Genomic DNA, 71,611 nt, shown 5'->3' on the forward strand with positions numbered 1-71,611 from the left:
TCCTCTTCTGCTACCCGAAGCTCTGTACTCTCTTGGCGGATACCTGGAATAGTCCTCATTATTAATATTCAGGTTGGTTCCCGAACTCTCGCTGTCGTCCCAACTACGACGAGTAGTGGAAAATGGCGATCGGCTCCTCTTGGTGGTTTGACTGGGGGCTGATCTGTGCATTGGGACTTTGGAGTTCGTCTTTCTCTGGCTGGCAATCCTTTCCCGCTGGCTCGTGGGTGGCCTGAAACTGACATAAGCATGCCTTCTTCCATACCTCCTACCTGTATTGGACTGACACCCTCCTGTTGGATTGGGCCATACCGGCTTGCTAGATTCCTGACCCATCACTCTGACTTAGGAGGGCTTCCAATACAGCTGGGGCTTGGGTAGGAGGGCTCCTGCTCCCTGCACACGTTTTTGAGATGGGAAAGTAAAATCAGTTTAGAATAAAGGAGCAGGGAGATTTATTTTCACTTCAGCAGGCAGGTAACAGAAAAAATAAGGGGGCTTTAAAATTAGTTTCACTTTCTTCTAAGGCCTGGAGTAGCATTCCAGTGACTGTCAGGTGTAGACCTGGAACACATTTTTAATGTTGGCAAAATGATTACAAGACTGGGTTTGCAGGAAAGCCAGACTTAGAGGAGAATCTGACGGAAGGTTGGGGGGTGACTGGACGCTTGGAAGGTGGTGAAGTACTGTGGAATTGTGCCAACGTGGGGAAAGGAAAGACTGCTGTAGTTTTTTTATGGGATGTCTGCGTTTTTCTGAGTGCTGCAGACATACAGGAGAAATGCAAATTGGAATAGAGTGGAAAATACAGATCGCTGTGTGTGCACGAGTGCCTATGTGTCTGTCTATCAAGAGGAGAGGGACAGGTGGAAGGAGACCAGCAATCCTGCAACAGAGGGATGTTTATGTTTGTAGGGGTAAAGGGTATGAGTGTTAGAATGAGACCCATTCTGGATGTGGGTATGAAAATGACAGGCATGGGTGGGGTGGCTTTAGAGGAGAGGGGTGCGTGTATGTATGAGGAAAGGGAAGGTGTTTGTGTGTATAGCTGTATGTGAGGCAGCTGAAACTACAGAAGGATGCCCATGTTTATGTGTATGTCACAGGCAGGAGAGTGTATGGTTGGCAATGGAGAGGAGTGTCTGAGAGTTTGTGTGTGTATGTTAGTCAAAATGGGAGGCAACAATGGAGAAATGTCAGTGTGAGCAAATGCAGCAGGCACAAATGGAAGCGGGGGGTGGGGGGGCGCAGCACTGGAGAGGGATGTGCTTGAGGTGGATGGAACAGAGGCCGGCAATCAAAGAATGATGCCTGCCTGTGTGGATATGGCAAGCAGGGAGGCAGGTGGTGTCCCCATAGAAGGATTTATGTGAGTGTGAGTGTGTGCACCTCGGGGACCAGCAAAAGAGAGCTGTGTCTGACACACGTGGCAGAGAGAGCAATAGAGGAGAGCATTTGAGAAGGGGGTATGAATGAGCACGTGTGGCTACATATGTATGTCACTGGCCAGCGATAGAAGGATGTCCTTATGTGTGTATATGACAGGAAGGAAGAAGGAGGGCAGCCGGAGGGGGTGTGTGAATAGGCATGTGTTCGCGAGAGCACGCAGAGGCCGAGCAGGGAGGGGGCCCGTGCTAAGGTGTGTATGTGGCAGGTGGATAGAAGAGGGGGAAGGCATGGGAGGGTGTGGGGGTGTGAGGGTGTGTGAGAGGGTGTGTGCTGCGTGTGCCTGCGCATGCGCGGGGGAGGGGACGCACTGGAACCTTGAGGATGGAGGGGCAAGGAGGGGGCTGCAATGGAAGGCTTCTGTGCGGGGGCGCGTGCTCGCGAGACACGGGGGGGTGGGGGGTAGGGGGGACGCAATGTCATCATAAGAGGTGGGAAAAGGCCATCAGCTCAAACGGGAGACCCAAACCGATGTGGCAGGGGAGAGGGAAAATGAAAGAAAAGGGCGTGCGTGGGTCTAGTTTTCCCTGAGAATAATTATTTTTTCCTTACAATTTTTTCCCTGGGAAAAGTATTTTTACCTAAAAATCTTAACCATTTACCATTTGGCAAAACAACAGCAAAATATGGGAAGAAAGGCCACGGAGTGCTCCGCAAAGGGACTGAGGAGGGAATTAGGAAGGAGAGGGGAGGAGAGGCAGGGAGAAGTGGGAGAGGGCTGCGACCACCACTGCCCTCCCAATAGCGATGAAAGCCACTCGAGTGGGGACCGCGCCACACCAAAGGGGTTCCGGCAGCAGAGGATGTGGCCCCAGAACAGGCCGATGGAGGACATGGGCCTCACTCTGCAGCCAGGTCCCGCGTCCGCCCCACCCCTTCCCGAGGGGCGAACCTGAAAAGCAGTTCCCAGGAACCCCCCAAAATCCTCGCCCCCGTGCCCGGCCACTCGCCCCGCGCCCGGCCACTCGCGCCACCGCCAGCGCCCGGATGAATCGAGGAAACAATCAGCCTTTCACTCACCAAGTCCAGAAAGCCACACGCTTTTCAGAGAAGCAGAGCTCTCCGATCTCCGACCGCCACGACCGCCAGAGCCACTGCTCCCGGTCTCGAGCTCCTCCCCCGCCAGACAGCAGCGGGGCAGGCGGCGACTGCGGCGGCGGAAGTGATTGTGAAGTCAGCTGGAGCCCGCCTCCTTGATGTGGCGGGGGCGGCAGCTGCTCTCCACAAATCAGGGTGGGCCCGAAAGCATTATTTCATCTTAAATGGTGAAATCGTCAAGGATACAGAAAAGGGCAGCGAAGAATGCCACACACACCCAGCTTTAACTAATGTTAAACATTTAGCTATATTCCCTTCTGGTTTTTTTTATAAATAAAATAAAATCTGCAAATTCTTTCTGATTAAGTCCAATATGAGAGTAATTACGTTACTACATCACATCCTATGTTACGTGTTATGGTTGTACCGAAAGTATTAAAACTGTGAAACTATATTTAGGGTTGCAGTAAGCTTAAATTTTTTTTTAACCTGATGGTTAAAGCAAATTGAAGCTGTTTATGTTGAATTTGTTGCTGCTAATCACAAAACCAAGCTTCTCTATCCAAGAGATCATAAGACACAACACAGGTTCATATTCTGGTATTGCACTGCAGTTAAAAAATACTGTAGTTATGCCCTTTGGATTTATACCATTTTACTGAATTCTGCAGTCTTTAAATTGCGCTTTATAATGGAACTCTAATATTTACAGCCAATGTAAACATTTCCCATGTTCACAACAGCAGCAAAGTTTTGTTCTTACTGGAAACAAAATGCATAATAGAACAAAAATCTTAGGGGTAAAAACATAATAGAAATAAAATGTATAACTTTCAAACCATTAAAGTAATAATGTGTGGAACAAAGAGAAAAACTCATTCTTAACAAAGTTCAAGAAATATTGCTCGGGGGGTGCAAAAAAAAAGGATGCAAAAAGAAAACAAAAATGCAGGAATCCAAATGGATCAGCATGCATTGTGGGTTAACATCTCCTAATAAAAACCAAACTCTTATTTTGAGCATTTTGTTTTTAAAAGCCAAGTTATATTCTATTTATATGAGTTTCACCTAAAGCACAAATAGGAATAAAAAATATATGAGAGTAAAATACTAGCAGAAAAAAAGGAGAGAGGGAATGAGGGAAGGAAAGAAGCAAAAAAAAAAAAAAGGAAGGAAAGGAAGGAGGAAAGAAACTCATAACAATATCAATATCCTAAACATCGAGAACTCAAAGTAAAAAGTACTAAAGACAACAAAACAGGTTGTTTTATTCACTGAGAAAGATATGACAAGCTGGTGGTGTGTGCCTGTAGTCCCAACTACTTAGGAGGCTGAGGCAGGAGGATTGTGTGAGCCCAGGAGGTTGAGGCTGAAGTGAGTGAAGATCATGCCACTGCACTCCAGCCTGGACAACCAAGCAAGATGCTGTCTCAAAATGATGATGATAATAATAATAATAGAACTTCATTGGTGAGAAATCTGAAACTATCAAATTTTTTTAATGGAGATACATTTTCATCTAGCAGTTCTACTTCTAGTCAATTGCTCTATTGTGTGTTCTATTGAGACACACAAGTGGGGAAAGATATGCGAATAGGAGTGTAGCAAGATAATGCAAACAACTTTAATTCTCCTCAACAAATAAATTGTTTAAATTTATTTAAACATGTTGCATGGTGGCTCATGTACAGACATGGTGGTTGACACCTGTAATCGCAGCACTTTGGGACACCAAGGCAGGAGGATTGCTTGAGCCCAGGAGTTCGAGACCAGCCTGGACAATATGGTGAAACGCCATCTGTACAAAAGAATGTAAAAATTTCCCTGGCGTAATGGTACGTGCCTGTAGTCCCAGCTACTTGGGAGGCTGAGGTGGGAGACTCACTTGAGCCCAGGAGGTTGAGGCTGCAGTGAGCCAAGATTGCGCCACTGCAATCCAGCCTGGGCAATAGAGTCAGACCCTGTCTCAAAAAAAAAAAGAAGAAGAAAGAAATAAGGCAAGTATATATGTACTGGTCTAATATAAATATATTAAGTGAAAAAAGCATGTTGCAGAACAGTGCATTTAAAAAAAAAAGATATGATAGTCACAGAAATTTATGTGCCAAACAATGTAGTTTCAAAATATATAAAGCATATACTGTTAGAAATATAAAGAGAGATCAGGAAGTCTGCAATTATAATGGGAAACTTCACCTCATTTCTTATGGTATAGGTAAATCAAATAGACTGCAAAATAAATAACGATATGAGGAAATGGGACAATACAATACACCAAATGTAAATGTATTTTTGTTTTTTCGAGACAGAGTCTTGCTCTGTCACCCAGGCTGGAGTACAGTGGTAAAATCTTGGCTCACTGCAGCCTCCACCTCCCGAGTTCAAGCAATTCTCCTGCCTCAGCCTCCTGAGTTGCTGGGACTACAGGTGCCCACCACCACACCCAGCTAGTTTTTGTACTTTTTAGTAGAGATGGGGTTTCACCATGTTGACCAGGCTAGTCTCGAACTCCTGATCTCAAGCAATCCACCTGCATCAGTCTCCCAAAGTGCTGGAGTTACAAACGTGAGCCACTGTGCCCAGCTTGTATAGGTATTTTTGGACTCAAGAGAGGATACATTTTCTTTATAAAAATATTTTTAAATATGTCAATTATACAGAAAAGTAGAGTATAAAATACACATTTGAATGCACCTGTCACATGGATTGAGCAAATTTTATTTTCTCCAGATCCTCAGATCCTTCTGTTTTGGAAACAAAATAGTACAGATGAAGCCCTCACTTCATCCTATTCACTTGACCTCTGTCTTGAAAATAAGCCTTATTTGGAAGTTGATGTGCTCTCGTCTTGTTCATGTTTGTGTGTGTGTGTGTGTGTGTATATATATATGTGTGTGTGTATGTATGTGTGTATATATGTGCATGTGTATATATACATATATACAGATATATAATATATATTTACATATATATATCTGTGACCAATATACAATTTTGTTTCATGTATTTAAATTATGCAGATGGTATCATTATAAATATATACTTTTGCAACTTAGATTTTCACTCTATTGTTTTTTGAAACTCAGCAATTTTGATACCTGTAGATCTAAGTCATGCATTTTAACTGCTGCATATTACTGTATATCCAGGAATTGAACTCAGCTCTGCACCAAGTGGACCTAATAGACATCTATGGAACTCTCCACCCCGAATCAACAGAATATACATATTTTTCAGCACCACACCACACCTATTCCAAAATTGACCACATAGTTGGAAGTAAAGCTCTCCTCAGCAAATTGTAAAAGAACAGAAATTATAACAAGCTGTCTCTCAGACCACAGTGCAATCAAACTAGAACTCAGGATTAAGAAACTCACTCAAAACCGTTCAACTACATGGAAACTGAACAACCTGCTCCTGAATAACTACTGGGTACATAATGAAATGAAGGCAGAAATAAAGATGTTCTTTGAAACCAACGAGAACAAAGACACAACATACCAGAATCTCTGGGACACATTCAAAGCAGTGTGTAGAGGGAAATTTATAGCACTAAATGCCCACAAGAGAAAGCAGGAAAGATCCAAAATTGACACCCTAACATCACAATTAAAAGAACTAGAAAAGCAAGAGCAAACACATTCAAAAGCTAGCAGAAGGCTAGAAATAACTAAAATCAGAGCAGAACTGAAGGAATTAGAGACACAAAAAACTCTTCAAAAAATTAATGAATCCAGGAGCTGGTTTTTTGAAAAGATCAACAAAATTGATAGAATGCTAGCAAGCCTAATAAAGAAGAAAAGACAGAAGAATCAAATAGATGCAATAAAAAATGAAAAAGGGGATATCACCACCGATCCCACAGAAATACAATCTACCATCAGAGAATACTACAAACACCTCTACGCAAATAAACTAGAAAATCTAGAAGAAATGGATAAATTCCTCGACAAATACACCCTCCCAAGACTAAACCAGGAAGAAGTTGAATCTCTGAATAGACCAATAACAGGCTCTGAAATTGTGGCAATAATCAATAGCTTACCAACCAAAAAGAGTCCAGGACCTGATGGATTCACAGCCGAATTCTACCAGAGGTACAAGGAGGAACTGGTACCATTCCTTCGGAAGCTATTCCAATCGATGGAAAAAGAGGGAATCCTCCCTAACACATTTTATGAGGCCAGCATTATCCTGATACCAAAGCCTGGCAGAGACATAACCAAAAAAGAGAATTTTAAACCAATATCCTTGATGAACATTGATGCAAAAATCCTCAATAAAATACTGGCAAACTGAATCCAGCAGCACATCCAAAAGCTTATACACCATGATCAAGTGGGCTTCATCCCTGGGATGCAAGGCTGGTTCAACATACGCAAATCAATAAATGTAATCCAGCATATAAACAGAACCAAAGACAAAAACCACATGATTATCTCAATAGATGCAGAAAAGGCCTTTGACAAAATTCAACAACTCTTCATGCTAAAAACTCTCAATAAATTAGGTATTGATGGGATGTATCTCAAAATAATAAGAGCTATCTATGACAAACCCACAGCCACTATCATACTGAACGGGCAAAAACTGGAAGCATTCCCTTTGAAATCTGGCACAAGACAGGGATGCCCTCTCTCACCACTCCTATTCAACACAGTGCTGGAAGTTCTGGCCAGGGCCATCAGGCAGGAGAAGGAAATAAAGGGTATTCAATTAAGAAAAGAGGAAGTCAAATTGTCCCTGTTTGCAGATGACATGATTGTATATCTAGAAAACCCCATTGTCTCAGCCCCAAATCTCCTTAAGCTGATTAGCAACTTCAGCAAAGTCTCAGGGTACAAAATCAATGTACAAAAATCACAAGCATTCTTGTACACCAATCACAGACAAACAGAGAGCCAAATCATGAGTGAACTCCCATTCACAATTGCTTCAAAGAGAATAAAATACCTCGGAGTCCAACTTACAAGGGATGTGAAGGACCTCTTCAATGAGAACTACAAACCACTGCTCAATGAAATAAAAGAGGATACAAACAAATGGAAGAACATTCCATGGTCATGGGTTGGAAGAATCAATATCATGAAAATGGCGATACTGCCCAAGGTAATTTATAGATTCAATGCCATCCCCATCAAGCTACCAATGACTTTCTTCACAGAATTGGAAAAAACTACTTTAAAGTTCATATGGAACCAAAAAAGAGCCCGCATCACCAAGTCAATCCTAAGCCAAAAGAACAAAGCTGGAGGCATCACACTACCTGACTTCAAACTACACCACAAGGCTACAGTAACCAAAACAGCATGGTACTGGTACCACAACAGAGACACAGATCAATGGAACAGAACAGAGCCCTCAGAAATAATGCCGCATATCTACAACTATCTGATCTTTGACAAACCTGACAAAAACAAGAAATGGGGAAAGGATTCCCTGTTTAATAAATGGTGCTGGGAAAACTGGCTAGCCATATGTAGAAAGCTGAAACTGGATCCCTTCCTTACACCTTATACAAAAATTAATTCAACATGGATTAAAGACTTACATGTTAGACCTAAAACCATAAAAACCCTAGAAGAAATCCTAGGCAATACCATTCAGGACATAGGCATGGGCAAGGACTTCATGTCTAAAACACAAAAAGCAATGGCAACAAAAGCCAAAATTGACAAATGGGATCTAATTAAACTAAAGAGCTTCTGCACAGCAAAAGAAACTACCATCAGAGTGAATAGGCAGCCTACAGAATGGGAGAAGATTTTTGCAACCTACTCACCTGACAAAGGGCTAATATCCAGAATCTACAATGAACTCAAACAAATTTAGAAGAAAAAAACAAACAACCCCATCAAAAAGTGGGCAAAGGACATGAACAGACACTTCTCAAAAGAAGACATTTATGCAGCCAAAAAACACATGCAAAAATGCTCATCATCACTGGCCATCAGAGAAATGCAAATCAAAACCACAATGAGATACCACCTCACACCAGTTAGAATGGCCATCATTAAAAAGTCAGGAAACAACAGGTGCTGGGGAGGATGTGGAGAAATAGGAACACTTTTACAGTGTTGGTGGGACTGTAAACTAGTTCAACCATTGTGGAAGTCAGTGTGGCGATTCCTCAGGGATCTAGAACTAGAAATACCATTTGACCCAGCCATCCCATTACTGGGTATATACCCAAAGGACTATAAATCATGCTGCTATAAAGACACATGCACATGTATGTTTATTGCGGCACTATTCACAATAGCAAAGAGTTGAAACCAACCCAAATGTCCAACAACGATAGACTGGATTAAGAAAATGTGGCACATATACACCATGGAATACGATGCAGCCATGAAAAATGATGAGTTCATGTCCTTTGTAGGGACATGGATGAAACTGGAAACCATCATTCTCAGTAAACTATCACAAGGACAAAAAACCAAACACCTCATGTTCTCACTCATAGGTGGGAATTGAACAAAGAGAACTCCTGGACACAGGAAGGGGACCATCACACTCTGAGGACTGTTGTGGGGTGGGGGGAGGGGGGAGGGACAGCATTAGGAGATATACCTAATGCTAAATGACGAGTTAATGGGTGCAGCACACCAACATGGCACATGGATACATATGTAACAAACCTGCACATTGTGCACATGTACCCTAAAACCTAAAGTATAATAATAAAAAACATTATCCAATATATTACTATAACATATCATTGTATGGATTTCTTTTGCATAAGTTATCCAATTTATCTCTTTTCCTACTGTTTCTGTTTTGTGCAATTATAAGTGAGGATTCAATGAACATCCTAGTGCATGGCTTCTTGTGCCTACATAGAAGAGTTTCTTCAGGGCAGAGCTTCCCAACTGAGTTATAAGTGTTCTGATGTATTGATCCCCTTAGCTCTAAGGAAGGTAGCTTTGGCTTCAGCGGCTGCCCCTAGGGAATGTTGCCTCTGGCCAAGACCACACTGTCTGTTAATTCCAGTGAGCTGATAGCATTTTAAATATATGTTCTGATGTGAAAAGGATTGAAATAAATTGCTCTACTATGGAAACACTGAAGTAGAATTTCTTGGTCAAAGAGTATGTAGTAGTTACCTATTGCTGTGTAACAAATTTCCCTAAAACATAGCAGCTAAAAACAACAAACATTTGTCATATCAGTTTCTGTGGGTCTGGAATCCAGGCATGGCTTAGTTAGGTGCCTCTGGCTCAAAGTTTCTTATGAGGTTGCACCCAAGCTCTCATCTAGGGTTGCCTTCTCATTTGAAGGCTCAAGTAGGGTAAGAGGTCCACTTCCAAGCTCTTTTACATGGTTGTTGACAGGCCAAAGAAGACCCATTTCTAAGCTAACTCATGTGGCTGTTGTCAGGCTTTGATTCCTTGTCATGTGGACCTATCCGTAGGCTTCCTAAGTCTCCTTACAGGATGGTAGCTGGAGAGAGAGAGAGAGAGAGAGAGAGAGATCCCAAGAGGAAAGATGCAGTCTTTTTATAACTTAATCTCAGAAGTGAGATCCCATCACTTTTGCCATATCCTATTCATTAAAAACAAGCCATGGAATTTGTTCATTTTATCTAGGTTATCAAATTTGTGGCCATAGAGTTGTTCATAATACTTTTTATTATCCTTTTAATGTCGATGAGGTCAGTAGCAATGGCTCCTCTCTAATTTCTGATATGAGTAATTTTGTTTACTCTCTTGTTTTCTTGGTCAGTCTGGCTACAAGCTTCTCAATCTTGTTGACCTTTTCAAAGAACCAGCTTTTGATTGTATTGCTTTTTCTCTACTATTGTTCTGTTTTCAATTTCATTGATTCCTGTTTTAATTTTTATTGCATTTTTTTTCTGCTTACTTTGGACTGAATTTGCTGTTTTATTTTCTAGTTTCCTAAGATGGAAGCTTAGATGATTTATTTAAGGTATTTCTTATTTTCTAATGTATGCATTCAATGCTACAAATTTCCCTCTAAGCACCACTTTTGCTGCATCCCACAAATTTTGGTAATTTATCTCAAAATATTTTAAAATTTCTCTTGACACTTCTTCTCTAACCCATGTTTTATTTAGAAGTATATTGTTTAATCTCCAAATATTATGTTATTTTCCAGCTACCATTCTTCTATTGATTCCTAATTCAATTTCATTGTGGTCTGAAAGCATACTTTGTATAATGTCTATTCTTTTAAATTTGTTGAGGCAGGTTTCATGGCCCAGGATGTAGTCAATCTTGGTGAATGTTCAATGTGAGCTTGAAAAGAACGTGTATTCTGCTTTTGTTGGATGAAGTTGTCTATAAATGTCAATTAGATCCAGTTGATTGATGGTGCTATTCAGTTCAACTATATCTTTACTGATTTTCTGCCAGCTGGATCTGTCAATTACTGATAGAGTGGTGTTGAAGTCTCCAACTATACTTGTGGATTCATCTATTTTTTCTTGAAGTCCTATCAGTTTTTGACTCATGTATTTTGATGTTCTGTTGTTAGGCACACACACATTAAAGATTGTTGTGTCTTCTTGGAGAACTGACTTTTTTTTTAATTACATAACACCCCTATTTATCCCTAATAATTTTCTTTGTTCTGAAATCTGCTGTGTCTGAAATTAACATAGCTACTCTGGCTTTCTTTTGATTACTGTTAGTATGGTATATATTTCTGAATCCCTTTACTTTTAGTTTATCTCTGTCTTTAGAAAGTTGGTTTCATGTAGATAACATATAGTTAAATATTGTTTTTAAAATCCACTCTGATAGTCTCTTTTAATTGGTGCATTTAGATCATTCACATTTAAAGTGATTATTGATATATTTGGATTAATATCTACCATACTTGTAACTATTCCCTATTTGATGCCCTTGTTGTTTTTTTTTTTTTTTTTTTTTTTTTGAGATGGAATCTTGCTCTGTCACCCAGGCTGGAGTGCAGTGGCGCGATCTGAGCTCACTTCAAACACCACCTCCCACGTTCAAGTGGTTCTCCTGCCTTAGCCTCCTGAGTAGCTGGGATTATAGGCACCCACCACACCTGGGTAATTTTTGTATTTTTTTTAGTAGAGACAGGGTTTCACCATGTTGCCCAGGCTGGTGTTGAACTCCTGACCTCAGTTGATCCACCCACCTTGGCCTCCCAAAGTGCTGGGATTACAGGGGTGAGCCACGATGTTGAGCCTTTTTTTTTTTTTTTTTTTTTTTTTTTTTTTTTTTTTTTTTGAGATAGGGTCTCACTCTGTCACTCAGACTGGGATGCAGTGATGCGATGTCAGCTCACTGCAGCCTTGTCTCCCAGGCTCAAGTAATCCTCCAACCTCAGCCTCCTGAGTAGCTGAGACTACAGGCACACACCACCATGCTCAGCTAACTTTTTAACTTTTTTGTAGAGACGAGGCCTCCCTATATTGCCCAGGCTGGTCTGGAACTCCTGGGCTCAAGCGATCCTCCCACCTCACCTCCCAAAGTGCTGGGATTACAGGCATGAACCACTGCGCCCAGTTTCTCTGATTTTAATTAAGCATTTCATATGTTAAATTTTCTCTCCTCTCTTAGCATATTAATTTTACTTTTTATTTTTACTTTTTTAGTGATTAAAGCTTGCAATATACGTTTACAACTAGTCCAAGTTCACTTTTAAATAACACTATAACTTCTCATGAATAGGGCAGGCACCTTATAACATAATATTTCCAATTCCTTCCTTCAGTCTCTTATGACAGAAATGTAATAAGCATTTCTGCCATTCATTTCATTAGTATATATACTATAATCATCCAACATATTGCTACTATTATTTTTGAACAAGCTGTTATTAGATCAGTTAGTAACAAGAAAAACAAAATATTTTATTTTATTTATACCTTCATTTATTTCTGTTTTAATGTTCTTCCTTTCTTTACATAGATTCATATTTCTAACCGATGTTAATTTTCTTCTCTCTGAAGAACCTCTTTTAACATTTCTTGCAAGGCAGTTCCTAGAAGTGACATCATAACATGTTTGCCACATTCTATTTATTAAAGGTGAGTTACTAGCCCTAACCCACACTCAATGGGAGGAGATGACCCAAGAGCATGCATGGGGGCAGGAGGAGGACATCATGAGTCATTATGGGGGCAGGAGGAGGTTGGAGCATTTGAACTTGAATAAATATTCCCAATCTGTTTTCCAAAATGGTTGTAACAATTCACATTTTCACCTGAAGTTTATTCACATATCTGCTTTTGGTGAGTATTTCGCCAGATCCTCAGCACTCTTGATATAGGCTTTAAAATTGTTGCCAATCTGATGAGTATGGAACACTGGCTTTGCTTTTCCCTGAATTACTAGAGAAGTTAAGCATCCTTTTACAGTTTTTGACCATTTAGATCTCTTCTCTGAATTGCTTGTTCATATCTTTTGTCCATGTTTCTACTGGGATTGTTTTTATGGTTATTGATTTCTAGGAGTTCTTTATATATTCTGAATACCAGATGTCAGCTGTATTTGTACCATTGCAAATATCTTCTCATAGTCGGAGTTTTCTTTAAATGTAAATATGAAATTTTAAAAGCACTTAAAATAAACCATGGAAGAATGATTTTTCATAATCCTGGAATGGAGAAGACCTTTGTAAGTTCGATGAACTATACAAGAGAAAAAAAAAAGAGAAAAAGTTTCAACTGCATCAAAAAAAATCTTCTGGCCAGCAAAAAATTAACAATTCTAAGTAAAGTAAAGACAAATGAAGAGCCAGGCACGGTGGCTCGCCGTGACAACTTGAAGCCAGGAGTTCAAGACCAGCTTAGGTAGCATAGCAAGACCCCATTTCAATTAAATATTTGCTGCTAATTGCATAAAGGACTAATTTCCCAAATACATGAAGAGCTCCTATAAATCAATAAAAGGCCAACAAACCAATTTTAACATGAGCAAAGGATACCAATACACATTTTATTAGAAAGGAAATACAAATGGCATTTCAACATTTGAGAAGACGTTCAAGCTCAATGACAAAAATAAAATGGGATGTGATTTCACCCATCAGACTGAGCAATGAGAGACAGTTTGATAAACATCGTTGTTGAAGGTGTGGAGCCACAGGCAGGCACCCCTCAACATTGCTGGTGGTAGGGTGAGGGTACTTGGTAGTTAGAGCCTCTGTAGTCAGCAAGTTGGCAATAGCTATCAAATTACTAATGCACATACTTTTTGGCCCAGAAATTCTACTTCTAGGAATATGCTTACAGATATACTTGCACATGATTGAAATGAAATATGTGCTATTATATTCCTTACATCACAGTATTGTTTTTAATAGCAAAAAACTAGAATGAACCTAAACGTTTATCAAGAGGGAAATGAATAGTTGTGATGGTGGAAGACCTACTGTAACACAGCTAAGATGCAGAATCTAATGCTAGTTGTATCAGAAGGGATAAATCTAGAAATCAATATTGAATGCAAAAAGTGAGTTGTAAGAGGGTATGTATATTACAATAGTATTTATATATGTTTTAAAAGCACATAGAGGGCATTGTAGGTTCAAGATTGTTCTATCTTCTCAGAGAATTATTTGATCACTAATAAATGACATAACGACGTATCTCTAATAAGACTTTTGGCATAAAGGTCAATCTTGTCAGCAATTCTACTTTCCAGTTTGTTTGTTTGTTTGTTTGTTTGTTTTGAGATGGAGTCTCACTCTGTCGCCCAGGCAGGAGTGCAGCAGCATGATCTCGACTCACTGCAACCTCTGCCTCCTGGGTTCAGGTGATTCTCCTGCCTCAGCCTCCTGAGTAGCTGGGAATACAGGCTCATGCCACCATGCCAGGCTAATTTTTGTATTTTTAGTAGAGACGGTTTTGCCATGTTGGCCAGGCTGGTCTTGAACTCCTGACCTCAAGTGATCTGCCTGCCTGGGCCTCCCAAAGTGCTGGGATTACAGGAGTGAGCCACCACGCCCGGCCTCCAGTTTTCTTTTGATAAGATTTTTTTCTGGCATATTTTTACTCATCTTTAAAAAATATTTTTAAGGTAATATCTTTATAATTGCACACAAATATTTATGTAATTTTAGACACAGTCATAAAATAAATCCTATGTGCATGCTTTATTAAAACTATAGTCTTTTCTGAGCTTGGGTGGCCGGAGGAGTGGTAGCAGCCAGCCAGCTCAGCTTCGCGAAGGCTTTCCGCGCGCCGCGGCCCACAGGCACTCGGCACGCGCCCTCCCCGTCGCCAGGATTCCCAAGAGGAAGGTCTGCTCCGCTGAAGGGGCCGCCAAGGAAGAGCCCAAGAGGAGATCAGCACGGTTGTCAGCTAAACCTCCTGCAAAAGTGGAAGCAAAGCCGAAAAAGGCAGCAGCAAAGGACAAATCTTCAGACAAAAAAGTGCAAACAAAAGGGAAAAGGGGCGCAAAGGGAAAACAGGCCAAAGTGGCTAACCAACAAACTAAAGAAGATTTACCTGCAGAAAACAGGGGAAGGAAAACTGAGGAGAGTCCAGCCTCTGATGAAGCAGGAGCCAAGTCTGATTAGCACCATATACAATGTCTTATCAGTGGTCCCTGTCTCCCTTCTTGTACAATCCAGAGGAATATTTTTATCAACTATTTTGTAAATGCAAGTTTTTTAGTAGCTCTAGAAACATTTTTAAGAAGGAGGGAATCACACCTCATCCCATTTTTTAAGTGTAAATGCTTTTTTTTTTTTAAGAGGTGAAACCGTTTGCTGGTTGTTTATTTTTTGGTACAACCAGAAAATAGTGTGGGATATTGAATTATGGGAGGCTTTGACCGTCTCGGGTGCCAGCTTAACATTCCATAGATGGGGGGTTAGTTTTTATATCCTATAATACAAAGCATATTAAATGGCAATATGGAGTCAGTCCTGCATTTAATGTCTTGAATATTTTAAATTACTTCTAGTCCCATGTTTCTATTTTTGTTTTTGTTTTTGTTTTAGTAGAATTGTTTCCTAAAGAAAACCACTCCTTGATCATGGCTCTCCCTGTCAGAACTGTGTGCACTCTATAACATCTTTGGTTGTGGTAGTCCTGTTTTCCTGATAACTTTGTTACTGTGCTGTGAAAGATTTAAAATTTGAATATGTAGTGTACATGCTATTCAGTTGTGAATTGGTGGGACGTATATAACAGCTTATCAACATGTGAAGGTACTGGTACTTGATAGCCTCTTAAGGAAAATTTGCTTCCAAATTTTAAGTAGGAAAGTCACTGGAATAACTTTAAAAAAGAATTACAATACATGGCTTTTTAGATTTTTGTTACATATGTTAAGAATTGTGTACAAATCAAAATGTCTGTATTGATCCTCAACCAATAAACTCTCAATTATGAAAGAAAAAATTTATAGTCCTTTCTATTTTTACTTGCCTCCCACCTCAGCCTATATCAGTACCCCCTCCACAACCTATGTCAATAAACTAGTATTCATTATTCCATATTTTTCTTCATACTTGTGTAATCACATACAGACATATGTGTACACATATATGTATACTTTTGTGTGTATATACATACACACATATGCAATACATGCACAAGTTTTTATTTGTCCTTTTTTATTAAATTGAGATTATATACATACTTTTCCAGTTCATGTTCTTCTCACTCAATAACACTCCCTGGAAATCAGTCAGTATGGCTCTAATTACTAATCTTTAATGGTCGCCTAGTATTTCAGAGTGTGGATGTGTCACAATCTACTCAGCTATTACAATGATTTTTAGGGTTTAAAAAAGCTGTAAGTAATTATGCAATACACATCTGTTATGGTTTGAATGTCTCCTCCAAAACTCATGTTGAACTTTAATTGCCAGTGTAATGGAATTGGGAGATGGGGCCTTTAAGAGGTGATTAGGTCATGAGGGCTCCACCCTCTTGAATAAATTAATGTCATTATTGTGGCAGTGAGTTAGTTACAGAGGGAATGGGTTCCTGATAAAGTGATGTTTGGCCTCTTCTTACTCTGTATTCTGCATGCTCACTTCCACCTTTTGCCTTCCACCATGGGATTACCCTCACCAGATGCCAGTGCCATGCTCTTGGACTTCCCAACCTCCAGAACCATGAGCCAAATAAACTTCTGTTCTTTACAAATTACCCAGTCTGTGGTATTCTGATACAGCAGCAGAAAATGAACTAAGACATCTTTGTCCATATAGGTCCTTAAGTACTGGGGCTTCCATTCTTATGGGATGATGTCTCAGAAGTAGGATTGCTAGGTCAAATGATGTGCATCTTTTTTATTTTAATAAATGGTGCCAGACTGCTTTCCCCAAAGGCTGGAGCCTTCTCACTTCCTCGACAATGTGTGGCCCAGCAGCCTGGCTAACTTGACTTATTCTTGGCAGAGATTCCTCTCCAAGGAATCTGAAATTCAAAAGGAGACACACAGAGATTGAGAAGATTGGAGCTGAGTCATATTCATACCAATCAATTCTGAAAACAAGCCCAATATCTTGAAAATACAGTCTTAGTTTTTGCCCCAGTTAGCCAGAGTTGAATTCTGTTGCTTGCAACCAAAAGACACTAATAAGCCGTAGTCATGGACTGAGACCTCAACCTGGTCACAAATCCAGCCCTGATCCCAACTACGAATTCAACTCTAATCCACGCCATAGACTTAATCCTCACCCAGGTTGGAAACTGAGGGCCATTCCTGGCCCCAGACTTCACTGAACTCCTGCCAAGAACCCCTCTTCAAGGGGTGTTCCTGGCTGTCAGTGGACACATTTCAGTGGAAACATTTCAGCCAAACGTATCCATAACCTGGGACCCAAAGTTAAGGCTTCTTTGTGGCAACCAATGCCCATGACTTCTGGAGACAGGGGGGATTTTCTTGTGAAGAAAAATTTGTAAAATCTAAGAGATGTTTTGGGGACATCTGGGTTGCAGGAAATGAAAGACCAAAAGAGAACATGGTTCTGGGGTGAGGGTTTAGTTTGTGGAGGCAGATAACAGGGATATGAGGGAGCTAAGTGTCTGGAGCTGAATGGGCCTGGGATGAATCGCCTGCTGGAGACTACATGGGTCTCTATGAGAGAGAGATCCCATGCTCCCAAGGCAAGCTCAGAGGAGTTGTCATCAAGAGGTCCAGGCAGCCTGTGGCCCAGAGTCCTCCTTCTTTGTCTCTCTCAACATTCTGGCACTGCCTCAACTGGCTCAATGGGCCCCCATGAGGCTCAGGCCCCTTTCCCCACTGTCCTGACTTCCCACAGGCCCCAAAGCCACCTGCCACCTCCTCCTTCCCTCCAATTTCCTTCCCATCATCTTTTCCCCTGGTGTGTCTTCTCACTGCATGCCTCCTGCTGAATTTCAGGGATTAGGACTGTCTACCATGGGACACAGCTCCCTTCTCTTCTCCCCAGAGCCAGGAGGCTCTTGCCAAATCTGGTCCCAGCCTCGCTTCAAGGATCTCTGAAATGAATTAGGCAGAACTTGCTGGGTGTGTGGTTGGAGAGACAAGTCAAGAGTGTGGGGAGGCGACTACCATTTGTCAAACACCTATTATTATATACCAGGTAGGGAGTTAGCACTTAGCTCCCCTATTTAATCTCTGCAGCAAGCCAATGAGATAGCAATTTTTATTGTCAGATCGGGAAGCTGAGGCCCAGGGATGTTCAAAGATTTGTCCAAGGCTACTCAGCCAGAGGTAGCAGAGCTGGGATTTGGACTCAGGACTGTTGATTCCAAAGCCAGCTCCTTCTAGGACTAAAGCAAGAGGAATGTAGTGGCCTCAGATCCTCCCTGAAAGGGAGGCCCTACCAGGTAGAGTTCCCCGGTGGAGGCCTAGAGCACCTTCCTGGACCCTAGGCCCACTCTGTAGGGAGGGCTAGCTGGGTAAGAGCTGTTCTAGAGGGGCAGAGAAGCAGGTTCCTCTCACTCCAACCCCTGCAGGTTCCGCTCAGGCAGTGCTGGCCTCCCTCCTCCCATAGAGTCTCCCTGCTTCCTTTATTCCTCAACAGGGAGAGAAGGGAGCCAGCAGACAGTGCTGAGAGTAGAGTAGGCAGTCAGAAGACCAGATACAGATCATTTACAGGCAAGAACTCTGGGCTGCCCCTGCTTCACTGTTTCCATCAGGGTAATGGGGCGTGGGCGGGTGTATAAGACGATGGCTGAGACCGTGTCAACTCCACCAGTGTGTGTGTGTGGTGAGGCCTGCCTGAGCAGGCAAGTGCTGTGACCATGTCAGTGGAGATGGCTTTGCCCACAGAACATGATTCAGGGGATAGCAAGGGCAGGAGCTAGGGTAAGCCAAGAAGACACATCGATAGCTGGTACGAGAGTTCTGTTAGGCCCTGCCTGGGGTCCAAGCCCTGCCTCTGGCTGCCCCATCATGACAGAAAGGCAGAGGATAAGCAAATGAGAATCTGTGGTTAATAGAAATGGGGCCTTTTTGAAAAGAGGAACACTAGAGGAAATGCAAGAAGGTAAGAAAGGGCTGGAAACACTCTCCTGGTTGTCCTGAGAGGGAGAGGAAATTGCACCTGTAAGAAAAAGCTTGCCTTTAGATCTCCACAGAGGCAAGGGGCACTGTGTGGCTGATTAAGCAGAGCTCTAGTTAGAGGCCTGATACCCCTGTTTGCTGTGCAACCCTGAGCAGGTCTTTTTTTCCTCTCTGGGTCTCAGTGTTTCCATGTGCACAGTGAGAATTTGGACCTAAATGTTCTCCAAGAGCTCGGTCAGCTCTCAAGTTCCAAAATCTTCTCCAAACCTTCTCTGAGTCAAGCCCCTTGAGCATGGCTGTGCCTCAGGCACTGACAGTTGTTTTAATGTGCTGATCAGTAGTGGAAGTCACAGTAACATTGTGAGGTGGGGGTGGTGTGCATTGGGGTCATCCTAGGATCCAACGTGAACTCCTCACCACGTCCTAGAGGCTTGAGTGGATTAATGCCCTGCCCATCTTTCCAGCCTCCCCTCTCCCTCTCCAGTTTCCCCTGGCCTCCTTTCCTTGTCTGGGACATATCAGACTCCCTCTTGCTTTGGCACCTTCGCATACACTGTTCACTATACTTGGAATGCAGGATCCCCACCTCTTTGGTAATTCTCTTCCTTTTGATCTCAGCTGAAATGACTTTCTTCCAGGAAGTCTTCCTGGGCCCCTAGCCTAGGCCAGTTCCCACTCTGAAACATACTCATAGCATCATGATAATGATCATAGTAGTAATTGCTTGTACCATATAAGTATGTTTGTATCTGTCTCTCCTCCTCAATTTCTATCAGCTCCCTGATAGGAGGACCCTTGTTTATCTCATTCACAGCTCTACCCCTGGTGTCCAATAACCCAGGAAACTTTTAACCAACAAATATTTCTTGAAAACAAAACCCCTAGAAGCTGCCATGTGCTGTAGACCTACTGGGGGCCAGGCACAGACATACAGCATCTCATTGGGTCCTTGAATCATGCTCTCCCTACTTATTTCTTAGGTGCAGAGATGGTGTGGCAGACAGCTGATGGGTTTTGTCCTTCCAGAAGATCTTTGTCCTGGATCAGTTGGCTGGGGTGCACAGAGCTGGGCCTGGCAAGCAGGTCTGCCTGTTTTGTGCCTCCTTTTTTGCTTGCCACCACTCTTCAGAGAGGAGCAGCAGCTGTGGCCGCTCCTCGTGTTCCCATAGCAACCAATGCTTACCTCCCGCTCACACTGGTTCCTAATTGCCTGATTACGCATCTTCTCCCCCGCCAGCTCGCCAGCTCGGGAGCTTCTTGAGAGCAGGGTCCATGGCAGGCTTTGCTCACCATTGCGTGGCTCCAGGCTCAGTGAGTATTAGTTAAATGAACAAAAATGAATGCATGACCATCCATGCACCTGGGTTTTTAAAAGCTTTCATCAAAAACAAGGCACCTGGCAGCCTGTAGTGGCTGGGGGGAGGGCGAATTTGAGGACTCGGTGCTCCTGGCTCACCTCTGCTGAGTGGAGTGGGTGGCCAGCCCCCCTTCTCCTCTCTCCCCTGCTGCCTGGGGAAGCTCTTTAGAAAACAGGCAAGACAGCCTGCACGGTCATGGCTGCTGGCAGGAGAGGGATGCTGGAGATGGTGTGACACCCTCCCCTACCAATCCCCCCACCCCTGCTCCACCATGCACAGGCACACTCAAACTCCCTCACCACCTCCTTCTGATGGAAGCCGTCTCAAATGGCCAGTTTTTGCTTTAAGAATTACCAGAAACAATTGAGCAGCCTATTCAATTCTAATGCTCTGTTCACAATCTCACCAGTCAGCCCCTTTACTCTGTTCCCATTGCCACCATGTTAATCCCACTCACCACCATCTTCCACCTGAGCTGCTCCAACAGCTTCCTCCCTGCCCCCCTTCTGTCCTTTTCTCTTTCCCCTCCTGCCCTCCCTCACACCATCTTCCATGACACAGACAGAAGGAGTGTCCCAAACAGAAATCATCCCACGTTATTCCTAGCCAGACTCACGAGGGAGGCAGGTGCATTTTTTACTATTTTTGCGGCATGACAGAGTCTGTGTAAGTCACTGAAGCACCTAGAGGGGAAGCAGGCAAAGCTACTAGTCCATTAATTTAGTCTTTAAATGTTTGTTCCCTTAAATGTTTGGCTTTGGACCACACATGAGCTAGTGAGCCCAGAGCTCACAAGGATGGGACCAATATGAGTTTTTACCCTAATGGAAGGAACAGAAAAAAAAAAAAAAAAAAAAAAAAACAAGATGTGATCTGCACTTTGTAGAGGGTGCTATGGGAATGTACAGGGAAGTATGTTTGTGCAGAACCAGAGGAAGGAACATTTGAGCTGGGCTTCCTATCAGAAATTGTTGGTTGCAAGCAACAGAAAGCATCTCTGATTAACTTAGGAGAGAAGGGAATTTATGGGGTTGGAGGGGTAAGCTATAGGGAGCTTACAGAATCAAGGGAAAAGCTAGAGAACCAGGTATGGAAATCGACATAAGCAAAGGCATTTCTTGGGGAGGGGTTGGGAAGGAATAGGAAGCAGGAATGGTTTGATCAGGATGTTGCCAATAACATGAATGAAGTCTGTTTCCTCTATTCTTTTTTTTTTTTTGAGACGGAGTCTCGCTCCGTCGCCCAGGCTGGAGTGCAGTGGCGCAATCTCGGCTCACTGCAAGCTCCGCCTCCCGGGTTCACGCCATTCTTCTGCCTCAGCCTCTCCAAGTAGCTGGGACTACAGGCGCCCGCCACCACGCCCGGCTAATTTTTTTGTATTTTTTAGTAGAGACAGGGTTTCACCGTGGTCTCGATCTCCTGACCTCGTGATCTGCCCGCCTCGGCCTCCCAAAGTGCTGGGATTACAAGCGTGAGCCACCGCGCCTGGCCTGTTTCCTCTATTCTTATATTGCTTGTTCCAGATTCAAAGTCCAACGAGAGTGTCCAGTCACCAAGCTTAGTCCCATGCTCACCTCCTGGCTATACTGGGCTGGGGAGGGGAAGGCAACTTCCCTTTGGCTTCTATGGAGGGAGGCATGCATGGATTTATTGTTTCACCAACATTACCCCAATCAGGCAGAGACAATTCACTAAACCGAGCCTAAGGAAAGGGGAGGAATGAAGGCTGGGAAGCCACAAACCAACAAATGTCCACTCTCTGCTTGACGGCAGCAAAAAAAAGAGGAAGAGGGCATTCTAGCCAGAGAGAACCAAATGGACAAAGAAAGAGCTGAAGCCTGCTGTGCTCATGGCAGGCAGGCAGCAATGTGTGACTGGGGTGTAAGAGGAGGCAGGCAAAGAGCCACAGATGAGATGGGAACAGGGAGAAGACAGATCACAGTGTGCCCTGTGGAGTGGGCCCCCAGTCTCTGGGGGTGGGGGGTGACCACATTGGCATTTTAGAACCTTCACTCTGGGAGTGTCAAGAATGGATCAGAGATGGCAAAGTTAGAGATGGGGAGACCAGCAAGGAACTCTTGTAGGCAAGAGATGATGAGGCCTGAATTCCAACATTGGTGATGAAACGGAAAGAAGACAATGGATTCAAGAGCAATTCAGGACCTAGAATCCTGAAGTTTGAGGGGGTGGAGGATGGAGAGGAGTAAGAGATGACTGTGTGTCAAGAGGGAAGAGCGAGTTTGGGAGAGTTTGTGCTTTCTTCATGGGCTTCAAGAAGCCCACAAAGAATGGGTGTTCTCTCAGCACTCATTCAATCGGTAGTTAATGTCAGCCTGGCCCCGCTAGCATATACTGTATTGAAAAAGGTGGGGAGAGAGAGTGAGAACTTTGTTTTTTTGAGATAGAGTCTCATTCTGTCACCCAGGCTAGAGTGCAGTGGTGCAATCTTGACTCACTGCAACCTCCACCTCTCGGGTTCAAGTGACTCTTGTGCCTCAGCCTTCTGAGTAGCTAGGATTATGGGCGGGTGCTGCCACGCCCAGCTAATTTTTTTTTTTTTTTTTTTAGTAGAGATGGGGTTTACTCCATGTTGGCCAAGCTGGCCAACTTGTGACCTCAAATTACCCACCCACCTTAGCCTCCCAAAGTGCTGGGATTACAGGCATGAGCCACCCACACCCAGCCAAGAGTGAGAACTCTTAATGGGCCCTCTCATACTCTGCTGGTGGGAACATACACTGATGCAGTTACTCTGGAGAACAATCTGGAAGTATGTTTTACTGTTTTAAGTATGCATACCTCAGCACATTGATTTCTAGAAATTTGTCCAAAAGAAATAACAAGTATGTGCAGATAAACATAGGTACAAGGATGGCTCAACATTGTTTATAAAAGTAAAAAACTGGAAACTACCTCAATATGCATCAACAGGGAAACTGGCTAAATAATAAGCCAGTAGGGACACAAAAGAGAGAAGACACTGACCACACCCCTGGCCTCTGCAGCCTGACAGGCCTCAGTGGAGGAGAGGGGTAAAGCTTTCATTTTTAGTGAAGTTTGGGTTTTGTCTGTTCCACTAGGCTGGACATGTTAATTCCTGGAGGTAATCGGAGGATTTTTTTTAATTATCTGAAAGCATCTCAAAAAGTTCCAGCTCTTCAGGAGATTTCATCCAAGAAGTAGGGGAGAAACAGGTCACAGAGAGTGTTTAGGAAGAAATAGGAGGGAGAAAATAAGTTTTCTGCTTATGGATTTCAACCCGTTCACTAAAGTTACAATAACAACCATTACCTCTGGGGAATTCTGATTGAGGGAGGCAAGACTTTTACTTAATACTTTAAAAACTTTTGCATTGTTTGAATGTTTCCCAATGTGCCCAAATCACAGAAATAAAAAGATAGTAAAAACAACAAAGATACTCGCATTTGTGGAGAGGGTGGAGATGCTGACAAGCTCCCTGAACCCCTGGAGCTTCCAGAGCAGGGTTTCTCAACCTGGGCACTATTGACTTGTTGCAAGGGCTGTCCTGTGCATTGCTGGGGTTGGGGGGCGGTGAGGCAGACTGTTAGCAGTATCCCTGGCCTCTGCCCACCAAGTGCCAATAGCACACCCCCACCTTGAGTTCTGACAACCAAACTGTCTCCAGACATTGTCAAATGTCTCCTGGGGGGCAAAATCACCCCCAGTTGAGACAACTGCTCTAGAGAGATTATTCAGAATACGTGGGTGTCTTCTGAGCCTCTAGACCTGGTGACCTCATTAATCCTGTCTCCTAATGGCTCCCTGCCAGCACCTTTCCATGGCCCCATTGGTCTGGGAGTCAGAAGATGTAGCTTCCAGTTTCGGTTCTGCCACTTACTAGTGATGTGATCTTGGGCCTTCCAGAGCCTCATTTCCTCATCCCTAAAATGGGATAATTAACAATGACATGGCTCAAGGACAACCAGGTTCTCCCTTTCAACTGGATCTTTCCCTACTGCTTTTCAGGTGCCCAGGTGTCTCCCATTGAAACCAAGAACTCAACCCACCTTCCTGGACCTTACTTCCTTCTGCAGCTACTGCCCTGCCTCTCTCTTCTTCTTCACAGCCAAACTTCTTCAAAGAGTCATCTCACTCTTTTGAAGGCATTTCACACTCAATGTATCCTAAACTGATCTCGTGATCTTCCTCCCCAAACCTACTGTCTTCTCGTGTCCCTTATCATAGCAAAGGGACCCCCTTACATCTAGTTACACAAGCCACAAGCCTAGGAGTCATTTTCAACATCTCCCACATTATCAACCTCATAGCCAATCCTGCTCGTTTTACTTCCTAAGTTGCTTTGGCTTTCAAGATTATTTATTTCTAAACAGGAAATACATTGAAAAATCGAAATAAATACAAAAAGAGATTTAGTAAGGAGTCTCACCCAACTCCATCAACTTCAGCTCTCCCCCTAAAACACACACAGATAAACCACCTTTATTTGGGGGGTGGGTTTCCTTCCAGTGCATCTTTATGGAAAGACAAACAATAGATATTGCTTCCTTTCTTCCACAAAATACAATACTATACATGCTGTTCTGTACCTTGCATTTTTCACCTAAAAATATATTTTGTCAATCTTTCTGTTAAGTATAAGAAATCTTTTGCTCTGTTTTTACAAATAGTATTCTACTGGGTGGACCTAACAACATTTATTTTACCATTCCCTTATTTACAAGTGCCAGTTATAGGTAATCTGCTATTCTAAGCAATCTCTAAGCATCTTTTCAACCCATCCACTTGTTTCAGTCTCCTTTGTCTCCACTCTAGCGCAAGCTACCACCATCCTTTCCTGGACTCAGCAGAATAGCTTCCTAAATACTCTGCCCAAATCATCTCTTGCTCTATCTTCACGTAGTGGCTGGACTGGTATTTTCAAAACATGACTTTGATCATATCCTTCCCTTGCTTAATGACCTGCTGCAGCTTTCTTGTGGTTTCAGGGTAAAGAAAAAACTCCTCCTTATGGCCTGTGAAACCTCATTGAGTCTGGCCCTGCCTCACCCACGTCTCCCTGCTCCCCTGACCCCCTCTGCCCCCTCCTTCTCCACTCCACTCCCAGTGGCCACCTTTTAGTTCTTTGCATATGTTGTTCCTTCTTTGTTTTTTAGATGGAGTCTCGCTCTGTTGCCCAGGCTGGAGTGCGGTGGCGTGATCTCAGCTCACTGCAAGCTCCGCCTCCTGGGTTCATGCCATTATCCTGCCTCAGCCTCCCGAGTAGCTGAGACTACAGGTGCCCGCCACCACGCCTGGCTAATTTTTTGTATTTTTAGTAGAGACGGGGTTTCACCACGTTAGCCAGGATGGTCTCGATCCCCTGACCTCGTGATCCACCCGCCTCAGCCTCCCAAAGTGCTGGGATTACAGGCGTGAGCCACCGAGCCCGGCCCATATGTTGTTCCTTCTGCATAAAACACTCCACTCTGCTCCACTCACTAAGTTCCTTTCTATGTGTCCTTCAGATCTCAGCTTCTTTGTCCACTCCTCAGGAAACCTTCCCTGAGCTCCCTGCTAGGTCAAAGCCCCAAATTAAAGGATCTCATTAGCACCACATGCTTCTCCTGCATAATCCTAGTCCCAGTTGTAAGTTCACACTCATTTGGGGGACACTTTGATAAATGTCTGGCTCCTGTTCCCATGTGGACTATGAGGTCCATGAGGGCAAAGGCCTTACCTATCTTTGCTTTCCATAAAGGCCCTGCATCTAGAAAATTGTTGACCAAATGAATGAAAGGATGAGGCATATAAGGGCCCCAGCAGAGAACCTGACACGTAGTAGGTGCTCAAGAAATGTTGCTTTCCTCTTTCTTGCATTCACTGTCTTTGCTCTGGAGCCTGTAATGGGTTGCCTTCCATGTGCGCTACTCAACAACGCTGCTCTCTAAACACTCAGCCTGTGGCCCTTGCTTGGGCTTCTCCTTTCTTGATATGACTCATTTAATGGCTGATCATTTCTTCCTCCTGAAAATCCTCTCTTGTCTTGGCTTGATGCCCTGGGATCCCTTTACCCATGGTGGCTTCCTCTTTACTTTCTCTTCCTCTGCCTACCCCGAGATGTTGGGATTCCTCAGGTTTTATCCCAAACCCCTTCCCCTCTCATTCTATACACTCTCTTTTGAGCCATCTCATCTATGCTCATAGCTTCCATCACCATATATGTCAAACTTTGAGTCTCCTGCTCAGGTTTTTGTAATATGCCTCAGGCCCCCGTATTAAATGCCAGCCTCTGCCTCTAGAATGTAAGTGGAGCGAGACAGCAGAGATTGTGTCTATGTTTGCTTATTACAGTGTCCCCAGCCTCTGAAGCAGTGCTTGGCACATAGTAGTCACCCAATAAATACATATTGTCAAATACATAAATGGCAGGGCCCATGTTAGGATGGAGACAGCTGCCTTCTCCAGAGGCAGCCTTTTTCTTGGCAAGGCAGTGGGGCAGAGAAAGAGGCTAGGTGCTAAATGTCATGTCCTGGCTTTTCTCATGCTGGGCCTTAGCAGATATCTCACACCTACAATCAGGATGAAAGATGAAATTCCAAGCAGGATTTGCACCCAGGAGCCAGCAGTCTGTGAATCAGCAAACTGTCCTATGGGGTTGTTTCACCCCATTTGCAAACCATAAGGCAGCCTTTGAGAGAGAAGGCAGCTCAACAGAACATGTGCTATCATCATGTCCAGCCGAGTAGCCTTTAAGGGGAGCAAATAGCTGGCCACATAGTGTGGCAATGTTGTCAGAGGGGAGGAGGGCACTAGGCTGAGGCTGCACCTGCCAGGATATGTAGATGACATTGAATCCACCTGCGCCACTGAAGAGGGGAGCCAGACCACCCTGCTCCCAAACCCAGGGCCTTTCCAACAAAGGTCAATGGTGGAGGAAAGCCAGGTTGAGTGGGCAGAGGAATTCTGCTTATAGCCCTGACACACTGCCTGTGGCACAGCCTCCTACAACAGACCGGCCTGTAAGGCCAGGTCCTGCCTGGTCTGCCATGAGAACTGACACAAAAGTATAGACCATTCTAAGTCAGAGCTGAGGAGGCCCTTTGAACCCTAGTTCCACCCACCTCATGATTCCGATGGAAAAGCTGAGGTTTAGGTTCAGGCAGAGACTGTCCTGTATTTGGTAACTAGCAAGCCAGGGCGTCTGGCTTCTCTCTTAGCCTTTAGCCTGCTTGGCCCTACAGACTTGATAGTTTCTTCCTGCTTACGTTTTAGAGGGAAGAGACAGACCACAATTTTAAAAAGAATATGCAAGTAAAATATATAGCATGAAAGATGGTGGCAAGGGTTATGGAAAAGAAGAAAGTAGTAGAGGGGGAATGAGGGTGCTAGGGTTTGTGATTTTAGATGGCGTCAAGGGAGCACTGGAGCGAAGCCTGGGGGAGGTGAGTGAGTGCACTTGCTCTCTCTACAGTGTACTGTGAGGACACCCGAGACAGAGCCTGAACCTCCAGACTGCCCCCAACAGGGCCATGGTCAGAGGGCCTCCTGGGAGGTTTGCCTATGGATTTTGGCCTGGCCACAGGGACGGGAATAAGCATATCTTCTGAAACTGAGGCTGTACGCAGAACCAAAGGCCTATGACACCCTAGGTCAGGTAATATTAATAATAACAGTAGTAGTAATAATAATAATAGCACCATTTTATCTGCATTGAGCACATACCATATGCCAGGCACTGTTTCCAGCACGTTACATGTGTTATCTATCTTATTCCATTCACACAATGACCCTATGAAAACAGCGCTGTTCTAATGCCCATTTCATAGATGAGAAAACAAAGTCTCAGAGTGGTTACAGAACTTGCCCAAGGTCACAAAGCTAATGAGCAGCAGAGTTGTGCTTTGATCCTAGGTCTTTGGACTCCAGAGCCCATGTTTTATAGACAGAAGCAGGTTTTAGCCATCTGGGCTGGAACGTGTGTCAAGAAACAGAGGGTAGATGAGATGATCTCTTGGGTCCTCTGCTGTGGTCCTAAGGGCCAGGCAGCTCAGAGGCAGTTGAAAGTGATGTCTAACATGGAAGCCAACCTGGGGTAGGATTGTGTCTGAGGCCTGTACAGAAGAGGTAGGCTTCATCTTCTCTGGAATGTGAGCTCCGTTAACACAAAGCCTTGTCTGTCTGGTCTGCTGCTCTATCTCCAGTGCCTGACACTTAGTCAGTGATCAATAAATATTGGAGTAAATGAGTGAATATAAGAATGAACCAATAATTCACTCTCACTTATCGAAGGTGGGCCCAACCATAGACATTGCCATCTTTCCAAACAACCAGGGCATCTGGACTTGTGTCTCCCTGAGAATGTGAGGCAAAGAAAGAAGGCATGGCAGAACTAGGAGCAAGGGAGATGCTGCTGGGGTCAGGAGCCAGGACAGAGCCCAGAGCTGAGGACTGGGACAGTGATGGGTGCAGAGAGGCCACCCTTTGTGAACACAGTTCTGAGTGCTTTACATATGCCTCCTCATATCATCCTTCCCACAGCTTTGGGAGATAGAGATTGCTACCTCACAGAAAGATGAGGAGACTGAGGCATAGAGAGGCTAAATGACTTGCCATGGATCATACAAGCATTATGGGGTGGAGCTGGGTTTAAACTGGGATTGGCAAGGCAGGCCAATTGATTTGTGTGGTCCCTGACTGGGGTGCAGTTAGAAACTCTCTCCCCTCTGCTGTCTACCTTCCCCCATCCCAACATCCCAAGCTCCTTTGCTCTGCAGCTGTCTCCAAACCTCAGCCTGGGAGCTGGACCCTGCCTCTTCAGTCTCCCTAAAGAGTGGAGACTCCATTGCAGCAGATTTTCCCTCCCTCCCTCCCTCCTTCCCTCCCTCCATGTACCCTAGAGGTCTGAGGTCAGGGCAAAGCCAGCACCAGCAGTAAAGAACAGAGCTGGAGTGAGACAGATCTGGGTTTAAGTCCTGGTTCTCCCACTTAATACCTCAGAGAGGAAGAACTACCTTGCTGAGCCTCAGTGTCCTCCTCTATACATATGGGATAATATCACCCATGTCATGGGGTTGTGGGGACTAACTGAAATCACTCAGGGGAAGGAACTGGATTCCAGGTGAGCTGGAGACAGGAAGAGGCAGTCGTAATAGTCCACCACATTACAGCTTACACAGCATGTTTCCATTAATTTCTAGGCTCCCCTTTTTTTCTGTATAACCATTCTATTGGGTAAAGTTATTGTCCCTCTTTCGTAAATGAGAACGCTGGGGCTTGGAAGTGACTTGCTAACCAAAGGCATGCAGTCTGGAAGTCGCAAGGCAGACATTCTAAGCTAGATGCCTGTGACGCCCGAGTGTGTGGGGAGCCCCCTTCACCTTCCAAGGCGAGCACTCCTTTACCCTCCAATATCAAGTTTGGTGGTGACAGTACTCGTCTTCTAAACGGCTGGTTCTCCTGATCCTCTCCTCCAAAGCAAGACTCAGTGGTGCACTGAGAGGATCTCCTCCAGGCCACAGCCCCCCTCACTCTGCAGTAGCAGCAATGAGGAAAGGAAAATGGTTTACCCAGCACAGGATGGGAGAGTCAAGCATGGTCACAATGAGGGCCAGAGAACGAGCAGGAGGTAAGCAGGAACCCTGAAGTAGTGCACCTCACACCTAGGAAAAACCATGTCTTTGGCCATCTTTAGAGGCGGCTTACCAGAGAAGCTGCAACAAGACACTTCCCCGTTGTCAGGTCATAGCAGTCAGCCTCTGTGCGTAGCTCTGTCTCATACTGTGAACTTGTTCTTTGTATAGAATGGGTCTCTTTTCTGCTGTAGCCCGTGAGGTTTTTTTGCTTATCTTTGATGGTCTGTGAATTTCCCACAAAGTGTCTAGGTATAGACTTATTTTATTTATTTTGATTAGTCCTTGGCCTGCCCTTTCTGCCTGAAACTCATACCTCTTTTCCTTTCTGAAAACTTCTCAGCTATCATCTCTCAGTGATTGCCTCCTCACCATTATCTGTTTGGAGCTTCTGTTAGACTTAGGCCGGAGCCCCTCAATGCCAACCTTCATGCCTACTAACTGCTCTTTCAAAGTTCGTTTCTATGCTGGTGTGAATCCCTCAGCACTAGCCCACAATTCTCTAATTCTCTAATCCAAGCTAGAGCTATCCCATTCATTGAAGTTTGCTTTCTTTTTATTTCGATGACTATATTTTTGACTTCCAAAGTTTCTACTTGATTTTCTCTTTTTATCTCTCTTCCTGTTTTTGTGCAATCCTATTTTGTCCTTTTAAGGAATATCATTCCTTCATTTCTCTCTGTGTGCATCCTAGGCATGCTTATTTTCAAAATCTGTCAGCCTATTCTCTAAAACTCATCTGGAGTAAATTTATGTGCTGATTGTAGATTTTGCTGGCTCTCCCTGAGCATTAGATTTCTTTACGTGTTTTGGAATTTTGGTTTGCAGAGGGAGTGTTGGTGTTGTTTTGTTTGTGTTTGTGTCTTATTGTCTTTCTCTCTCAGTGCTTACCCCTCCCTGTCTGGTGGTTTCATGGCGGCCTCCACTGGCCCCTCCAGACCCCTCAGCCCAGAATCCAATTTTATGACACTCAGGTCTCTTGCCCTGTAGGAGATGTTGGGGGCATTCTCCTGCTTCAGTGTAGAACCTTGGGACTCGGTTCACTTCCTTGTCATGAGGTCGAGTCTGCCTCCACCCAGCTCCTCATGGCCCAGGCTGCCTTGTAGTCAGAACTCCCAGAAGCAGCTGGAAGCTGTCTTTTCCAGCTCGTAAGGGGAGAGCCCTGCCCCTCCTCCCCCTGGTTTCTGCCTCCCATCCCACAATGGAGCACTTGTAGTACTCACAGGAGCTGAGCCCTAGCCACTCCTGCCCACCCCCCGCCACGGCGTCCGTGTTCTGACCCAGGGGCTGGCAGGCTACAGCTGTGCTGGTTGCTTTGCATTTCTGTGTGTCCTCTCTATATCTCATTTTTTCAGCCTGATTCTGTCTTTGGGGTTTTCTCTTTTTACAGTGTATTGATCTTCCATCACTCCGTGCTTGGTACAGAGGGGCTCTGTTGCCATCTTAACTGGAAATGTACTCTAATTGTGTACTGTATATACCATAACCAGAAATGATTTAACCAATCCCCCGTTGTTACACTTTTATGTTGTTTGCCATTTGGGGCTAGTACAAACAAGAAGGCAATACACATCCTTAATGCACTTGTCTAATTCCTAATGCGAAGTTGTGAGATCAAAGGGTAGCCATGTTTCCATTTGATACACATTTCATTTTGTATGTACTACCCCAACCATCACCACCACCACCAATACACCATCGCTGGCATCTGGTTTGTTGAACAGAACAAGGGAAACCCTGGAAATAAATGAGACCGTGCTGTCGTAAAGTCCAACTTAGTGTACACAAGTGAGGCATTCTTAGACAACTTCTTCCCTGTTCCCATCTCTTTTGGAGCCCCAGCTCCTTCTCATGGGTTATTTCATTTAATCTTCATGACATCCCTACGGGATAGGGAAATCTCATTTTGCAGAGGAGTAAGCCAAGGCTCAGAGAGGTAAGACTACCTCCTAAGCTTTTACTGATAGGAAGAGGAGTCCACATGAAGTTGAGGAGAAAGGTGGGGTGCTCCCCAGTCCACTGAGCTGCAGAAGGGAGGCCTTCCGGCCTTCACTGATCCATATGCTTAGGAATTTGGCTGCCTCCATGAGACCATGGTACAGCGATTGTGGGCAACTCCTAATTGTCTGGGTTTAGGCACACTGGGGCAGCCTCCACTGTGCGTGGGATAAATGCTGGCTTTGCAACTCAGGCTCAGCCCCTCTGTAGTTAAGTAATGATGAGCTCCTCCTTATCCTCCCATTTTTCAATGGGAGATAGCCGGGTATAGTGAGAGCACACAGGCTCTGGATTCAGTTAAAAACCAGCTCTGCCACTTTCCTGCTGCTTGACCTTGGCAAGCCACCTCACTTCTGTGGGTCTCAGTTTCCACATCTGTAATGTGGGGTAATAAGGCTTCTCTTGGAGAGGCATTGTTAAGATGAAAGAAAGACCGGCATGCCTGGCACATGGTAGAGATTCAAATAAAGCTTGTTTCTGACAAGGGTGAAAGGTCACATAGCTAAGCCTGCTCAGCCAATCAGCTGGGGCCACACCCTGTCCTGACTCCACACTCAGTGTTCTTCCCAATGCAACTGTCTGGGCCTCTTTCAGCTATTTGTTTCATTGTCCTGTCCCACTATGTTCCCTCCTGCCAAAAAGAAAGAACCATCCCAAGGAGCTGAAGCTCTGGCCTCTGTGCATGCTCCCACAGCTTCTGCTGGGCTGCCTGACACGAGCATGGGCCTTGAAAGCTTCACACCTGCCCCTGGACCCCACCACAGGTGTGAGCCTGGATGCGTGACTCTGCAAGATGCTACATACTGAGAGGACTGGAAGTTTGAGATTACTGCAGAGTGGTGGCTGCTGATAGGGCCTCCGGCCTGCCCACTGCCTAGGCCTGTATCCCTCAAACAAGTCTCCCCTGCTCTCTTGGAGGCACTGCCCGCAGCCTGTTGGAAGATCACAAAAAGCAAGAATTGGCCCTTCCTCCTCTGGCAGAGCCTGCATAGCCTCTGGGAGGCAATTAGGGCTTGGGCCTGCCTTGGGAATTCCCAAGGGTACCCAAAAACACTTCAAAGTCACAAGCCCATCTGCCTGCTTCACCCTGGGGGAGAGGGGCAAGGGGGGCGTATTGCAATCACTCCCCAGGTGGGAAGCTGAGGAGACCAGTCTCAGGCCCACGGTGGCCTGGGATGGAAACTCTGGCCATGTGGGGTTCTGCCTTTGCACAGTGCTTTGGCACATGAAGATATCTGGTTGTGGGCTCAGTGTGAGGGAATGGGGTGCTGGTGAGCAGAGGTGAGGCAGGGATACTTGGAGTCCCAAGTGCCTGCAGCTCTCACAGCTTATGACCTGGGTCTCAAGATAGGCAGAAAGACTCTGTCACAGGGAGGTGGCACTGGTACCTCATGAGATTAGAACTGAAGACCCAGGCCCTTCCAGCCTGGTCACTGGCACACTCCTAAGGTGCTCTCTGCCCGTCACTGGCGGTTAGTGCTCCTAGAGCTCTGTGCCAGGCCCACCTCTCTTCCATCCTTCACATGCCTCTGGTGTGACCTCATCCACCCCTCAGATTGCAGCTACCACCTCTGTACTAATAAGAGTTCCGATGAAGTGAGTGCTAACTCTGTGCCAGGCACTGTTCTAAACATTGTGCTTGTGTCAGTTCATTTAATCTTCACAGCAACCTAATGAGGTTGACCCTAATATTACACCATCATACAGATGAAGAAGACAATGAGGTCTGGGAGGCTATGGAACTTGCTAGGAAGAGGCTGATGACTCCCAAACTGCTCTCTTTCGAGCTGGTTTCTCTTCTCATCTCCTTTCTTCCTATTGCTCATGGCACACCTAGGCTGGAATGTCCCACAAGCTCCTCAAACCCACCACAGCCAAAACTGCACTGACATTTCTCCTGTACCCACACCCCATCTCAAAATCCTCCTTCTCCCAGAAGCCTCATCCCCCACAGTGACTCTCCCATCTACTCCATCCCTGGGTGGTATATCTTGCATTCCTTTCTCTTCCCCCTGCAACACCTCGAGGGTCTTCAGTCCCACCCATTCACATTTCTTCAATCTCCCTCCTCTTTTTCTCCTTCCTCCGTGATCCTTCCCCCAGGGTCTTCTTCTCCTCCTTCTTCTTTAGTTTTATTTTAATTAATACATGATAATTTTGCGTATTTATGGGGTGTAGTGATGTTTCCATACATGTATACATTGTGTAGTGATCAAATCAGGGTAATTCACATAACCATCATTGAAGCATTTATCATTTCTTTGTGGTGGGGACATTCAAAATCCTCTCTTCTAGATATTTTGCAAGATACACTGCACGATTGTTAACTGCATGGCCTTGCTGCACAGTAGCACACCAGAGCTTACTCCTCCTGTCTAATTGTAGCATAGTTACAGTTGGAACAATCTCTCCGCATCTTCCCTCCCCAGCCTGTGGGAGCCATTGTTCTACTCTCTACTTCTGTAAGATCAACTTTTTTAGATTCTTCATCTCATATCTCTACTTTTGTCTTCTCCCCTCACATTTATCTTCCACACTGCCATGGGAAAGGCCCGTGGCCCATCCCCTGCTCAAAATCCTTCTATGGTTTCCCATGGTCTACAGGATCAAGGCCAAATTCCTGATCCTAACATGCAGGGGCCCCCACAGTGGGAACAACTACCTGTTGAACTTCACCCTTTACTTTCCCAGCCACTCCCTCTAGCCAATCTGGCCTCCTTGCTGTCCCTTCCAAGGTAACTTTCAATGCCTTGAACTCCTGTCTTTGGCATACTCCATCCCATCCCCACACTCCTCCACACCCTTGGAATACTCTCCTTCTTCCCATCCACCTGTCCTGAATGTCCATCCCAAATGCCACCTTCTCGGTGAAGCCTTCCTGTCCTCTCCTGTTGAAAGTACTCTTGGCTGTTTTGAGACTGCAGCAGTGTAATACGGAGATCGGACAGACCATGAGATTTGGAGACAAAACTGAGCCGTGGGACATCTGAGAAGGCCCTTTAATCACTCTGCCTCAGTGTCCTTCCTTATAAAATGCAGCCATGAATACCTCTCCTCTGGGTTGTGTGAGGGTGGAATAAGAGGCAGCAGGCAAAGCTGGGCACACAGTGAACAGGCCTTGGGAGCGCCCATCACCTCTTCCCAGGGGCACTCCATGTCCACAGCCCTCTGCGCCACAGCACACTGCCAAGGACTGTTCTACCACCCCGACCCCTGAGATTGTTTCTCTATCTTTGCTTTCTTCCTAGCCCAGCATGCAGTGGTCCTCAGAAATCCCTGAGGGAGGAAAGTCCTGACAGGAAACCCCCTTTCTGGGCAGCCTCAGTTTGGGGCCTGATGGTAGAGAATTTCCCCAGTCTTAACAAGTGAGGCCTGCATCATTGTGTTGTACAGGTCAAGGTGGGTTGTTCTGGTTCCACTGAGCACTGAAGACTCCAGGAGTAACAAGCCCCCATCCTTTGCTGGCTGGAGAGGCTGACATGACATGGTCATCTCCCCTAAGAAAGGGTACTTGGCCTGAGCAGCACTGGGCTCTGGGACCAAGGTATGTGAGCTCTGGTCACAGAAAACCTGTTCTTAGAGGAGACCTGGATACCTTGTTCCTGGATTTATCAACTATTAGCTTTTCTCCCCTGGGCCATGGGTCCAAGAACCAATGGAGCATTTCTGGGTTTGAGCAATCTGTACTTCCCTCTGTTCTTCCCCCCAACCTGATCAAAGCTCACTCTTGGACCTTACTCCCCTGTTCCTTTAACAGCAAGTTTAGAAGCATGGTCATGGGGGCTAGAGTGCCCAGACAATCCAGCTGAGCCCAACAGGACAGAGAATAAGCATTCCCTTATATGTGATTGAGTCATCAGTCACAAATCACATTCCCTGATTCAGAGACTCTCAGAGTAGCAGTGCTAGGGCAGTTCCATATACCTTTCTCCTTGCATTGCAGCTGGGCATACTGAGGTCCAGAGAGGGTGAGGGACTGATTCAGATCGCACAGCAAGACAGCAGTGGAACCCAGACCTCCAGACTCCCAGCCCAGGGCCATTTTTCCCACATCCAGGACTCTATCTGAGAAAGTGATGGTAACTGGTAGGAGAAGCTGGGGGTGGGGGCTGCAGGAGGCAGGAACTTGAGGGGAGGAATGTGGGATTGGAAGGTGGAGGGGAAGCAAAGCCCCCAGCGCTGAGTGGCGGCCCACCCTGGAGACATCAGCCTAGCTATCACACTGCTTCCTTTGCTGAGGATTAGCACAAACATCCCCCAGCTGTGGCCCTCCCTGCTGGCCAGCTGTGCAGGCTTTGGGTGGCGCGCCCCAGATGCAGGAGGCCTCAGGCTGGAGGCTGGACTTTCTCTCTTGTGACGTTGTGTGCTCTCCCGGCATCCAGAGGGCATGGGCCAGCCTCTGGCTCATCTCTGCTGTCAAGCCCGGTGAAGGACAGTCAACACTCCTGACTGATCAAAGGCACTCCCACCTTCTGGCCCCAGGAGTGCCGGGGCCGAAGGGGAGTGGGAGAGCTCAGATGCCATCCTGTCATGCTTTGAAGTCCCAGTGCATTCTGGGATAGAACTTGCTGTGGAGTGAGACCTCTGGAACACAAACTTAACAAAAATTCCTGACATGTGTTATGATGGAGGCAGGAGAGCCGAGTCCTGACACCTTTGGCCAGACCTTTCACCTCTCTGAGCCTTGCCCTTTCCAACTGGGCCAGGAGGGCACTGGATTCTGCAGAGTAAAGGCCAGACCAGCTTGCCATCCCATGACTCTGAGTTTCTCTTTCTTCTCTCAGAGGCCAGGTGGGCAGGGTGGCCCAGAAAAGGCTTATGGGCAGGAATAGAGGTAGTCTGGTACCAAAGACAGGGTGCGTGGGATAGCTGGGTGTGGGGGATATTTATTCATTCATTTATTCATTCATCCATCCATGGAGCACCTACTGCATTCCTTAGCCCAAGGACTTGGAAATTGGGCACCCTAACATGCTGCTCCACTACTCAAGGGACCTATTAATAGATTCTGAACTGGCTCCTCCCCTCACCGTGCATTGCCTCTGTTCTAGAGCTAGGATGGGCACACTGGTTTGTGACTTTTAGCCATCGGGGGCCATATCCAGCAGAGGTTTTGGTTGAATCTGAGTCCAAAAATAGATTGACTGGAAAGCTTTGGGATGGCTCACAGTCTTGTTGGGGAAGGGGGAGAACCAACCTCAGAGAAAGGGCAGGCACCCAACGAGGCAGGGAAGCATGTTACAGAACCAAGGGACAGTCAGGCTCATACACTACTTCCAGTACTGCTTCTCCTCACCCGACCCCTGCCAATGGACCCTGACATTGGGATTCATTTCTGAAATGCTTCTTTCCATGAGGAGTATCTGGCTGTCTGTCAGGGGGCTTGAGGAGGGAGCTCTTTGAGCTTCTGGCCTTCCCCCCTCCCTCCCTGAACTCTCTCCAGCTACTGCAGCCTATGCTCAAGCTGATATTGTTTTCTAACTGACCAAGCTCTTTGGCTTCTCCAAGTGCCCCAGCCAGCCCTGGGCTTTCTGAACTCACTATGTCTCCAAATAACTTCTTTTTCCCCTCCATGTATGTCCTTTAGGGCCACAACTAAAGGGGCCAACACAGACATCTCCCTCACTGGTCTTGATCATTTTGTGCCTGGCCCCAGCCTAATTTAAAGCCCTGTAAACTAGTACATGTCATGACCTCAGGGTAAAGGTGAAACCCCCTGCCATCTGCTGAGGGGGTGGGGGGGCACCTGCTGGAGGAATGGTACAGTCCAGACCCATGATTGCCCCAGGAGAATCAGCCAGATGCGAGCCAGTCTGCTCAAAGCCCTGGAGGCTGAGAGGTCTGGTGGCAGCCTGTCAAGGAACCAACCGTGCAGGGGGCTGGCCAGGCTGGATGTGGGAACCACACTGGAGACTTATTGGCGCGGATCCCTCTCATAGCTATGCTACAAGCCCTCTTACCAGATGCAAAGGGGATCTTCTGTTCTCCACAAGGGCAACATCCTAACAAGGTGGGGGTAAAACCGGCCTTGGGAAATTAGAGACATTACGTGACTTGCTGAAGGTTATGTAGATGATAATGAGCAGAGCTGGAACTCCCCAGTCCTCAGTCAGCAACAAAGCACTCTAGCAAAGACCACATTGTAACAACTCCCCCAGATAGCTTTCAGGAGTCCCCAATTCCCCGCCAGCCCCCTGCCTCAGGCCTTAACTACTTCATCAGAACCACAGTGTGTCCAAGCTTGAAGAGACCTCAGAGATCAGTAGCCTAGCCCTCCCCTCACACACACACGTACACGCACACACAAGTACAGCTGGAAAATTGAGGCTTGGGGAGGGAAAGGAGAATGCCAAAGATCGGCAAGCGGGTTGATGGGTCTAGAAGCCAGATCCCTGGGCTTCTCTGGCAGCCATGGTTCTGTGTACAGGCCCGGCTACATTCCTGTCCTTATCTTACAACCTAGTCGCAGCAGCTATTCCTACCTGTCCTCTTTTCATCCTGTCCTCAAGCTTTGCATTCAGGGCAGAACCTACTGCTGGAGAAGTCCCTGCCCTCCACCTGAGCACCCATGGATCGGCTGGTGCCCCCACAGCTACCCCTGGTGGAAGAGCCACCCCACTTCCGGCCCACTTCCTTCTCTTTTAATAGCATGTGTGAAGAAGAAGCTGTTGGTGCCAAAGAGATTCCAAGAAAATAGGTAGGCCCAGGCCAGGCAGCCCAGGCTGCTAATGCAAAGAGGCAGCTCCTACCCTTCCATCAAAGCCCTGGAATCCAGAACTGCAAAGGCCCCAGGGAGGAAGTAAAAGGAAGCTGAGTTGCTAAGTGGCCTGCCCCCATGCTCCACCCCACTGCAGATGCCTGGCTGGTTGGAGAGGAGGGGACTAGCAGAGGAATGATGATAACCATCCTTCCCATCTGGACGGCCCTTTCACACACCACTAACAGGCTTCCCTCCCCTTCTCTTGTCCCAGCCACACAAAAGGCTTGGTAATTATCCCCAGTAGCCAGATGGAGGCTCAGAGAAGACAAGAAACCTGCCTGAGGTTGCACAGCTAGTTGGTGGTGGTATTAAGCACAATTTGCAATCCAGGAATCCATGTCCCATGCATATTCCCCTTAGCTTTCACCTGGCTTACAAACCCAGGCCTTAGGCTCCTGGATCTCTGCCCCAGCCAGAGGGCAAAGGGGATAGGGCACCCAGGTTGGGAGGGACTGTAATAGAAGAGGGTTTAAGATGGGGGAGGGCACTGAGGACCAGAATGATTGAAAAAAGCAAGTCTACCCCTGTCCCAAGTTTCCCTCATTGCCCTCTAGACTGAAGAACTTTGTTTAGCTTTTCTTTTAGAGCAGATCTGCTGGAAACACACTCTCTTAATTTTTCTTCATCTGGGAATGTCTTTACTTCTGCTTCCTTCCTGAATGATATTTTCACTGGATATTGAACTTTCTGGGTTGACAGTTCTTTTCTTCTGGAATTTAAAAAATACCGTGGCACTTCCTCTGGTCTCCATGGTTTCAGGCAAGAAATCCACCATCATTCATACTCAGGTCTCTTCTGACTTCAAGGGCCTGCTCCAAACGAGGCCAGGCAGGGTAGCAGAAAGAACTCTGGAGGACTGGCAGTTGAGCCACAGCTCCACCACTTCCTATCCATGTGACATCGCATGAGTCCCTCCACCATTCCCAACCTCAGCTTTTACATTGCTGCTATAAAAGGGTGGGACTGGATTGTCACACTAAAGACCCTGACATTCCCTGGGTCTCTGAGAACTATCTAATTCCCAGGGGTGCCAAGCTCCTGGTGATGAGGAAAGAGACCCCACAGAGACACCCTCTGTCCCTGCTTTCCTTGGGGGATGTGGCTTGAGTCTTGTACTTTTTGCTCCCTCGACTCACGCCTGCCCTGGCCTCACCTGGCCCATTGAGGCAGGGAGGGTTCTTAGGATGTCTCAGGCTTCCCAACCCAGCTCTCAAATCCTGAGCAACCAGGGGAACCCTCTCTTTCCCTCTCATCAGGGCCGTTGCAGAGCACTCCTTCAGTGGGCAGGGGGGCAATCTCCAGGACCACCCAATGTCCCTCCCCATCCTACCCACCCTACAGTACAGTCTAACTGCTGGGCTCTCCCAGTCACTGCCATGCTGTTTTCATGCTTCCATTTTGTTCCCTCTGCCTTGGAAATCCTTTCTCCCTTGTCTACTTGGCAGGGTCTTGCAGAAGCAATACTAGCTCTTTACTTTACTTCTCTCTGCCTCGGTTTTCTCATCTGTAAATCAGAGATGACAATAATAGTAATAATACCTACCCCATAAAGTCATTGGGAAGATCAAACAAGCTACTCCCTATGAAATCCTTTGAATAGTGGTTGGCCCATAGTAAATATTCAATAGATACTAGCTTTTTATTACAGTTATCATTAACACTATTATAGTGTGATGGTTAAGTGCACAGACCTTAGAATCAGACTTCTTTTGTACAAATCCCCTGTGCCACCTCAACCAACTACTTGACCTCTATGTGCTTCAATACTCTCATCTTTAAAAGGCAGTTAATAATAGCCCCACCTCGTAAGGTTGTTATGAGGATCAAATAAGACAACACTTTGCACAGAGCCTGACACATAGTAAAGCCCTCAAAAAATGTTAGCTGTGATGATAAGGATGCTTGTCAACAATTCAGCTTCCTTTCCTCTTGAGAAAGAGAGGCAGCAGGTACTCTTGGGGAACGTGTCCACCGGAACATGAGCTAGGGAGAGACACCCATGCACCCATGCAACTCTTAGACCACATCAGGTTCCTGGTTCTGGCTTGTGAGATTCCCCACCTCTGTGACTTCATGTGGCCTGTTCTCTATGCCTAAGTTGCCCTGTCCCCAGGCCAAGTTCCAAGGCCTCACCTTTGGGAGGCCTCCCGCAGTTCCTGCATGTTGACTGAATTCCAGGTTCCTGTAGGACACACCCAACAGGCCATCTGAAGCTCCATCCGATGCTCCCCAAGGTCTGCTTGGGGTGGAGTTAGTTCTGCACTGTAGCCCTTGAGTCTGGTCCTGGCTCTGCCCCCTGACTTTCTGTGTGACTTGGGGTCAGTGTCTTTTCCTTTCTGGGCCTTGCTTTTTCATCTATAACATGAGAAGTTTGGCTCAAATGGTCTTTAAGATTTCTCCCAGATGGGTAAATCCTAGCATTACTCACCACTGTCAGCCCAGGGCTAAGCTAGTCCAGTGCCTGATGTTAAACATTTGATAGGGATTCAAGCTGAGCTAAAGTGGACTGATTATAGAACCACAGAAAAATGCCTTGACCCAGTCCCTCCCATACCTCCTGTACATCCTGTCACCCAGGCTTTAGCCATCCTTGGCTGCCCAGCTCCCTAACCTCTGCAACTCAGGGCTTGAGGACAGAGCCTAGCTGCTGCCTGAAGGCTGGGCTGCTGGAGCCCCAACAGGAATATTCCTGGGCTTATTTTGGTCCCTTAAATTAGAAGGCTGGAGGTTCTAATTTACAACTCCCTGCCCGGAGCGGGAGCCTGGGCTGGGGTGGCCTGCCTCAGCTGCCAAGCATGAACCCCACTCTAGACCACAACCCAACCTCAGAGCTGCCTGTGGCCATCCCTGCATAGCAACGCCACAGACAACAAAGGCCCCTTAACCCTCCTCTTCTAGCGGCGACTGTAGCAGTGGCTGCTGCTGCCTTGGGACTCAGCAGGATGAGGCACAGAGCAGGGAATGGGCTGGCTAGGTCAAAACACTAGGAAGGCACAGATAGTTCCTGTGCCCACACTGGGCACTCACCCTTTGGGCATCTTGGCAGGGCCACAGGGGCTGCCCCCACAGAGCTAGGCCAGACGGAGAAATGTGGCCAATGGAAACTAAGGCCTGGGACCTAGAGGGCCACTGAGCTTTGAGGGAAGAGCCAGCTGTTTTCCATCTTCACTGAGTACTGAGGGAATAGAAACAGGCAGGAAAAACAGTGAGAAGAACTGCTGGTTTCAAAAGACCAGCCTTCTATCCTAGGCATACTGTGGAGAGGTGACTGGACCTCCAGCCATCCCCCTTCAATCCACCCTCCAGGCTGCCATCAGAGGTACCTTGCCAGCAAAGACTTGATCGGATTATTTCTTTAATTAAAACATTTCAATGGCTCCCTATCACCTACAGGGGAAAATCCAGCCTTCCATTCAAGGAGCTAAGGCCCTTCACAATGTGGCCCCAGCCTACCTTTCTGCGTCACTCCCAAGGCCTCCCCTACTCCACACACCCTACAATACAGCCACTCTGGCAGCTGGCTTTCCCCCAGACCTCCCATGCTCTTTCATGCCTCCATTTTATTCCCTCTGCCTGGGAAGTCCTTTCTCCCTTGGCTCCTTAGCAAACTCTTTTTTATGGTTGAAGCCTCAGCTCAAATATTCCCTATTCTGGTACAAAGGTAACAGTTTCCTCTCTTGTGCTTCCAGTGTTTCCCTCAGACTTTTATTCATTCAAGCAGCATGTATTGGATACCTACTATACAACAAGCATTATTCTAGGAACCAGGGATACAGTGGCAAAAATGACAAGCCATAGACCCTGCCCTCATGAAACTTCATGTAGAGGAGACATACAGCAGATCAGTAAGCTGACAAATACATAAGATGTTTGAAATAGTGTTGTGTACAAGGTGTACTGGAAAATGCTGAGTGATCTGCTTGAAGGAGGGCATCTGCAGCACCTGCTGACTTCTGTGGTGCTGACATTCCCATCATGGCTGATCTCAAGCTGGCAGTGTGAAGTCATTGAATACTGAGTTGGGAAGAGCCAGTGAAAGCCAGCTCCAGCACATTGGTACATACTAAAAAGAAAAGAAAACCAGTTAATAGAATAGAGAGCAACTGAGGCACAGAGGTGGGGAGTGTTGCTAAATTCAATTAGGTGTGGGGGGAACCAGGGAAGGCCTCTTTGAAGAGGTGACATTTAGGGGATGGCCTGAATGACAAGAGGCCAGTTATGCAAAGATCTGGGGGAAGCTCTTGGCACTTTTGGTTTTTAAAAATACTTTTTCTATTGAGGCATAATTTCCATACATTAAAGTGCACTAATCTTAAGTGTACAGCTCCATGAATACTTACATATGTATCAGCCTCTGGAACCACCACCTAGGTCGAGATATAGACCATTTTCAGCACTCCAGAAGGCTCTTGTGTGCCTCTTCCCAATCAGTAATCCCTGCCCCAAGGGAAACTACTATTTTGACTTCTCTCCCTGTAGGTTGGTTCCGCATGTTTTTGAAGTTCATATCCATGGAATATAAATATAGCATGCCATAGTATGTTCTTTCTTTATGCTGTATTTCCCTCACTTAACATCACATCTGGGAGAGCCACCCATGTTGTTACATGTTACATGTGGCCATGTTCTTTTTCACTGCTGTGTGATATTCCATTATATGACTCTTTCCTGGTACCTTCCATGTTAATGATGTTTCCCTGTCTGTCTCCTCCTCGGGGCCTGAGACAGGGCAGTGTAACACAGCACGAGCAGCTATGAGCTCTGATGTGGGCCCGAGCACTGCTGAGCTCAGGGATGTGGAGTCCTTTTCTCTGAACAGGATGTTCCCTTCTGTCTTTGTATCTGTGAAACAGATAGTGGCAAGCCCTCCTACAGATGTAGCAAAGAGTTAGCAAGATGATCCACAGCAAGCACTTAGTGGAGGCCTTGGTCTGGAGGGTCTGCTCAAGGGCACCCCAGGTGCCTTCTCCACCCTTGGCCTGTGCATTTGGCAAGCAGCAAGTATAGTTCTTGCATGCGTGTGGGGGAAACACAGCACATGTGTGATTGTATGTTGTGCTGTGAAATGACTGCCGAGATTGCTTTGGGGATGGTTGGGGTGAGGGACAGTTTTGACGGACCAGAGGCACTTCCATTGCTGAGAGGGCCTGGAATGTGAGCTGCCACAGAAAGGTCTTCAGTACCCTCCCCACCAGGCTGCACCAGGATGTATACAGGGAAAGAAAGAGGCAAGGGACTCATGATCCCTGCCACAGCGCTTGCACAGGAAGGAGTGCAGAGCATTCTTGCTGGGGTCTCTGCTCCCTCCCTGCACTCCACTTGGGGAGGGAGGCAGGGCAGAGACCATTTTCTTCAATTTACAGTTGCATGAACCTAGGTTTGGAGAAGTAAGGTCAATTTCACATAGCCTAGAAAGTGTTGGAGGAGAGATTCAAACCTAGGTGTGCTTAACTCAAAGCCACTGGGTTGAGGGCATCTTGTGAGACCTTGAGGGTGCTGACCCAGCCTCAAGGAGACAGAGTAGCTGGGCAAGCAGGCTGGGCTCTGGCCTGGAGGAAGGCCTTGGGCCTGGTGCTACCAACTGCAGAAGAGGCTGTCTGGGGAGCCCCTACCAACACATCCCACATAATGGGGCTCACCTAGGCATCACATCCTCTTTTTTCTCCCTTTACTCCCAAGAGGAGACAGTGAGCAGTGGAAGAGGAGTGCCTAAAAAGAAACACGTGTCCTCAGCATTCCAGCTACAGCTCCCTGCCTGCCCACTCCCCTGCGCCTCCCCCTCACTTCCCCACCAGCCCCTGCCCGTGAGCAGCCTTGTCCTTGGTGCTGCCACCTCTGGCTCTCCCCATACCTCCAATTTGTTTCCAGAGGCCTTCAAGGCCAGTCTTTCTTTATGACAGAGCCTCGTCCTTCATCCACTCATTATCTCTCTCTTTCCCTGGCTCCTGGGAGCCCCAGGCCAGGGAGGGAGAGTGATGGGGTGGGGACACAAGAACATGTGGCTCCCAGTCCTGACTCTGCCACAGATTCCCTGCATGCCATTGGGTCAGTCCCTTCTCTTTTCTGGCCTCTTTCCCTATCTGTGCAATGAGCCAATCTCCAAGGGCCTTGTCAGCCTTGGGTTTCTCACCAGGCAGCAGAGACTCATTGCCCTAATGGAGAGAAGCAGAATGAACTCCAGCTCGAGGTCAAGAGCAGACTGGAGAGAGAGAGAAGGCCAACTGGACTGTGTTCAAAATGGAGGCTGATTCAGGCATAAGGGCATAAAGAGGCTGGGATCTGCTCACCCTGGGCCCCTTTTCCTGTGACTGCTCCCTCAATATGCATTCAACAAGTCACTATGGAGCAGCAGCTCTGGACCAGGCAATGAGTTAGGTGCCTAGGGTACAGCAGTGAGCAAGGTGGACACGGTGCACCTGCTAAAAATTGCAGCAAACCCTTGGTTCCTCACTTTGGCCTTACCATTCCAGCCATAGCTTCTACTTCTCTTCCCTACAGACTTGGAGGAATTTGGGGCCTGATCATCCAAGGCCACACAGAGAATTAAAACTGAAAACCAGGCTCAAATTCTCATCTCCTAACCACCACTACCTCCCTACACCTTGTCAAAATTTTTCTCCCTAGAATCCTAGACTCACTGTCTGATCTGGAAGGCACTTTAATCATGCCTAAGAGCCTGGAGATTTACAAAGGAAGCTGTAACTGGGAACAATCCGGCCTGCTGGGAAGCTGCTTTTCCCAGGTACCCACAAGCAAGACACATGGCTTCACTCCTCTGTGCCCCTACAGTATTTTGTTTCCCCATGTAGGCACATCAGTGGGTGCAGGTTGCCGCCTTTCATCATTTACTCACATGCTTGTCTCTGGCACTGAACAGAGCCTGTGTCTCCTCTATCTCCGTATCTCGCAGGCCTGGGCCAGGCAGACATGGGGAAGCAATTCAGTGGGTGCCCGTGGCGTGGAATTGACCATGTTGCTCCTGAAACACAGTTTCTTTTTTTCTCTCTCTTTCTTTCTTTCTTTCTTTCTTTCTTTCTTTCTTTCTTTCTTTCTTTTCTTTCTTTCTTTCTTCTTTCTTCTTCTTTTTTCTCTTACCCTCTCTTTCTCCCCTTCCTTCCTTCCTTCTTTCCTTCCTTCCTTCCTTCCTTCCTTCCTTTTTTGAGACAGGGTCTTGCTCTATTACCCCGAGTGGAGTGGAGTGGTGCTATCTTGGCTCATTGCATCGTTGACCTCCCAAGCTCAAGTGATCCTCCCACCTCAGCCTCCCAATTATCGGGACTACAGGCACACACCACCACAGCCAGGTAACTTTTTGTATTTTTAGTAGACGGGGTTTTACCATGTTGCCCAGACTGGTCTTGAACTCCTGGCCTCAAGCGATCTACCTGCCTCAGCCTCCCAAAGTGCTGGGATTCCAGGCGTGAGCCACTGCACCCAGCCCGTGAAATGCAGTTTCTTCTGTGCCTGCCCTCAGTGAGTGAGCTCTGGAGGCAGGTGCTCTGGATTTGTGCTGTGGTTCTGTCACCAACCCCAACTTTCACAGTGACTTAACTTTTCTGTGCCTTGCTTTCCTGCTGGTAAAATATCAGCAGTTACAGTACTGATTCATGCGGTTGCTGTGATGCACCCCAAATAGTGTCTGGTACATAGTAAATGTTCAGTATTTATTACCACTATTACTACTGCTCCCAACCCTACTACTGCACTCACTACTACTACCATTTTAACTTAAGGATGTATGAAGCTATTTCCTGGATAGGCTTCCAGAAGTGGATATTCCTCATATATGATTGCCAGCCTAAAGGCTGTGAACTAGCCTCCTCTTCTCCAATTTTCTCGTGCCTAGGACTCACCTGGGGGTCTCATTAAAATGCAGGTTCTGACTCAGCAGATCTATGGTGGGGCTAGAGACCCTGCACTTCTAATGAGCTCCCAGGTAGTACTGACACTGCTGGTCCAGGGACCACACTTTCTATAGTAGCCCTTGCCAATATTAACTACCAAAGACAGCTACTGTCTATTGAAAACCCAGCAAGTGGCAGATCCTGTGGAAGTGCTCCATATGCGTTATCTCCTTGAATCCTTGCATCAGCCCTGAAGGGTATGTATTTTCATCCCTATTTTACAGATAAGAAAACTGAGGCTCAGATAAATCAAGTGACTTTCCCAAAGTTACACAGCTTGGAAGAGACAGGGTTGGAACTCAGACCAGGCTGACTCCCAACCCCTATTTTTTTCCATTCTTGCAAACAGCCTCCCTGTGGTGTGGCAGACCCCAGAGGATGTCTGTCCCCCCACAGAGAGAGGACTGCAACACAGCACCTGAAGTGATAGCAAAAATCACTCTCTGGGCACAGCTCTGTAACATATCCAAAGCACTTGCCTGCCCACCACAGGCCTGGTAAACAGGCAGGGCGAGGACCTGGATCCCTGTTGAAGCTGGTGAGGACTGAGAGCTGTTGGGGTGGGTGTAAGGACATGCAGAGGGTAGAGGAAGGCCCTGGCCTGGATTCACCGAGGGATGGCCCATGACCCAGGAGCTATTCCTCATCTCTATATGCTCAGGAATCCTCCAAGGTTACAGACTCAGAGCCACTGAATGTCACTGGCCCAAAGCCCAAGATGCTGAGGTCTCAACCCAAGGACCCATTTTATGCACTGGGGGCAGGACAGCAAGCCAGCAAGAAGCCCCTGTGTTCTCACCGGCTTCTTACCATGAGGTAAGCCCTCAGCCTCAGCGGAGAGAGCCTGTTGCTTCTGGCAGCTCTGTGGTTCAGGGCTGCTATGTCCCAGCCAAGCCTAAAGACATCCTCACACCTTCTGGCTCCCTGATTATGCCCATTCCTTTTCCTGACTAGGCCCATAACAACCTGTTTTCACACAGTGCATAAGACGATAAACATGTGCTACTCTCTTGGGTCTTTCCTCGGTCTCCTAACGGGACCATGGATCTGTTGGGTATCTGAGAGACAGGTTTCTGGGGTCTGAGATTCCCCTGGAATTGTAGGCAAAACCATAGGGGGATGTGACATTTTCGGAATGGCTATTTGTAGCTTTTACTATTCATCTGCTGATTTAGCAAATATTGATTGAATGCTTATTTTGTGTGGGGCACTGAGTTGGGCACTAGGAGTACAGTGATGAGTGAAACAGAGAACGCTGCCTCCAGGAAGCTTCCAGTCCAGGGGGCAGTCAGTGAACAAGTAAGCAAACCAATAATATCTACACATGAGGACAGATGGTGATGCTGGGTTCTGTCTAGTCCAGTGTCATTCGCTACATAAACAGGCACTGCTAACATTTTTGAAGGGATGCCTGAGTGAGGGCCAGGGTGAGGGAGGGGCAGGGCCTGCCAAAGGTCAGACCCCCAAAACAGACCCTCAGGCTTCAGGGCATGCATGTGGACCATCACATGCATGAAATGTTTAAGTGGGCATGGAGCTAATCAACAGAGCTGCAGAAGAGAATGATCACCTTGGGCCTGGCATGTTTTTTGGTGACCAAAAAAGCCACCCCCACCTCCATTCCTATACTGAGCTTATCCATTTCCAACACAGATTGCTCATGGGGGAACCTCACCCCACACCCCTCTTACCCCAAAGGCAGCTGTTCTCCCTCTAGCCTGCTGGGTGGGCTCTGGACCTTCCTCGGGCCTCACTCTTGAGAAGGTCCAGCTGGTGGGTCCAGCCGGGGATTTCAAGGACGATGGGGCCCATCTGGAGGGAGCTTGGAGTGAGCCAGAGGGGCCAGCAGGGAGGAAAAGCCCCTCGGGAACAGAAGACTGGGCTGGGGGAACTCTCTCAGAATGATGCAAAGAAGAAAAGGAAAGGCCAGGAACCTGGGTTGGCATTCATGAGAGCGTTCTGAGGCCTGAAAGAACTCTGAGAGGTCACCTTCACTCGCCCCACCTTCAACTAGGACGCACTTCCACTGTATATGAATCTGTGTCAGTGTGCAGTTTCTAAAGACTCCTGGCTGGCGAGTGAGCCTTCTCCCTGCCCGCTGTGCCTTAGCACTCTTCTCTTTCTTCTCTGGTGGCTCCTGTGGCCCAGACACCGGGCACTGTGTGGGGAAAGGTAAAGAGTGGATCCACAGCTGAAGAAGTCCTCTCTCTGTTCTAGAGGACTTCAGTCTCATGCAGGAGACAAAGCCTACAGAATTTTCTTGGATACAATGTGGTCAGTGCTTTCGGTCTTCTGAGGAGGGAGAATTATGTCTGTGGAGGGTGGGGTGAGGGGACCAGCAGGGAGAGTAAGGAAAGGCCTCCCAGAGGAGGCATCAAGAAGAAGTGAGAGGCTCTATGGGCAGAAGGCCATCCCAAGCTTCCAGAGAGCTGCCTGCTCTGGTCAAATCCCCATTCAGATGTTCAAGTCCCGTCTACCATGTTTCAGCCAAATGCTTGCCCAGCCTCTCCTTTCCCACTTCCCGAAGCAGGGAGCTCATTCCCTCTCAGGAGAGAGATCATTTCAGGACAGGCCTAACTCTAAGAAGTTGCTTCCTTTTTTTTTTTTTTATCTTTTTGAGATGGAGTCTCACTCTGTTGCCCAGGCTGGAGCGCAGTGGCACAATCTCGGCTCACTACAACCTCTGCCTCCTGGGTTCAAGCAATTCTCCTGTCTCAGCCTCCTGAGTAGCTGGGACTACAGAGGCATGCCACCACACCAGGCTAATTTTTGTATTTTTAGTAGAGACGGGGTTTCACCATGTTGGTCAGGCTGGTCTCAAACTCCTGACCTCAGGCGATCCACCTGCCTCATCCTCTCAAAGTGCTGGGATTACAGGCGTGACCCACAGTGCCCGGCCCAAAAGTTGCTTTCTCCAGCTTTTGGGCTGAACTCTGTCTCTTTATGGCTTCCATCCATTGGTCACAGTGCTGCCTCTGGGCGCCACCTAAGCTCTGTCTTCTCCCTCTGCCCTCCAACAGCCTCTTAGAGGTCTGAAGCATCACCATAGCCATAACCCCTGAGTCTTCTCCAAGCAAAACAACTCCACTTCCTTCAACTGTTCCTCATGAGACCAGGGCCCCCGCTTTCTCCACGGCATGCTTTTGCCTCCCTGGTCATGCTCCAGTGTGACTCTGGTACCCTTAATATGTGGCACACAGAGCTGACACCATATTCCAGGGCAGTCTGTCACCTCCTTGTTCTTGAAACTTCACTTCTATACTGCCTACAGATGCAGCTGAAGGTTCCACGGATGTATTTGGTCAGACCATGCATATGACAGTCACCTCCTCAGCTCTGCTCCTTGCCCTTTCACCTGGTTCCCCCTTGCCAGCCTACATTTGAGGACTGGATTCAAGAGCAAGACCTAACATTTCTCCCTGTCATATTTACTTTGTAAGCTTCAGCCCCTCCTTCTAGTCTGTCAGGAATGGGAATGTTTTTGAAAACAGACTCTGAAAGCCAATGAGATGTGCTCCTCCTGCCCACAGTTGGACCCAGCCTCCATATTTGATCAGTGAACAGCCACGTCCGCACATGTGCCATGAGGCATTTGTCTGCAAATTCATCCGGAGACCTTGACAGATGCCTGGAGGTCAGAAATCAGCCTCCTCTATGCTGCCATGTGGCCCCAGGAGCCTGAAGGAAACACCAGGTACATCTAGAAGTTGATGGTTGACCGATGGGAGAGGGGGCAAGATGCCAGTCACCTTCCCCGAAGATTGTTGGAGGCTCCAAGTGACATAGGGGATAATGCAGAGAACATTCAGAGACATCATGTACTGCCTGTGCCCTCTGGAAGTTTCTAGTCTCACAAAAAGGAAGATCAGGGAGGCCCTTAAGACAACAGAGTAGGCTGAATAATATCCCCCAAAGATATCAGGTCCTAATCCCTGGAACCTGTAAAAGTTACCTGATTTGGAAAAATGATCTTGGCAGATGTGATCAAGTTAAGGGTTTCTAAATGCAATCGCATACGAGGGAGGCAGAGGAGACTTGACATAGACAGAAAAAGAAAAGAAAAGACCACGTGACCATAGAGGCAGAGATTGGAGTGAAGTGGCTACAAGCCAAGGAATGCCGGCAGCCACAGAAGCTGGAAAAGACAAGGACCAGATTCTCCCCTAGAGCCTCTGGAAGGAGCATGGCCCCATCAACACCTTGATTTTGGCCCAGTGATACTGGCTTTAGACGTCTAGCCTCCAGATCCGTGAGAGAATACATTTTTGTTTTATTCAGCCACTAAGTTTGTGTTCATTGTTACAGAAGCCACAGGAAACTGAGATAGGTAATGATGGAGGTCCACAGGCAGGTGAGGGGCCTGGACCATGACCAAGGTGGGCCAGGCAACTGATGGCCATAAATCTTAGGCAAGGCTTCCTGGAAGAGACAGGGCTCCCTGGGCTGTGACAATTGAGCAGATCAGGCCCGGTGTGGCCAGAGATCACTGAGACTGCAGAAGTGAAGGGGGGTGGTGTGTATGTGAAAAGGCCACATCCTGCCAAGTTGCCACTTTACGTTCCTCCCAGGGGAAAATGAGCAGAACCCTGCATCGCCAGCAGGGTGGCCCTTGGTCATGCTGCAAAAAGCCAAGATGTGGGGTCAGACAGACCTGGTTCTAGCACCACTGCATACTGGTGTCTGCTGCCTCCCTGAGCCTCAGTCTCCCCATCAGCAAAATGGGGATGATAATATTGGTGTAATTTCCAAGGATATTTTCTCATTTTCCAGCTTTTCCTTGTTGTCGCATTTCTTCTTTAAGCTAGATGTTCATAGGCAAGAGGAGGGCTGCTGCTTTTAAATGAAGGGATGCCAGGGGGGCATGGAAATGCGAAGACCCCCCTCCTCGGGATGAGGCAGGGATTGGGCAAAACAGTAGCTGGCTCTGATTCTGTGCACACTGAAGGCCAGTGCCCTCCCTGCTTGCCTCCATGAGCTGCCCTGCCAGGGCAGGTGCCCCTACCTCCCCAGAGGGCCTGTCTCCTCCCTCCTGACGTCTGCCAGCCCAGCTCCCAGGCAGCCTCAGGAAGGCATGGAGGAGAGTCGAGCTTGGCTATTTATAACATGGGATGTGATAAACACTTCCAAGAGATATTTCCCGATAGACCAAATTCAACAGAGATTACATAAGCAATTAGATCTTCTGAGCTCTGTGCTATCTTTTTGCACGGAGGCTGCCAAAAGCATGTGTGAGCAAGTCTTTCTTTATAGTCATACATTTATACTTTATGAGAATGTAATTGAAATGTTTCAGGTGAGCAAGCCCACCCTCCCTCCCTGCTCCACGACTCACCATCTCCCTCCAGCTGCCACAGGCTGGGTAGGGGACCTCGGGGCCTCTTCTTCTCAGCCAGCTGTATGTTCCTGGCCAAACTTCTGCCCCTCTCTGTACAAATACAGGGCTAGACAAGCTGGCATCTTGAAGGATGTTGGGAGATTTGAGGACTCCCATGCCAGGGGCTGTGGGAAGAAGAGCACTAGGCAGGGAGCCCCAAGCCTGAACTGAAGCCTTACTGCCCCCACTGACTTGCTGAGTGGCCTCAGGCGGGACTCTTGCTCATTCTGTACCTTGTTTTTCCTTCTGTACAATGGGGAGAACAACACCGAGACCACAGTGCTGTCATAAGAATTCTGTGAGAATGTATATGTAAAGCTCCCAGCCTGGTCTATGGTAGGTGCTCAAGACATTCTGAATCCTAGGGTCCCTTTCCTCTCTCTGGTCCACCATGGGCACAGAGGACGGTTAGTAGGGAGTTTGGCTCCTGGTTCATGTGGCCTACCCTCACTGGTCTCACCTTCCTCCTATGTCACTCGCGTCTCCCCAAGTGCAGACGCTGCTTTCTCATTTATCAGGCTGCGGTGGGCCTTAACAGTGGGAGTTGTCTCTTGCTAAGGGTGAGAGCTGTCTACTTTCGACAAGACAAGGGTCACACCTCCACTTCTTCCTGGCCCAAGTGCCAAGACTCAAGCTGATCCTCAGGTGCTGGCCCTTCCCACCACAGCAGGATCTTTTGTCTGTCAAAATGTGCAGGTCCAAATCCCCCAAAGCCTTACAGCCAGCAGCCCCTGGGTCCTGGCTCTCATAAGTTTAGCTGTCATGACTTGGCACACAGTGGCCCAGCAGGCCTGCCTGCCCACTTTGTCCATGGGGAACTGGGCAGGATAGCTGGCTGGCAACAGCCCAAGGTGGCTGGGGTGCTGAGAGGAGGCCTGACCCTAATTGTCCTCTCCTTCCTCAGCTCTGGTTGTTCTCTTCACGCACCCTGAGCTCCTGCCACACTCAGTTGCTTACTCTGTTCTTCCCACCTCCAGGCCTTTGCCTGTGCTGGTCCCTCAGCTTCTGCTCCATCTCCATGTAATAGGTGCCTACTCATCATACAGGTCCCAGTCCAAATACTGACCAACTCTGCAAAGGCAATGATCTCCAAGATCTGCACTCCCAGGGGCTTAGTGTGTCACCCTCTCCTGGTATCAGGGTGTGCTGTGGGTCTATGCTCTCTGTGGTCCCCTATGGCTAGCCTGGAGCACCTAGCTCAGAGGAGATGCCCTGGGGCATTTTGGGCAGTAGGATCAGGGTGGTCAGTATCGGGGACAGTGAGGCAGGTGGAATCTCTTCCCCCAAGGCCAAGCAGACATGGGCCAGCACAGCTGGGGGTTCCTTTCAGTGGAAGAAATGGAAGCAAGGGGTTGAGGGAGGGTGGAGCCTCTTAAAGCTAAGATGTGACTTTAAAGGTATTCAGCAAGCACTCAGAGAAGGTTATTGTGGAACCCCTGGAAATACTTCTGCTGTGTAAGTGGCAAGGGATCTGTTTTAATGTGGTGGACAGAAAACTGGCCCCGGAATCAGAAGACCACCATGCAACCAGCGATGTGATCTTGGCCAAGTCACCTGTTCTGACTCTCAGTTTCTTCATTGTACAATGGGATAGGAATCCCTACCTTACGTGGCTGTCTCAAGAAGTAAATGATAGCATGTGAACACTAGTCGGGACCCAAACAAACCACCATTTCCCTTCTCCACCAGGCCCCCCAGGGAGCTCACAATGTATCTGGGGGCCTTATCCAGTAGAGCCCAAGTAGATTCCTAAGTGTTGAGGGCCTCAAAGTTGAGTAATGAGTTCTTTTTTTGTTGTTGTTTGTTTTTTGTGACAGGGTCTCGCTCTGTCGCCCAGGCTGGAGTGCAATGGTGTGATCTCCACTCGCTGCAACCTCCGCCTCCCAGGTTCAAGTGATTCTCCTGCCTCAACCTCCCGAGTAGCTGGGATTACAGGCGCCTGCTACCATGCCCAGCTAATTTGTTGTATTTTTGGTAGAGACAGGGTTTCACCATGTTGGCCAGGCTGGTCTTGAACTCCTGACCTCAGGTGATCCACCCACCTCAGCCTCCCAAAGTGCAGGAATTACAGGTGTGAGCCAGCACACTCGGCCGAGTAATGAGTTCTTAAAGGGACATCTTATGAGGACAGAGGTCACGGGAGTGAGGATAAATGACTACAGCATAGATGCAGGTAAGACAACAGGAAGAATTCTCAAATGATGAGGACTTGGAACCAAGAAACTTTTAGAAAGGAAAGATCCTGTAAGGAATTGACATCTGAGCTCAAATCTGTATGACATGAAGGACCTGGCCATGAGAAGTGGAGCAAATGTGTTCCAGACAGAGGGAACAGCAATGCAAAGGCCCTGAGGCAGGAACCAGCTTGTAGGTTCAGGGCACAGAAGAGATGAGTGTAATTGGAACAGAGTGAGTAAGGGGAAAGTGATCCCAGATGAGGCCAGTGGTATCAGCAGGGGCCACTCTGGAGAGCCTTGTAGGCCACGGATAAGGACTTCACGTTTTCCTCTGAGTGACATCGGAAGCCTTGGGAGGGTTGTGAGGAGGGGAGTAACGTGACAGACTTAGGACTGTCACAAATCATTCAGCTTTTGTGTGACTAACAGTTGGGAAGGGACAAGCCTAGAAGCAGGGAAGCTGAGAAAAGGTTGCTGATCCAGGCCAGAGGTGAGAGTGACCTGGACAAGGATGGCTGCAGTGGAGGTGTGGGGAAAAGATTGGGTCTGTGATTTATTTACGGGTAAGGAAAGAATACTTACACTGGGCACGGTGGCTCACACCTGTAGTCTCAGCACCTTGGGAGACTGAAGTGGGTGGATCACTTAAGGTCAGGAGTTCAGACCAGCCCAGACAACATAGCGAAATCTCGTCTCTACCAAAAATACAAAAATTAGTGGGCATGGTGGTGTGTGCTTGTAGTCCCAGCTACTCGGGAGGCTTAGGTGGGAGGACCACCTGAGCAGCAGAGGTTACAGTGAGCCGAGATGGCAATACTGCACTCCAGTCTGGGTGACAGAGGGAGGCCCTGCCTCAAAAAAAAAGAAAAAAGAGAGAACAAAGAATGCTTACTTGGCATCTATTATATGTGCATCTGTCATCTCACTGAATCCTCCCAACTGCCCTGTGAAGTCAAGCTCATTTACCTCCACTGAACTGAGGAGGAAATTTAGGCTCAGACAGGCAAGTGGCTTGCCCAAAGTCACACAGCAAAGTGGCAGACTAGGACTAGGAGCCAGGTCTGTGTGATTCCAAAGCTTACATGCTTTCCATGACACCGTGACTGGGGCCTGGGCTAGGTCCTGCTTTCCCCGACATCAGCTCTCTGAAGAGGAGTTTCTTGCCACTGCTATGTTCTAAACCCGGCCTGGAGCCCTGTTCAGCCCATCTGATTCTCCTCCCTCACTCCTGAGACCAGCCTTCATGTCTTCATCTGTAAAATGCAGGGACAGCCCATTGTCACTATGGCAATGTGAGGGCTAAATGAGATGGGATGAGATAGCAAAAGCTCCCTGTCTAGCATCTGGCACACTCCCTTCCCTCTTCCCTCTTAGCAGCAGGACTCACCTGTGGCCTAGATGCCCAGCAAGCTGCGCCCACTGCCCTGGTGCTCCCTTCCCCACCCAGTTCCCCACTCAGAAGCCAGCACCCCTAGGCAGGGCCCTGTCAGGCACACGCTCTCCCTTGTTCTTGCTGTCCATTCCTCGGGGCTCAGGCAGATGGGATGAGTCCTGTCATGCAAGAAGGATGCAGAAGCAGGAAGAAAAGCTCATTTCCTCTGGCATGATGTTTTTTATCCCCATCAAAAACAAACATAACTGACACTCACTCTGTGGGGCCCAAGCCCCTCTGGGGAAACAGAGAGGGAGCAAAATATCCATCCCATGCCTTTCCTCTCCACATCCCAACTCTCCTGCCACAAAGCCTCAAGAATACTTCAAACCAAAAGGAAGCAATGGCTTGCTCTCGGCGCAGCACTCTTACGGTACATCTGGAGAATCTCAGGCTCAGGAAAAAGGGACTTGGCCAAGAGCACACAGCTACTTAACAGTGGCACCAGAAATGAAATCCTCGTCTTCACTCCCAGAAGTGTGCCTTTGCCTCTCGTCGTGACCACACGGCAGCCCGCAGGTACCTGGCATGTGAGCCCATGTGCCCCCCCACTAGCTTCCACCATTCTATGCAAGGGCCACGCAAGGGGGATTGGTGGGGGGGTGTCTATGTTCAGCATCTCTTACAAGCCCCTGACCCTTGCTCCCTGTCCCCAGGACAGAGGTTCCATCCTGAGTCACCCCAGAGTAAGGACTCATTCCCCAAGCTGCGTGGATCAAGGGCCCAGGAATGGAGGCCACTACTGTTCTCTTGCCTCAGCCACCCACCTCCATCCCTGGAGACTGGCTTCTCTCCCCAGATTACCTGGCACCCACTGTGCCCCCTCTTGGCAGCCCCATCATTGACCCCAACCCAGATCCTCTCCTACTCAAGCCAGGAAGAGCGGGAGGGCACACAGAGGCCATGAGGAAACTCGTGCTGAGCCGGCCTTTGGGGACCTCACATTGGTGAGCAAGAAAGGGGCCATGGCCTCTGGGGGTGAGAGAGCCAGCACGGGATTATGGGCTCCTCGCTCGGAAATGATTGGTCGTGACAAGCTCACTGCAGGAACAAAGCCATGTGAAATTGACCTCATCACCAGCGATCAGATCAGATTGTTTAGTGTGAGGGGAATGTGAGGGGGTGTTCAGCTAGGCCATGACCTAGTTAGGGCCTTAAAGAGGCAGAGCAGCTGCCCCACTCCGGGGAGACAGAGGCAAGAGGCCTCCCAGGGGAAGCCCCCACTGAGCTGCAGGTAGAGGAAGACTCATTCCCATGCAGGCCTTTCAGCATCTCCAGAGGGTAGCTGAGCACCTGCGCTAGGGTCTAGCCTCAGGGGACTAAGGGACAGTGATAGAGGGGCCCAGGGTAAGAAGCATGGGCAGCGTTCCTATACTTGTCCAGGGAGATTAATGAGATAGAGCAAAAACTGGGGCAACTCGGAGGGTAGGAGTTGGGGAGATCCTAGGGGACAGGGGCTGAATTTATTTAACAATTATTTGTTTATTTACTACACCTCAGATGCTATTCTGAATATTTCACATATATTAACTCAACCCTCAAAACAACCCAATGAAGTAGATACAATTATGATGCCCATTTTATAGATGGGAAAAACTGAGACTTGCAAATCTATTATGTGGCCCAGCCTGGGCCATCTGGTTCTGGTGTCTGTGCTATTAACTGCTATATTCTATTGCATATCTTCTCTTTGGCAGGGTTGACCAAGTGTGGCAGGCCAAATAGAAACTAGGAGGAGGTTCCCAATGCCTTTGAGGCCTTTCTTTCCCATCAGGCCCTAGGGGCACCAGGAGGCCCAGAGGCTGGGGCAGGGAAGAGGGGTCCTGTCAGGAACTTCAGGAACAGGTGCCTGTTTTCTCCTTGGATCCTGTTTCCTGACACTTGCTTGAGGAACCAAGAGGGGAGGGAAAGCAAAGGGACATGTGGTCAGCTGGGCAGAGCAGGCCCCTTTCTGCCAAGTGCTGCCTTAGGGAATATGATTCCTGCTGCCTGAGAGGTATAGAGGGATGCCAGAGAGGGGGCAGGACTTATGGTGGGGCACATGGTGTTAACTCTTTCATCTGTGATATGTATGCAAAAAGCTTAGCACAGGGCCTGGCACAGAGAAGTAAGGCACTCACTAAACGTGCAACAAACAGCAAAATCCACTGAGGGTAGGGCCAGAGCAACAGCTGCAGCATGAAGGATCCTGGTTGGCTTCTGGGAATCATTCCAGGGAGACCAGAAATCTCCCCTTGAGGGCTTGAAGCATAGAGAGACCCCTGCCACCCCAAGGAGTTTGGAAGCACCTGAGGCCAGTGCCTGGGTGGAATCTGCTGGGAGTTGCAAGGGTGCAGCTCTGATGGAAGTTGAGGGGTAGATGCAGAACTGGTCTGGCCAGGCTAGGCTGGGCCCCTTCCTAGTTTGGTGCAAGCTGAAGAGCCCAGGCTGGCAGGATCTCAAGACTTCGTGCCTGCTCGCTAGGAAGTATGTGGCTGAAAAGCACTCTTGCTACTCCTGGGCGCTGGGCTGAAGGGGCTGACTCAATGCTCTGTGCCTCTCTTCTTACAGGGCATCCAGTCCTGAATGTGCCCCCAGAGCAGGCCTCTCTGCTCTCTAGCTCTTGGCTGCCCAGTTCCCTGGGCACCTGAGGTCTCCTGTCAAGGGCTTTGGGTCTCAGGCAGGGACGGGCCAGCCTGCCTCCTGCCCTGGCCTTCTTTCCAGCTGCCTGCCTACTTTCCCTATGTCCTCAGGCTGGGCCAGTTTCCATTCCCCCACCTTATCTCAGACTGAGGTGAGGTGGGACATGACCTGGTGGGACATCATTTCTGACCAGTAGCCCTTCCCTGGAATATTTCTGATGCTCCTGCTAACTCCCTCCCCAATTTGGTTTGGGATGGGGATGCCCTCTCCCAGGATGCAGTGCAACTATGATGGGTTGGAGGGCCTCTCATTCTCTCCTGAGAGCCCACATTGAGAGAATGCAGGCAGAAAAGGACCTTAATTCTTCGGGGAGACCTCTGAAGGACTGCCAAAGGGCAGAGGGAGCTGGGGTGACCTGGATGATCCCAAAGATCACAGTTAAGACCTATGGGTGGAAGTCACAGAAATAGTGATTTTAGTCCACTTCCAGAAAAGACCTCCTGTCAGTTTGAGCTGTTCTGCAAGGGGACGGCTGAGTCAGGGCCTATCGATATCCCCATCCCCAGAGGTTTGGAAGTAGAGGCTGGATGGACAACCATGAGGGATGCTGTAATAGGGCCAGTGAAAGGAGGATGGGACTATTCTATCCCCGTGTCCTTCTCTGTGTTTGTTTGTTGCAATTGCTACAGCCCCAATGGGATGTTGACCTCTGGTCAGCTCCCCTCAACAGAATATCTATGCAAGTTCTTGAAGTTAAAGACAAACAAAAAGGCCAAGAGCAAATTCAAGTCATGACTTTGGGGTGGAGGGAAAGAGAGGAAGAAAGAGACAAGGAGAAAAGAAAAGTGTGGGGTGGGGGGCAGCGCAAGAGCAATGACAGAGAAAGGGAGATAGATAAATAGAAAAAGGGCCAGAGACATCGAACCAGAGGCAGGGACAAAGTTGGAGACAGAGAACTGTTCCCTGGACTTCATTCTCCTTTGTCTCCAGCCCAGCGGCATTGAGGTTTCTGAAGAACATAGCTGACCCCTAACCCTATATGTTGCTTCAAAAGTGGAGTGGCCCCCAAGGGCAGCTGTGCCAGTTGCATTGGTCAAGGCCTTGGAACATGCCTGGCCTGGGCCACCAGGCTTCTCCTCAGCTGTGCCTTTGGGCAAAGAGAGGCTTTCAATGGGGCTCCAGAGGCGCCCAGGTAGGAAAAGCCAAGAGAAGGCTCTGGGGGAGATGGTCTCTGACCTCATACATCTAAAGAGCTGCCACTGGGTAGAGAGGGCAGACTAGGGTCTGGTGGCCCCAGGGTACAGAGCTATGATCCACAGGTGGCAGCCACACAGAGGTAGTACTCAGCTCAATCCAGGGAAGGACTTGATAGCCATCAGGGCTCTTCACAGAGGGATGGAGTAAGAGAGGCAAGAGAGGCTGGCTGACCGCCTGGTGGTGGAGTGGGAGGGCCCAGGATTGCATGGAAATGAGACTAGACAGCTTCAGAGCCTAAGAGAGGAGTTGATTCTGTGATTCCCTGTGTACTGGGTGACACATCTTTCCAGCCCAAAGGAGAAAATCCTGTGTTACTTTACATAGCCAAGCCTTTCTAACAAGGCTTTTACATAAGAATGTTTCTATGTTTCTAATCTGAAGAATTTGCATGTATCTATGTTGTAATCTCTATGACTATGTAACTATCTATGCATTTATAAATTTCCATAGCTCTGTATCTCTATATCTATCTATATATCTAAATGCCTCTATATCTAAGTAACTATAGGTCTATTTATGCATCTCTTTGCTCTATGTCTATCTATTCTCTGTGCATCTCTCTCTCCACTTCTGAACGTGATCTCCAGGATGGAGATCCTGGAGGTTTAGAGCCCCCTGCTTCCTCAGCTGCCTCTGTCCATGGCCATTGCCCACCTTCATGCCAGTTGTTCAAGGCCTGCCTTCCCGGCCTCCTTTCCCACAGTACAGTGGCCATCCCGGGCTTGGGCCAAGGGGTTACTGGGAGGATCCTGGCCAAAGTCCGGAAAGCCATCCTTGCAAGCCAGAAGCAGCTGCTCTGCCTGCATTTGGGGGTTAGGAAGACAGGAGAAGCAGGAAGAGAATTCTGGGGAAGTGTCTGGGAGGGGAAATGTGGGGGAGGGGAGGGTGGGAGACAGGGAACGTAGCAGCAACGGAGCACTTGTTAATTTTTATTATGGGGGGGCAGAACATCCAGATTAGTGGCCCGGTGTTGTCATGTACTTGCTGTGTGATCTAGGACAAAGTCCTGTCCTTCGCCGTGCTTTAGTATTTCTGTCCACACCATGAGCATCTTTAAGGATCCTTCTGGAGCTGCTGCCCTGGAGTTTGGTGACAGGGCAACAGTCACCAAACTTTTAAAATCATGAACTCTTATCACTAAAGCATTTTGAGCACACCAACTCAACATATTCACAGAAATTTGTTTATACATACTAGTGATTAAGAACACAGACTTTGGGCCTGGCCTGTGTGAGTTTGCATGCTGAGTTTTCGCTTGGGCAGGTGACTCCATCTCTTTCCACATGCTATGGAAAGTGGAGCTGGTAATACTACTTACGGCCATAAGGTGTTGTGAGGATCTTGTGAGTTAATTCGTGTGGTGTCTGGGACACAGTAAGTGTACATGTGTTGCTATTATTATACATGCATTACTTTACTAATTGATTAGGTATATCACAAATGACATGCTGAACGTCAAAACTGTTAAAAGGTTAGGTAAAAATAAATAAAACATATATTGTGATAATTTTTCTCTCATTCCCTAAATGGGTTGCCTGGTACAGTTGGAGTTGGAGGTGACTCTTGTAGAGTTTGGGTGGGACCTCTTCTCTCGCCTTCTGACTGACTCTACTAGAGGTGCTTGAGTTTGACAGCGGGCCCCCAGGAGCTGACTGGGATGCCCCTCACTACACAAGCACTCCGGGGGCTGCTGCATCTTTCCAGGAGGCCCAAAGGGAGCCCTACTTCCCTAGACCCCAAGGGCCAGCGCCATCCCAGGGACCCTCCCACACAGGCCCCCAGACTCTGCGGCCCACACATCAGGCCTCTGGTTCTTCCACAGACCAGAGCCTGGTGTCCAGGTGGAGCCCGTTCTTCTTTCCCTCAGCATAGCCGGCCTCACAGGGTAGGGCACCAACCTCTGAACCACAGATGAGCAAGCCAAGCCCAGGGCTCACAGTTGGCATGAATCACTATTTATCAAATTCATAATAAGAGCTCACCACCGGCCGGGCACAGTGACTCACGCCTGTAATCCCAGCACTTTGGGAGGCCGAGGCGGGTGGATCACAAGGTCAGCAGATCGAGATCATCCTGGCTAACACGGTGAAACCCCGTCTCTACTAAAAATACAAAAAATTAGCCGGGCGAGATGGCAGGCACCTGTAGTCCCAGCTACTCGGGAGGCTGAGGCAGGAGAATGGCGTTAACCCGGGAGGTGGAGCTTGCAGTGAGCCGAGATCGCGCCACTGCACTCCAGCCTGGGCGACAGAGTGAGACTCCATCTCAAAAAAAAAAAAAAAAAAAAAGAAAGAAAAAAAAAAAAAAAAAAAGAAAGAAAAGAGCTCACCACTGGCCGGTGCGGTGGCTCACAATTGTAATCCAGCACTTAGGGGCTAAGCAGGTATCGCTTGAGTCAGGGTTCGAGACCAGTTGCCAACATGGAAACCGTCTCTAAAAAAAAAAAAAGGCTGAACGAATCAAGGAGCTACAGAATCGAACCTGGACAGTGAGCGAATCGCCACTGCACCAGCTGGCGACAGATGAACTCCATCTCAAAAAAAAAAAAAAAAAAAAAAGAAAAAAAAGAAAAAAAAAAAAGAAAGAAAAGAGCTCACCACTGGCCGGGTGCGGTGGCTCACAATTGTAATCCCAGCACTTTAGGGGGCTAAGGCAGGTGTATCGCTTGAGGTCAGGGGTTCGAGACCAGGTTGGCCAACATGGTGAAACCCTGTCTCTACTAAAAATACAAAAATCAACCGGGCGTGGTGGCAGGCACCTGTAATCCCAGTTACTTGGGAGGCTGAGGCAGGAGAATCGCCTGAACCTGGGAGGCTGAGGTTGCAGTGAGCTGAGATCGCGCCACTGCACTCCAGCCTGGGTGACAGACCAAGACTCCGTCTCAAAAAAACAAAAACAAAAACAAACAAACAAAAACCCTCACCATTACTGAGCGCTTGTTAGGCACTTTCTTAAGTACTTTACCTGCGCTGTCTCTTTCAATCGTCCCAAGTGTCTCGTGAGGCAGGTGCTCTTATTCCAATGTGACTGATGCTGGAGAGCACATGGTGAATAAGCGAGGGATCCCGAAAAGACTTCCAGCAGTGTGACTGGAGAGCAGCCTCTTAACTACCTTTTGATGCAGAATGAACGAATGAGGGAACGGGTTCTCGGGCCCCCTCCACACTATTGCAAGTCACCTGCTGTTGCCTTCCTTAATTCTGGGCTTATCCAGACCTCTCAGCTTCCCTGCCTTTTTTTCTCCCGGTCTCCAGGTCAGCAGGTCCAAGGCTTTTTCGGCGCCCGCTCCCCGTGCCGGCAGGGCCCCCTACCTCCTCGGAGCCCCGCCCCTCCGCGGCCGACCCGCAGGTAATCCCCACCCCCATCCTGCCCCCGGAGCTGCAGCCCCTTCCAATTAGCCCAGGCTCGGAGCTTCTTGGCTGGGACCGGCTTCTCCCCTCCCGCCCCTCCCCCACCTGGCTCCCACGTGGGGAGCCCGGCTCCCAGACCTCGGCGGCCCCATTCACAGCGCCCTCCTCCATTGTCCTCGCACTGTCACTCACGCATGGTATTAGCATTTCTAAAGCCCCCTTCTCCGCGTCGCCGCTGTGGCCCAGTCAAAAAGGGGCTCACTTTGAAACGTAAGTTTTGGGAAGGGGTGCTTCCTAGGCTGCTCAAAAGCTTATCTTTGGGTCCTTTAACTCCGGGCCTCAGTGTGTTCACCGATGAAATGGGGAGAATTGTTCTCCCTCATCTCTAGGCTCAAAACACCTGGAGCTTCTCAGCTCCAAGAGTGGTTGAAAACAGGGCGCCCCCAGGGGCCCCAATCAACTGCCTGTCCCTTCCTCTGGGTTTCTTGAGCCCTGCCAGTCTGGACCCTCCATTTCCCACCCACGTGCCAGGGGACACATGGAGTTTTGTCAAAACTGGTTTTCCCTGCCCTAACCCAGGCGCCTTTGTTAAGGGCCTGGCAGGATGGGGCATGAATGGGGGTGACTTCTTTGCCCTGGCATCTGAAACCCGCCTAAACACTTGGATGGAGAGACAGCGCCACCCAGTGGCTGCCTGGGCTCTATGCCAATGTTCCCTGGGGTGGGTCCTCGCATACCTGGCTTCTGGGCTGGTAACGGAGGAGTCTCACCAGAGAAACCCTTTTCACTTGCGGAATTTCATTTACATTCGTTTAGCTGCTTCAGACCCAAAGCTAAATAAAGAGCTGGTGGTTAGAGTCCCAGCCGGCTCAGCTCAACCTCACAGCCCACCCCACCCCTCCCACCCCCTGACCGCCCTCGCCACCCCTGCCCTTGGGCTCAGTCCAGGGGGCTGGCAATGGCTCTTGCTCCAGACTTTGTTGCCAATGGCCAGGCTTTTCCCCTCCCTGGGCCTCACTTTTCTCCATCTGGAAAATGGTAGAATATTCCCCAGCCACCCCCTCCTCCCGGTGGGCTGGGGAAATGGGCACTAGCTCGGGAGTTCCCTTTTTGTGGGGTGAAGAGGGGTGTGGGTATGAGGGCCAGGCAGTCCTCCAAGTCAGTTGGCCACCTGGGCCCTGGCCCCATCTGTACACCACTGCGTGGAGACCCATCAGCTGCTGACCAGCCCCTCTGAATACCAGGAAAATAGGATCCACCCCTCCCCCATGCCTGCTTTCTTTCTTTAGTTCCTACCCCCTGCTTCTAGACTCTTCCTGCTTCCTACCCCCAACCCTGCCTGTTCAGCCGTATGCTACAGGCTGTGGGCATTTCTCTTCAAGCCTCATAGGGAGCAAAATGAGGCAGGTGACCTCTGTCTCCAATTAAAGTCCCCTCCATATCCAGTTCCCTTCTGGAGCCCCTTTTGAACCTGCTCTGGCCGAAGCAAGTGTAGGGACCAGGGCAAAATTTCTCCTACACCCTTGGAGGTTTCGCTGAAAAATCAACTCACAAAACGCAGATTAATCAGAGAAAAGGCATACAAATGTATTAACATGTGCACAGGGAGAATCATGGAGTGATTACCCACGCCCGCAGTGGGGGGCAGAAGCTTAGATACCATCTTGAGGTTACACAAAGAATGGGGACTTGGATCGTGGCAAACAGGTTATGGGAAGGGGGAAAGGAGGAATTCTGCTGAGGAGCAATAAATGATTACCAATGAGAATGATTGAATCGGGGAACAGAGATTAACGTGTAAACAGTTCTCTTTGGAATTTAAACGATCCTGAGAGACACATTATTCTGTGAAAGGGTCTGTTCAGGTGTGGTTACATTTTTGGTTTTCTTTTCTGCAATAGATAATAAGATAACAGGGAAGGAAAAAAAATTGTTCTCCTTGGAGGGTCTGTCCGGTCTTTAGATGGGGAAAACTTCTCATCCAGTGCCTGTTGATGTCTAAAGACCTTTATTTCAAAATACTCCTTATACCAGGGAGCCATATTTTGGGGTGAAATTCCTTGTGCTCCTTCACAGGCAATGAGGAGAGAGGGAACAAACAGTCGGCTCCAGAAATCTGGAGTACTCAGCCTACATCCTCCTGAAGCTCCTGGCCTTCTCTGGTGGAGTCTCCCTCTGTGTAGGAGAGGGCAAAAGGGCTCCAAGCTCCCTCTGGCTTGGGGAGACAGATGAGGTGGACTGGGCCTAGAGCTTCATTTGTCTGAAATCTGCTTAGGCCTCCAGAAATACTGGACTGATGGAGAGAGTAGGAGAGAGGAGGAGGCTCGGTGGGGGAGGAGGAAGCAGAAGCTGCTCAGCTCTCTGATGTTGCGTCACCTCTAAGCAGGCTCCAACCCAGACTTTTGACCAATCCAGCAGGAGGTAGCAGCGAAAAAGAGCTGAGAACAGGCCCAAAAACATGGATCTGCAGCATCAAGGGTAGGGCCCTGCTGGCCTTCAGCCCCTCTAGCTCTGCTCTGAAAAAAATCAGAGAGGCCCTGGGACAGCTAGTTATGGGTGTGGGGTATTTAAGGGGAGGCCACCCCATCCCAAAACAGCTCTATTCAGTCTGTCATTTTTATTAGAGTTCTAAATAAGATTTTGCCTAGAAAAAATATGCCACCAAAAAATAAAGTTTAACAAACCCTGATTTAACCCATCCCTACATTTTACAAAGGGAGAAACTAAGGCCTAAAAAGGTAAATTAAGGTGGTCCTGGCATCCAGCATAAGGCACCGCACCCATGAACTCCTCAGTCAATACTTGTAGAAGGAGCAATTGAGTGCCATGAAATTTTCAGATAAACTTAAAGCATAACTGAATTCACTTTCAATCTATATATGAACACACCACAAGACCTGCCACCTTCTCAAGCTGTCTAAGTAAGTTATCATACGAGCAACAACAAAGAAACTTAAGAATTTGCTCAAATGTTGGGAATTACCTAAAATCAGAGTGAACTCTCTTAAATGAGGTGTAAGCAAAGGGATCATTTCTTTTTTTTTTTTAAAAGATTACCTAAGTATTATTGCCCTATTCAACATGTTTAGTTTTCTTTTTTTTTTTAATTTTATTATTATTATACTTTTAAGTTTTAGGGTACATGTGCACAGTGTGAAGGTTCGTTACATGTGTATACATGTGCCATGTTGGTGTGCTGAACCCATTAACTCGTCATTTAGCATTGCTAAAATTGCCTAATTGTCCTTGCCTGCTGTCCAAGCCAGGATGTATATATATTCGTGTGTAAATTTTGGCTAATTTTCATCATGGGTTTAACATTAGCTTGGCTGATGTTTGACATGAAGAAGCCAAAAAGGAAAAGCTTTCTCTTGCTTTGAGGTTGAAATGTGAAAGATGTAATCCTGAACACAAAGACATATTCACACCCCAAAAGGGTGGTTTGGTACATGGGGCTCCTCATTGTCCCTGAACCCAGGCAAGGGTTCCAGTACTCTGGTTCCTTTCTCAGCCCTCCATGGATCATCATGCACCACAGAATAACTTGTGGATGCACACTGGCATGATTTTTTCATCATCCTCATGTAGATTATCCCCAGGAAGGGTTTAATCCTGGGCTACTTTCTCTAACAAACTGTTGATGAACTATCAGGAAAGTAATGTAATGTTAGGAGGGGCTTGAGTAGGACATAATGATCAAGAGAAGCCATCTACCAAAATGGGATCTTGCATATCAAAAGCAAAGAGAAATAGTTGGTGGGCTAGGCCCTGGTTTGACTTATCCATGCTGCTAATTTGCTCCACCCTCCCAGCCCACTTCCCTATACCCCCAGTATGGCTAAGTAGAAAGAGCTTTCTGCCACTGATTCACTAAATATGACTTCAGGCAAGCCAGTTTTTTCTCTGAGCCTCAGTTTGTTCATCTGCAAAAAGGGGGTTAAAAATGAGCTACAGATCAAGAAAAGTGAACAGATAATCCACAGAACGGGTGAAAATATTTGTCAGTCATATATCTAATAAGGGTTTAGTGTTCAGAATGTATAAAGGACTCTTACGACCCAAGAATAAAAAGACAACCCAAATTTTTTTAAATGCACAAGAGAAATTTGGACAAATAATTTCTCCAAAGAAGATATGCAAATTTCCATTAGCACACAAGAAGATGCTCAACATCATAGTCATTAAGGAAATGCAAATCAAAACCACAGTGAGGTACCACATCACACCCACTACCACGGCTAGAATAACTTTTTTAAACTCAGAAAATAACAAGAGTTGGTAAGGATATAGAGAAATGGGAACCCTCCTGCATTGCTGGTGGAAATATAAAAATGATACAGCCACTGTGGAAAATAATCTGTCATTTCCTCAAAATATTAAACATAGAATGACAACACGACCCAGCAATTTCACTTCTAGGTATATACCCAAGAGAAATGAAAGCACAAGTTCATGCTAAAACTTGTACAGGAAGGTTCACAGCAGCGTTGTTCATAATAGTCAAAAGGTGTAAATGACCCAAAAGGCCAGCAACTGGTTAATGAATAGACAAAATGCTGTACATCCATACAGTGGAATACCATTCAGCATTAAAAAGGAATGAAGTACTGATCTAGGCTATAACATGGATGAACCTTGAAAACACTATGCTAACTGAAAGAAGCCAGATACAAAAGGGCACATATTTTATTATTCCATTTATATGAAGTGTCCAGAATAGGCAAATCCATTGATACAGAAAACAGATCAGTGGTTGATATGGGTTGGGGGAAAAGGGGGGATGGAGAGTGACTGCTAATGGATATGGGGTTCCTTTTTAGGGTGATGAAATGCTCTGGAATTAGATAGTGATAATGCTTGCACATACTAAAATCCTGGAATTGTACACTTTAAAAGGGTAAATTTTATAGTATGTGAATTATATCTCAATCTTTTTCAGAAAGAGTGAACTGTAGCAGTAATTTACAAATTTGGCAGAATCACAGCTACTCCAGAACTACCCCCCCTCCTGGGGATTCTGGGACTGTAAGTCTGTATCTTTAACATGCCCCTGGGGTGGTTCAGATGCAGCCAGGGTTGGGAACCACTGGACCAGCTCTAACATTCTAGGTCCCTGCCTGTGTCTGTAATGAGAGGTACCTGTAAACAGTTGCACACAGCCCCTTTCTCTGTGGGAGCTGGCCCCTCTCAGGTTCTGCATGCCCTGAAACAACCAGACCTCACACCCCAAGAAGGACCTGTTGCATTAGCCACAGAAACAGACCCCTCTTGTGCTCCTGAGGCTGCAGGGGGTTTTCTGACCTCTGAGGCAGGTCTGCTGGCGTTGGCCCCCCCGGGTGCGGGGGCCCTTTCACTCCTCCCCCTCCTCCTTCCTCCAGGGTCTCCCTCAGTGGAGCCTGAGATCCATTGCCCTTTGCTCTGCACCAGTGCCAGGCCTACCCAGCAGGCCATGTGGTGGAAGAACTCAAACCCCACTGGAGGATCTGGCAGGGGAGGGGGCCACAGGGATGACCCTCAGGTGCCTGGGAAACCTCAGGCCTGGGTCAGCTTGGCTCTGGTGCCTGGACCAGACTCTGAGGAGGGAGCTCTTGGAGAGGAAATCCAGGCCCCATCTTCAGCAGGAGGCGCAAGCAGATGAGTGCTTCTGGTCCCCGTCAGTGTGAATGAGGACAGGAGTGTGTGTACAGGCCTAGCAAGGCCGTAGGCTCCACTGCAAGCCAAGGTGTTAGGGCCTTACCAAGAACTCCTTATGAGCCTTGCCTTGTCTGAGGCTCAGCTCATACTCTTTCCTCACAATCGCTGCAACAATAATAACACTTCCCACTGATTGAGGACTGACTATCTGCTTGGCCCAATGAAGCATGCTTTGAGATATTTCACTTCAATTAATCCTCACAACTTTTTCAGTAGGAATTACTCTTCTCACTGTACCTGAGGAATGAGGAAGTCAAAACTCATATATTCACTCCATGAATATTTATTGAGCACTTACTATGTGCCAGGCCCTCTGCTAGGTGCTGGGAATACAGAAGTGAGTAAAGTCTAGCCCCTCTTAGAGATTACATTCGGTCTTTAAGCAGGAAAGGAGCTTTCTAGAAAGAGGTTGGGCTGAGATAGCAAGCCAGGTCCACTTGAGTCCACAAGTCCTCCTCCCCCAGGCTGCCCCACCTCTACCACATGTGTAGATCCCCTCCACACAAAGCTCCCAGAAGCCCTCCCAGGGCTGCCCTGTGGCTGGGTTGGTCCAGGAACGTGAGAGGAGCACAGTGCTCCCAAATGTTTGTTGTTCACATCCCATCAGCATGATTTTTGCCATAGTCTCACCCCTGTTTCATTATTCAGCTGCTGTTTCTCTTTAAAGTGACTCATTTCTGAAAAAAAAGACCTTTCATACATACTAACCTTAGTGTCATACTAAGCAATGATATCTATGAAATCATTTGTTAGTGTGCTAGTTGCATTCCTTTCCTAATAAACCTTTAAATGAATTTATCACTATCAACATATAAATCTTTATTTATGTGCCACTTAAAATTCCCTCAACACCAGCAATATGAGCACCATACTTTGGGGAAACACTGGGATAGAAAGAAAATATGACTCCCTTAGCTGCTTGGAGGGGAACTTGCTTGGGGACCACCTTCATTGGGAAGTGGCTTTGGTAACCCTGCTTTGGGCTAGACCCTGAGCCTCCAGAGCCCAGAAGTGCCCTGATTGAAGGCTTATTTGTTATTCTAGAGAGGCCAGGAGGGAAGCAAGAGGAAATGCAGTTGACAAGATGGTGGAAGAGCCTTCATACTGCCAAGTGAACCCCCCCCCTTATAACCCCCACTCCCCCAGTCACCAGTTAGTCATTCTCCTCAAGGAAGGCTTGAGGCAAGTAGTGAAGGTTGTGGGCCTCTGGGCAGACTGAAGAAGGCAGAACCCCAGGCAGCAAACTGTCTGCGTAGTACAGAAATCCTGGGGAAGACTTTGGATTATCTCAAGGTTTAGGCCAAGCTCACCCATATTTGATAAGGGCAGGGATCCACAGCCACAGTGGCTGCGTGACCCTAGACAACTAACTTCATCACACCTCATTGTCCCCATTTTAAAAATGGGGAAATAAGAGGGCTCTCCTTTCAGACTGGTTATGAGAATTAACAGACAAAATGCGTGAGTGGACTTCTGTAAAGGCCCATCTAAATATTATCATTTTATTATAATCACTATTCAACAAATTCAATAAACATGCTTTGGCTCCTTTGGTGCACAAGGCAGCATTCCAGGCACTTAGGCACGAGGGAAGAAAAGCGACAGGTGTGGAGGGGTACACAGAGATGAGTACAATGCAGTCCCTGCTGTCTACAAGCGGAAGCAGACAGACAAACAATTTGGGTTGAACCATATGAAATTGCCAACATTCAGCCATTTTTGGCCCACAAACCAGTACTACTTTTGACATCAGGCAAAGTGAAATAAACACAAAATAGAAACCAAGGAGGGAATGATTTTCTCTAGCTGGAAAAAGGAGGGAAGTTTTCCCTTGAGGAAGTGAGCTTTGACTGAGTCTTGAAGGATGGGTTGGACTCCAATAGGCTGAAAACCAGTGAGAAAACCCTTGCAGCCTAGAAGGAAGGGAGAGCATAGACAAAGGCATGGAGGGGGGTCGTGCAGAGCTTGTTTGGGAAATGGGGATGGACCGTGTTGCTAAAGGCATAAGGTACCTGGGGTAATGCACTGCAGAGGAGCCCAGAGAGCTGAGCGGGACCCATTGTTGGGGGTCTTAGCTGCTGACCTTGTCTTCCCTTGGGAGTTGGTGGCTGTCCATCAGCAAACAGGGGATGCCATCATTCCTCCATGCTTATTTGGGCAAGTGACCCAAAGTGGGTCAGCAGCCTTCCTGTGTTACCGCAAAAGGCTGAAATGGTAGTAGGAGAAATGGTAGTCAGCCAAAAGAAAGAACTTTCTGGAAGTGAACTATAAGAACCTATTCTAGAACGACCAAGGAAGGCTGAGGATTCTCTTCACCTGGAGACCTTGAAAAGCAGAAGAGATTCTCATCTGTCTGGTTCCAGAACAATTCTGCCCAGAGGCAGGGGGCTGGACCAGATGACCTATTTGGGTTCTTTCCAGTCTGCAGCCTCGATGATCTCATCTTTCCCTCTTCCTCTGGACGAGGCTTCTTCGCCCCAGCTCAGACTCATGGGGATTACTCCTGTTGCTAGAGATCTCCCAGGCCCCCAAAGCCACAGTTCTTCCAGTTGGTGATTCACAGCTTTGTCAGCAAGATCATCCCAAACGTCTAGCCTCCATCCTCCTTGCTGTCAACTTGAGTAAGCTCGGCCTTTCTCTTCCTAGCTTCCCTTGGAGGTAAGAAAAAGCAGGCTATTCGCCTTGTAGAGCCAAGACCCTTCCTGTTCAGTCTTATCACTAGCCTTCCTCTCACCTTTGAAGAGATAGGGAGGACCTCCCACATACAACAGATTTTAGAGTCAAAAGGCCTGGGTTTGAATTGAGACTGGCTGTATGACCTTGGGCAAGTCGTTTAAGGGTACTTACTGTGTGCTTAGTGACAACTTGTTGAATAAATCCAGTTGTACGCATTATCTCCATTTTATGGGCAAGGAAACTGAGTGAGCCTCCAAGAGGTTAAGTCTCTTGCTCACTGTCACCCAGCTAGTAAGTGGTAGAGTTAGGACTGGAACTCAGATATGACAGATTCCAAAGGCTGTGCCATCTCCAGTCTGTTGTGTTACCCCTTGCTTCACTAACTCAACCTCAGTTTCTGCCATCTGTAAAATGGGGCTAATATGCTCTGCCCCACAGCTATTGGGACGATTAAAAAACAAATATACTGTGTGTGAAAGTG

General features: G+C 47.5%; 1 protein-coding gene and 1 long non-coding RNA gene across 4 annotated transcripts in view; one reads left to right on the forward strand and one right to left on the reverse strand.

The window, feature by feature from the left end:
• Nucleotides 1–2,616, reverse strand: part of PJA1 (praja ring finger ubiquitin ligase 1) — a 4,662-nt gene extending 2,046 nt beyond the window's left edge. Inside the window, exons 1-2 of one of the 3 annotated variants that reach the window (XM_030807103.1) lie at nucleotides 2,467–2,616; nucleotides 1–564 (exon numbers count right to left, since the gene is read on the reverse strand). The exon at nucleotides 1–564 is cut by the window's left edge and continues 2,046 nt beyond it. In XM_030807103.1, coding sequence (XP_030662963.1) covers nucleotides 1–336 — 336 coding nt within the window. In that variant the 5' untranslated portion in view covers nucleotides 337–564; nucleotides 2,467–2,616. The remainder of the gene's footprint in view (nucleotides 565–2,466) is intronic. The other 2 variants (XM_012499124.2, XM_030807104.1) reach the window with 2 other exon arrangements.
• A 17,544-nt stretch (nucleotides 2,617–20,160) lies between these two features.
• LOC105738138 lies at nucleotides 20,161–50,828 on the forward strand. The gene is made up of 5 exons (XR_001113873.2): nucleotides 20,161–20,249; nucleotides 42,334–42,489; nucleotides 45,269–45,386; nucleotides 45,812–45,948; nucleotides 49,169–50,828. It is a non-coding gene; the product is annotated as an uncharacterized LOC105738138 (long non-coding RNA).
• The last annotated feature ends 20,783 nt before the right edge of the window (nucleotides 50,829–71,611 follow it).

The sequence above is a fragment of the Nomascus leucogenys genome, chromosome X (assembly GCF_006542625.1).
Source record: "Nomascus leucogenys isolate Asia chromosome X, Asia_NLE_v1, whole genome shotgun sequence".
Lineage (NCBI taxonomy): Eukaryota > Metazoa > Chordata > Mammalia > Primates > Hylobatidae > Nomascus > Nomascus leucogenys.